Here is a 60,948-nt window from a genome sequence, read left to right on the forward strand (position 1 = left end):
CCCTAAGCATCATTGGATGAGTCTCTAAAACCAACATTAATGACTAATATATTAATTAAATAATTGTGATAAAATCAAGTTTTTTAATCTCTTGCTTGTTTAGAGAACCCAAAATCCAGTTTGAAAAATATTCTCTACCCCCTTCTCTTAATTTAAGAAATTTTAATAAGAATTTAAGAAATATTAATATTTACTGAGTTCATGGCATAATCATGTATTAAAAGAAATTTTAGAAGATACAGTATGACTTCTACACAATATAAAACGAACATGTGGAAAAGCCTTATGTAACTCATTTAGTGATGAAAAAGCCACTACAATATTACAACTGATTCAAAGGAGAATTCAAAGGACCATGCAGATATAGCCATTTAAAATGTCAAAATAAATTTGTCTAACAAATGTAAAACTTCTACATGTCCATAGGACAATAATAAACTGAATCTCAAAGTGATATAATTTGCATTTCTATGAACAAGTATCATTTGCATTACTAAAACTACAAATTACAGCAAAGTAAAATAATTCAAAGACAATAGAAGATAAGAGACAGGGTAAAATCAGATAACCTGGGCATTTCCTGCTTTTCAGATAACCTGGGCATTTCCTGCTTTTCCATTTAAAACACCTATTATATTTAGCACATTACTAAGTCTTTTGCAAGTTTTCCTTTCAAGTATTATAAATAGGGGTAACTTCCAGAGCCTCAAATATGTAAAATCTGGAGGCAGGAGACTGAAGAAAGTAAACATAATAACTAAATGGATTATTAGGCACTGTGGATTATGTACCAAAAGACAAAACTAAACATTTCTGAATACATACAAAGTACACAAGATACCTGTTTTGCTAGGATACCTCCTACATTATATACATGCTAAGTATAGACAGGAACATAAGTGCTATGAGAAATTAGAGGACAGAATGAGTTATATTTCCACAAGGTGTCATGGAGTTTACTTCAAGAAAGATAAATTATGGAGTAGGTCCTGGCTTGCTCTTCAAACCTGTGATCACCCTTGAACACAAATCTCACTTGCTTGTCTCTCTGTTTCTTTGCTTGTCTATTTCCACTCTGGAGAAATCTATGTTCTCTTTTGAACACTTTTTCATTGCTCTCCACTCACATCTTTCTAAATGAGTTTTAGTAAAAACTTTCTTGCTTCATCCCTACCCCACCCCCCTCCTGTGCCCCCAAATGGAGTAGGTCCTAAAGGAGAAAGTTTTGTTCTAATTGGGGTAGTCATTTCATAAAGCACTCAGATATCAAATAATTGCACTGTACACTATAGGCATAAGCAATTTTATTCGATCATTATGCCTTAAGAAAACAAAAGGAAAGAGAAAGAATGAAGGCTTTTAATAAGTTATGTGGTTGAAAAAGGACTTAGCAGTTCTCTTCTTCCTTCCTTCCTTCCTTCCTTCCTTCCTTCCTTCCTTCCTTCCTTCCTTCCTTCCTTCCTCTTTCATTCCTTTCATTCTTGATTCTTTCATTCCTTTCATTCTTGGTTCTTTTCTTTCTTTTTTAGTTTCTTATCAAAATATTATTGGATGAGGTTGTCCATTGAACATTAGTAAAACTTTAGCACTTTAGCACTGTCCTCCCATGGTTCATCGATTTGCTCCAGCCGGCCCAGTAACATCCCCATTGTGAAACTTCTTGCTACTGTGTTTGGCATCTCCAATACGTCACATCATGGATAGCTTGCCAGGCCTTGCCCTGTGGACGAGATACTCTCGGTAGCTTGCTGGGCTCTCCGAGAGGGGCAAAGAATCGAACTCTGGTCGGCCGGGTTGGCCGCATGCAAGGCAAATGCCCTACCAGCTGTGCTATCAACATCCTGGGTTATTTCAGTCTAGGTAAATTAACATGGAGTTACTCATTTTGGGCATTATCTGATTGGGAGGTGAGGGGGTCGGCGTCACACCCTGAGTTACTCAGGCTTACTCCTGGTCCTTTCAGGGATCACTCCCAGCAGTGATAGAGGTGAGATGGGGGCGGGGGGGGGGGGGGGCTGACCACTGACCATGTGTGGTTTTTTGATTTTTAGAAAATTCTAGTCTGCTTAGAGGTAAAAGTGGAAAGGCAGTAAGATTTTATTATAGAGTCAAACTTGAGTATGACAAATTAAAAGGCTAAAAATTTCAGGCAAGAATTGTGCCTTAACTAGAGCAACAGAAACAACAAAGAGACGAAAAGAAGGCAACAGTTAATTGGAAAGAAGCAGGAGAGTGAACAAGAGCCAACACAACTCTAATATCTGTCAGAGAAGCAAAGAGCAACAAGGACATAAGCATACAAAAACAGACTTCATGGATGTTCTGTTTCAGTGAAAACAAACTTAACTTGAGGAAGGAAAACATCCATTGAATTCAAGAAGACAAAGGATTATTGATAGAGAGTAGTTGGTGGAGTCATGAACACTTCCATGATAGGAAGGGAAAGACATTTAGTGTAGAACAGTGGTATTAGCTCTACCGTAAAGGAAGAAAAGTACAAATCTACTTAAAATATTCAGAAAGACTTCTGAAAACTGCAATGAAATAAGGAGTCAAGTTTCTCTACTATTGGCAAACATTATTAAATCGATTCCTTGGACTAACACTGGTTATCACCTGCTGATCAGAAATTCTAATTTACTGTCGATGACATCATAGAAATGTTTAGGGTGTGCTGGTGTATCATATACTGTTAGCAGAGTTTATCTGGGTTTTACAATATCTGATTTAATTCTTCCAGCAGGTGATCAACCTTGTATCAAAAGAGTGACAGCCAAAATTAAGCTACCCTTTGCAGGGAACAGTGCCAAGTGTTTGTACATTTATTGAACTTTATTGCTTATCACCATTATACCCAATGACAGTGATGTATGTGATTTCATTTAAGTGACAAAAATCTTTAAAGATACGGGGCCCATGGATGAAAACATAATAAAAAGGGTATTTGGATGAAAAGAATAGGGATGGCGAGACAAGATCTGTATAATGCTTTCATATCTGACATTCTGTAATTTTAAGAGGGGCCTAAAAACAAGTTCAGGAGAGGATAAAGTGGGAAAGTTATAAAGAATACTTGGAACCCCCCCTCACCCCCCCCCCCACTAGTTCACTCAAAACAAGGCAAATGGAAGGAAAAGCAATGTAAATAACCATTCCCATTTGGCTGGCAGCCCAGCAGAAGCAATAAATACACAAGGGCGTAAAAAAAAAAAGAGTTAGAAAGAGGGTAAGTGGCGGGAGAGGGAGCAGATGGGGGGGCGGGGAGATAACAAACAAGGCAGAGTGCTCACTTTACTGATAACCATTAACCAACTTCAGGAACAGAAATGATCATCATGAACCCACGTCTTTCTTTTGAGAGCATCTACCTAAGGACTCTTTTCCAATACAAATGAGCTCGATTCTGTTCTCTGCAACAGCTACATCAAGCTACACTCGTTCGGTCCGTACCTACTGCCTAAACTTTGGTGTACCTTTTTGCGCCCACTGGAAATGGACAAATGGCATTAAAAAGGTTGGGGGGGGCAAACAAAAACTAAATAAAAGAGAGATGGATGGGAAATGGGCCACGGCAGGGATTTAACACCAGTTTCACCAGGGTCTGCGGCTCCCCAGCGCCACGCAGCCAACAGCTGGCTGATCAGGGCGGCCGGGACACGCTTCGGTGCATTAACCTTTGCATCCCGCCGGGCAGGTTCAGGGAGTCATAAAACTCCGTCGAAGGGGCGTGCTCCGGGGGGAGCAGCAAGTTGTGTATTTTTCTTCCGGAACCGGAGATAATTTAGTGTCCCAAGCGGGGCAGGTAGTGTTCGGGAAGCCAGAGCTCGCTTTCAGGCCAGGTTGAACCCTCGGTCACTTCTCCCCGCACATTCCTATGTCTGCGACGCCGCGACCGCCGCCCGCCGCCGCCGCCGGTGACCCGGTGACCCCGACGGGCCGTCTGGGGCCCGTGACCCCGGAGCCCCGGGCATCCGGACCCCCCTCGCGGGCGCAGCCGCTATTAAGGCTGGAGGCTAGAGGGGAGGAGGAGGAGGAAGGGGAGGAGACAGGCGTCCAGGGCGCCTGGGGAACCGGGACGGCGGAGCCGCGGCGGCGGGGCTCCGGGGAGGCCGCCGAGGCGGCCGAGGGGCAGGTGCAGGCCCGGGACGCCCCGGCCGCGGGCGCGAGTGGCGGCCGCGGGGACTGGCGGCAGCTCGTGGCCTGGCTGCGCGGGCGGCGGCCGCAGTGCTGCCCCTGTGCGGCGCCCCTTCCCCGCTCCGCCGCGCACTGTTGTCATGGAGGAACCAAGATGGCGGCTCTGGCCTACAACCTGGGCAAGCGGGAGATCAACCACTACTTCAGCGTGAGGAGCGCCAAGGTGCTGGCGCTGGTGGCCGTGCTGCTGCTCGCGGCGTGCCACCTCGCCTCCCGCCGCTACCGAGGTGAGCGGGCCCTCCCCCTGCCCCGGCCGGCCGGGGGGAGGCGGCGACGCGGCGGCGGCGGCGGCGGCGGGAGGCCGCCCCCCTCGCCCAACCCACGCCCACGCCCGCGCGGCCGCCCGCCCGCCCGCCCGCCAGCGCGACCGACCGCCCGCCCGTCCGCCCGCCCGCCCGCGGGGGCGGCGCTGCCCCCACGTGCCCCCGCGGCCCCCGGTGCGGGCCGCCCCTGGCCGTGGGCCCGGCGTCTGGGGCTTCCCGGGAGCCGCCCGGGGCTGCGCCAGGCCCGGGACCCGCGTGCAGGACGTCGGCCCTGGGGGCCTCACGCGGCGCGCTCGCCGAGTGGGCAGCCCCGCACGGAGGAGGGGGCTGATGTCAAGCCGGGTGTCCCCGGCTGGCCTCTGCCCCGACACCGACAGGGCCTCACTGGTTGTTGGACAGCGGCAGGGGCCGCCCCATTTTCCTCTGCTGCAGGGGCGACAGCTGGCAAAAGCTGCTCTTGGCCCAGTGCAGGAGATGCCACCCAATACCCAGTCTTTGTGACGGAGGGGCGCAGTGAGGGTTCAGGGCATGCACTTCTTTAAAAAAAATAATAAGAATTTCTTAACCGAGCACAGGCACTGGGTCCGATATCTGAGTCGAGGAGGGCAATAAAATCCAGTTGGAAGCAGTTTGAAAGGGGCCTCAGTTGTGGGGCTTGCAAGTGGTGTCAAGGAGGAAAGGGAATTTGACCTTACTCCAGAAGGAAACCTCCTTTCAGACATCAAGGAATATTGATTTGGTCCTTGTTGATTGGGTTTTCTTTCTTTTCTCTTTTTATTTTCCTCTGTAAAAATGCCTCAAGAGGCTGATGGATGGAGGGAGATTAATACTGATAGGTTCTTTTATTTGGGGCTCTTTGTATTATCCAAGTCGTTATCTTGGGACAGTTCCTGGGACTGTGAGATTTCAAGATGCAGCGTGGGGTAGGCAGGTGCGTGTTCAAACGCTGTCCCAGCAAACTTCACACTCACTTTGGTAACATAGCCTGAAAGAGGGGGACTGGAATCTCAACTTTTTCATCCCAGGAAATCTTTTCAAAGGTGGCACCTTTTGGTCAGTTTTGCTGCTTTGTTTTCTCTGGCCTAGAAGCTTAAACATCCTCTTGTGTCATTCTAGATTGATAGTTCTTTATACACATACATTAAAGTAGTTTAAAGAGGTGCTTTATACCCATTTAGGCTCTGCAGGTCAGTATGTGCTCTGACAGAGCATGGGTTCTTCTGCAGTGCCTCTAACTGAAGTTCAGCATAGTCTTGATATACAAAATAATGCTGATCAAGTTGATGCAGTGATTTCTAGTAACTTTGAGGGGAGGCTTTAAACTGTTACTAGTTACTTTATGCGACTTTGTATGAAGCGACAGAAATCTAACTCAGTGTTGTTGTCTATGTGATGGTTATGGAGATTACTTCGTAACACTTGGCTATAGTTCTAATTAAAGATCTAATCTTTCCCTCCCCCCCCCCCTTTTTAAATTGTGCTTTATCTTTAGAAAAACCTTGGTACCAAGCTTTATGTTTAGATTCCATATTTCAGCTTTTCAAGGACTTTGATCATTAGGGAAAAGGAGTCAGTGTAGCAATATGTGGCTGTCTCTAAAGCCTCTTCCTGAAGCTAGTCAGCAGATTCTGTGGGTGCTTTAGTGCCTTGAGTGTGAAACAGTACACCTGGTGTGTGTACTTGCCCAGGCTGAATAGCATTAACTGGAGCCAGAGTTGAGTGGGAACAGTAATGATTAACAGAAACTTTTTAGCCATCCTGTGCTTTCTCTGTTTAAAACCACCCTTCACACAAAGCCACATGCTTGAATCATGATAGCATTTAAATCTTGAAAGTAAAGAAAAATCTTATTTTAGAAGTAAAGGTGTTAGCTGAATATTAAATCTCCAATATGTGGATATGAGTGTGCCTCAAGCAAAGTTGATAGAATACAGTTAACACACATTCAGTATCTCTTGTGTTACAAACTACAGAAACCAAAAGAAGGAATTTCATACTAGAAATTAAAATTTGGTAAATACCGCATGCTAATCTTGAGTGCTTATATTCTAGGTGCTATTATACTTAAACTTTTCCTGTTATTAACTCATTTTATCTTCACATTTCTGTTGGGTGAATATTGTTATATTTAATTTCCTTCCGACTCCATTTGTTACATATCTGTTATCAGGTTCATTTTTTTTTAAACTTTGATTGCACGCCGAAGTTTAACAACATATTTTTTTTTACTGTTACATAAAATAATGATGTGTCTTATAATCACTAGATTTAGTGAATTATGGTATTATTTACATTTTAAAGATGAGGCATAGGAGGTTAAGTTACCTAAGGATACACAATTAGTGGCTAAGCTAGGACTTAGCACAGTTGTTCGACCTATTGCTTTCTCAGAGTTTAGACAGTGGTTAGTGCTATGAAAAAGAGTGGAAAAGCGTTTTCCAAAGAAACTGGATTAATCCAATTTGGAATAGCATTTATACTGAGGTACTCTGAGCTTGGCTAAAAAAAAATAGAAATGGGGATTTTCAGCACAGATTAAAATATAAATAGCTGAATTTTAGGCCAGTAAAATATTCTTCAGAACGTATAATAAAGTTTATGATCTGGTATTTTATGGTTGGTAGTAGAAAACAGACAACTTTGGTAGGATGTGTCAATGCAAAGAAGAGTGCCAGAGGAATTTTATTCAAAGAAAAAGGGAACTGTTATTCAGTGCATGAGGTATTTTCTTTAGTTCTTACATTTAGTTTTTTTACTCAAAAACATACCATTCTGTGATTTTTTACTTTGTTTTTAAAGTATCATTCTATTACAGAAAAAGTATGCATAAAAACCTGAAATTTTAGTTTGAACTACCAGAATGTGTATGCTTAAGATAGTGAGATGAAGACAGTTATTCATCTAGAATTTTCCAAAGTGTGTAGTAATACCAGGGTCATGAGAACACACGTGGTAATAGCCTTGGGTGGGGCACTTTCTATTTGATTAGAAAAGGTAGATTTCTGTGGGAACCACTGAGCGATTTTTTCCCCCTGAAAAGGAAGCAGTAGGTCAAATAAGTTTGGAAGCAATGTCCAAGCAATGTCCTCCAGTTGTTCATCGATTTGCTTGAGCGGGCCCAGTAAGGTCTCCATTGTGAGGCTTCTTGTTACTGTGTTTGGCATATTTAATACTCTTGGTAGCTTGCCAGGCTCTCCAAGAGGGAAGTTTGGAAATTTCTGTTAATTGATCTTTGGATTGGAAATAGTTGTATTAGAGAATTCTGTTCCTTCAATTTGCCTTTCTTAAAGAGTTGTGATCCTATTTTGACTTAAATGGATACTTAGCAACTTCAATCTCAAGATATTTGCAGTTAGGTTAAGTATTAAAATTGCATGAGGCAATTGAATAGTGATGCTTTTTGGGCCAGAGAGATACCTGCCTTGCAGGTACTGAACGTTGATTCGATCCTTAGCGTCACACATGGTCTCTGAGTCCTGTTAGAAGTGACCCCTGAGCGCAGAGTCAGGAGTAAGCCCTGAGCACTGCTGAGTATGGCTCCCAAACAATTACAAGCAAAAAAGAGGAAATAACAACTTTCTGGTTTTCTCTTGTGGTTGGGGTTTTTCTGAATAATTGTAGAAAGAAATTTATGTGCCAGCAGAATTTTTATGTATAAAAAGATATTTTTTATTATGTATACTAAAATGTCACATTAAATTATTTTAATATCTAGACTTGAACTTGATTTGATTTTAAAATATTTTATTTTCAGGAAAATAATTTACTTGATAATGTGGAATTTGGTGACATTTTAGATCAAGTTTAATTGTTAATGAGATTGCAATAGTATTTTTATTTTTTAACTGACATAATTAAAAAATCCCTTGCCTATTCAGTTGTTTAATTAGCAGTTCTTTAATTTTATAGTAATTCTTCATGTTATATTCTCTCTGATAAACAGCAAATATCATTTAGGTCTTCTGCCTGAACCTTAGCTGATAGGGTATTAATTTCAGATACAAGGATTATTTTTAAAAATAAAGTTTGCATCACAAACACATTAGGAAGAATCACCATCAAGCAGCATTTTTTGGCAAATTAAGAATTTGTTCTCTGGAAATACTAGCAATCTCTAAAATACTGTACTTGTATTGCCTTTGGTTAGTGACTACAAATCTGGTTTTATGGGATTTTTCTAATAAGAGTTTATCAGATTAGATCAGTTGTTTTCCACTAGCTGATCTACTCAAAAGCAATGTTGGAATAGTTGTGTTGAGGAGGAAAAGAGAAACTGCATTTTAAAATACATTTTCTGCTAAAGGAAAGACTGATTATTTCATGCTATTGATATAGTACTTCCATCTGATTATCAACAAAATTTGTGTTGATAACCCTAACTAATCCCACACACTTAAGACTTATTAGGGTGTGTTTCTCTTTAGGCTCTGTTTAATTAAATCAAATAACAACCAAAAGAAGAAAACAAAGGAAGAAAAACTCCCCAGTATGAATACCTAGTTATTTGCAACTTCTCATTTGAAAAACTAGATGTGTTACTAACTTTTTACTTGGTTTAATAGATGTGCTTAAAGGTAATGATGCTTATAAATATGTAAGTTTCATTCTAGTTTTAAATATTTGCAGATACTTAATAGGATTTTACTATATCACCATTATAAGAATGCAGTAGTAAAGCTGGTTTCAGGGGGAAAAAAAAGCTTATTATGTTTTCTGGAGTTTTTCTTCATTTCTCCTTGATTATATAGCTTAATTTTGTTTTTCAGAATTAGAATTGGTTTTTAATAGGAGAGTATTAAATACTGATTATTTATAGTTTCCATAGAGAAATGTTATTAAAACTTTCTTGAAATATAAAAAAACCCTGCTCAGGCTACATAGGAACTTGAAGAAATTTAATCATTGATATACTGCTTTTCTTATCCAATTTTCCAACAACACAGTAATGCAATGTTTTCACTTTTCCTTCCTCTTCTATTTTAAAATTTATTACACTGAAACAACAGCTTTAAGTATGTATACCTGTTTTGCATTTTGTGTCACCATCTCTCTGTAATTTAAAGAGATAAATGGATTGAGAGAAGAGATTTATTCAATGCCTGTGTATTTTCCCCATCCCCACTCCAGATACTTCAATACCATTCTTTTTGTATTGTAGTTTTCCCCTTTACTCTGTTCCTTAATCTTGTTGGCCTTAACTAGTGCTGAAACAGGAGTTTACTGTTGATTGTTAATAAATAACCAGAGATTAGGCTAAGTAATGGCATACTTTATCATAATTCTGTGGTTAATTCAACATAGCGGTACCCTTTATCCATTTACCACATCTTAGTTTTTTTAAAATTGCATTTAGCCCTCTTTTGAAGCCCTTTGGACTTGTCAAGTAAGCTAATGTACTGTAAAATGGCACTAGAGTTGTTATCCATGTTTACACAGGACTGAGTTTTCCAAACGTGATCTTCTGTTTAAAATTGTGACAGTCCCTATAAATTGCTTACCATCTCATAGGATAGAGATCAAGAGAAGTAGGGCAGATGAATGTTTAATAACTGTGCAGTACACATTTATAATCATTAGTGGTCATGTCTTTTTTCACCCACTTTGTCGCTAACAGTTTTTGTAATATTCTAAAAGTATTAAGCATTTCTTTATTCTTGCGGGGGCAGGGAGTGGGTGGAACACCTGGTGGTGCCCAGGGCTTACTCCTCTGGGTTTTGTGCTCAGGGATCACTCCTGTTGGGCTCTGGCAACCATATGGTGTACTGGGGATTGAACGTGGGTAGTTCTTGTGCAAGCAAATGCCTTACCTGCTGTAGTATCGCTCTGGCCCATAATAAGTTTTTGAAGAGTGTATTGAATCACTCGGTTTTCTCTGCACTTTTACAGAATAAGGGTAGCATCCTTTCTCATGGGGAAGCTGTGAAAATCGGAGTAGGAAAGAATTTCAGTATTTACTAGTTTTCTTTCCAGGTATCTACTAGGTATTATAAGATAGCTAGTTATGACTCATTTCCCAAGTCGTTGCCTTTAAACTTTTCTTTCCCAACTAAAAACAGAAGTGATAAATAGAAATAAAGGTTTATTTGATGCTGAGAAAATAACCCCCAGAAAGAAAATCTGATGGAGCAAGAACTATCAAGGCAGTGAATGTATGGTACTTATAAATTAGGTGTCCCCTCTAAGAGGAAATATGTCACTGGTGACCCTGATCTTCCTATATATCAATGTATTGATGATTTCACTGCTTTACACACTTGAATAGTATGTATCTGGAGATTAAGTTATCCATAGAAAACTTTGCAGTCTCCCATATCAGAGCCTTAATGGAAAGTCAAATAGCCAACATACAAATATAACTATTGTTTATAGCATCATTGTGTTTATTATAGGCAATGATTCCTGTGAATACCTTCTCTCAAGTGGCAGATTTCTGGGAGAGAGAGTTTGGCAACCTCATAGTTGTATGATGCATAAATATAAAATCAGGTAAGGTGCTTTTGTTGTTGTTGTTTTATTTTTTAGACTAGGTTTTAATATATAGTGAAAAACAATTTTACTTATCTACATAATGGAAGAGAATTGCTGACAAAGAAGGATGTGATATGTCCAAGAGAAGATTCTTGCCCAAAAGCATAAGGGGAAGAGGCTTTACCCAACGACTTCTCAGAAGAGACATAACCAGACCCAAGACAGTAACCCTTGAGTGAAGAACTCTTCTATTTGGACTTTGATAGTGACATAATTATTCTGAAATATTGGATAAAGTACATGATATTGCTAAAGTCTATCTTAAAACATTTCATAAATGGGAGTTATTTAATATTGAGAGTTAGCTAATCATGTATATACTTACAGATTAAATTAATCTAGCCATCTGTTTCTGAAGCAACTTAATTTTATGCATAACAATTCTGTAGTACTTCCCCCGCCCTCACAAGCTAAATTTTTTTAAATTCCATTATGCTGATTTCACTTGTTTTAATTCATGTTTTTTTTTTTTTGTTAATTTCAGTGAAGCAAAGAGCTGCCTTGTAGATAAACGTATTGCATTTATTGGTGATTCCAGAATCCGTCAATTGTTTTACTCTTTTGTGAAAATAATTAATCCCCAATTCAAAGAAGAAGGAAATAAGGTAACATTCTTTAGTCCACTCATTAAGTATTGTTTTAAAAGTGACTTAACTGAATGGTTATAAATAATGCTTCTTCACAGTAACAAAATAGAGCTATATAGGTTTTATTTTTTATTTATTTATTTATTTATTTTTAATTTTTCTGGTTTAGGGAAAGAGGCAGGGAAAAATGAGGATAAATTGTCCTAATGAGAAACAAGCAGAAGTCATGGGTGAGGTACTGGCATGCCTTTTATAAAACTAAACATTTAGTTTTCAGAAATAATTCCTACCATGAAAAATTGATAAGAAAAACTTATAAAGAGTTCAAAAAATACTTAGAAAACAGAAAATATTTCTGATTTTCCTTTTAATACTCTACAGTCTTTTGGGGGAGTAAATTCCCCAGTGCTGCTGTCTTGGGATCACCACTTTTGATTCTTAGCCAGCGAGGCTGGTGGTTCAGTATAATGCTAGAGGATGCTGTGCTGGTAGGGCCCTCTGGTGCCTTGCTGGGGGTGGATCAGTTACTTCCAACACTGCTGGGGATCCCCAGAGTCAGTCTGTGGGCTCAGGGACCATTTGGTGCCAGGTATTGAACCCAAGTGGGGCAAATGCTTTTGTGCCTTAATCACTGTACTATCTCTAGGCCCCTACAGTCTCACTTTTTCCTTTTTCTTTCTTTCTTTCTTTTTTTTTTTTTTTTTTTTTTTTTTTGGTGTATGTGCTTAGGACTTACTCCTAGCTCTGTGCTCAGAGATCATTTCTAGTGGTGCTCAAGGAACCATATGTTTTGCCAGGGATTGAATCCTGGTCAGATGCGGGCATGGCAAGCACCTTAACCGTACCTGCTGTGCTTTGAATCCTAGCCTCTACTATCTCTTTTAAAGAAAAATAACGTAATCTTTTAAAACCATGTGTAGTTTTATATCTTTTCCCCATCACTTATTATTTACTATATTGTATAATCAATGTATCATAATGGGACATGTAATTGAATAAATATAATGAAGCTATCTTCACTTTTTATAGTTTCGTATTTTTTTAAATCTTGTTTTTAAAAAGTATGGTTTCAGAGCCAGAGAGATAGTATAGAGGGTAGGGTTTTTGCCTTGCACACAGACTACTGGGGTTTGATCCCCAGCGGTTCATATGATCTCTTGAGCACTGCCAGAGTAAGCCCTGTGCTCAGAGCCAGGAGGAGTAGGCCCTGAGTAGTTCTGTGTGTGCCCCCACCCACCCCCAGAGAAACAAAATATAAGGCCAGTTTCCATTATATCTTTGAACACTTAGCTTTATTATTTTCTTAGAATGTCCTATATTTTTTAGAACGTTAATATATTGTCACTAGCAATATATATCAAAGACTGAAACTTTGCTGGGCTGGAGTGATAGCACAGCGGGTAGGGCATTTGCCTTGCAAGTGGCCAACATGACCGACCCGAGTTCGATTCCTCCGCCCCTCTCGGAGAGCCCGGCAAGCTACCAAGAGTATCTTACCCGCAGGGCAAAGCCTGGCAAGCTACCCATGACGTATTCGATATGTCAAACACAGTAACAAGTCTCACAATGGAGACGTTGCTGGGGCCACTCGAGCAAATCAATGAATAACTGGAGGACAGTGACAGTGACAGTAATACTTTGCTGCCATGATGTCACCGGTCAGTCATGGCTATGCAATTCTAATAGTGTGATAAATGTCTACACTTTTTATGGAAAATGCCCCCACCTTCCCATTGTTGTTGTGGTTGTTATGGAAACTAGAGGTCACACATTTGAGTACATTCAATTGTGAGTACTTGGCACACATTTGAGTATACTCTGGTTGTAGAGCTCCTTGAGAGTCACTCACTGTGTGCTTATATATACACTTTAAGTAGGTCACACTCCTAGCTACAGTGATTGCACATGTTTAGTTTTGATGACCATACAAAATTTTGGCTATATACTGGGGATTTCACTTTTTCTGGTGATCTATTCACAAGCACTGGAAAATTTCAGAGTTTAAATATGTATCTTTGAGAGGCTGGAGGGATAGCCCAGCAGGTAGGGCACTTGTTTTGCATATAGCCAACCAGGATTCAATCCCTGGCATCCCATATGGTCCCCTGAGCACTGAGTTCAGAGCCAGGAGTAATTGCTATGTTCAGAGCTAGATGTAAACCCTGAGCGTCTCTGGGTGTGACCATCCCTCCCACCCCATTATATTTTTGAAAAATAATCAGAATGAGCGTCTTTCTTTACATTTGTTAATCAACTTGTTAAAACTATTGAGGTAAACTTTTTTGAGGATATCTCATTGTAGCCTTCTGTGATCCATGGTTCTAATACCTGTCTTGACCAGTGTATGATTAGGAGTGGGAATGGCAATGAGAGAAAATTAGAAAATTAGAGTACAAGAAAATTCAGAGTACAGAGTATATCTCAGTAATTGATGAGAAAAATTTAACTGTACACATAGGTTTGCCCTAAGATAATCAGATGAAAAGTTAGGAGATTCATGGCTAAGAAGCTTCCCATTTAGTGGTACAGTATAAATTGTTCCAATCTATTTCTTACTAGAGGTTTCTAGAGCATTCACTAGGAAAGACTTTGTCCATTAGGAAAGATTGCTGCTTTTTAAAGTTAATTATTTTCCATTGTTTTTGATATCTTCAGATGTATTTTTCATTTGTATTTATTGAGAATTTCTTCAGAGAAGAGTTAGAACTACTTGATTACATAAGTCATCATACTAGCAGTAAACATTTTAAAAGTTCATAAAGTTTAAAAATAAGTAAAAATATTTATGATTTCTGAGGAATGGTTTTAGTATTAAAAGTTTAGAATGGTGTAACTTACTAAAAATTGGAACAGTGAATTTGGCAACAGTTGAAAATATTTAGAATGGTTTTGTCTAAAACCAAAGTAGGTATAATAGGGTTCATTGTTTATCCTGTCTCAAAAAGTACACACAATGGTCCTGCTCTTAACTTCCAAGTTCTCCTTGCCAAATGGTGAATAAAAACACCTATTTTGCTCTGATCCAGTCTGGATTCTTCTCTTGCTGATTTCATATTAGTTTTCATGACCTGTTGCTTTGGGTTGCATCCTATTATTGTCATGAACTGAATATTTGTGTCTCCCCAAGTTCTATGTTGCAACCCTCTCAGAACTCCCAGTGTGGTGGTGTTTAGAGGTAACCCTTTTATATTAAATAGAGTTAGATGATATAAGGAATGAAGTGAGGGCCATCATTCTACATGTCTCAATATATGTGTAAGAGTTTTTTAAATCGATTTAAAGGTTCATAGTCTAAGCAAATGTTTACCATCACATGATAACACAATTTTTCTGAAGGATTTGTAACAATTTATGCATTTAACAGCATTTTATGGGACAGTCTCTACTATATTTTGTAATTCTTCTATTTTTTGCCATTGTGAAATTTACGTTTTGTTGTTAAAGTAATATTTTGCTCTCTACCTAATTTGCATCTCCCTGAATACTGACGAGGCTAAACATCTTTCAGATTTACACTGGGACTTTATTCTTTGTTATATGAGAAACCTTTATTAATTGAGTTAATGATATTCTCTCTGTATTTTTAAAGGTTTCAAAGTTTTGACTTTACTGTAAAATCTAAATCTGTATAAAAGTGATTTTAGGGTGGGAGGGATACTGGGATCCGTGGTGGTGGGAAATGGTGGTGGGAAATGGGCAGTGGTGGAGGGATGGGTATTTGATCATTGTATAATTGAAACCCAAGCACAAAAATTTGTAAGTCTGCAACTGTAACTCATGATGTCTCACTAATAAAAAAAATAAATTAAAAAAAAGTGATTTTAATTGGTGGTGTGAGACAGGGATCTGGTTTCACTTTATCTCAAAGCATGATGATTCTATTTTTTTTTTTTAGAGTTCCTCAGAAAGTATGATTTTTTTTAAAAATTTTTATTAGTGAGACACCATGAGGTACAGTTGTAGACTTACAAATTTTGTGCTTGGGTTTTAATTATACAATGATCAAATACACATCCTCCACTAGTGCCCATTTCCCATCCCCACGGATCCCAGTATCCCTCCCACCCTCCATCCCCTCCATCCCACCCTGCCTCTGTGACAGGGCATTCCTCTCTGTTCTCTCTCTCCTTTTGGGTGTTGTGGTTTGCAAAAGAGGCATTGAGTGGCAATCATGTGTGGTCTATAGTCTACCATTAACAGAATAGACTTCCCCTGTGTTTTTGCCTTTTGGGCCACACCAGGCGATTCTCAAACTTTACTTCTGACGTTTCACTCAGGAATTACTCCTGTCTGTGCTTGGGGCACCATATGGGATGTCAGCGATTGAACCCGGGTCAGCTACATGCAAGACAAGCACCCTACCCGCTATACTTTCTCGCTGGCCCCAGACTTCCCTTTCTTTCAGTGATTCATCTGTTCCTTATTAAGCTTTTCGATATACTAGTGCCTATTTTCACTTTTATGTTTTCTTGTTTATCTCTACAAATACCACACTGTCTAGCGATCTTAATAGATTAGACATTTATTACTGCATTTCCTCCAAAGGTGAAAAAGATTTTGCTATATGTAGTTATTCAGAGATTTTACTATTTTATAATTGTACTATTTGGAACATCCAGTTGCCTCAGTCTCTGCATCAGGTTATGCAAGAAACTAGTGAACTACCCTAGGAACTTCAACCTGAAGTTTAATCACACTGTAGTGACCAGAATTAGTCATGTGACACTATCAAAGTGAAAGGTACACAGGAAATTAAGAGAACAATAAATCTCTGTCATATAATTATCCTTGGACTAATTTTGAATTGTGGCAAGTTTGGCAAAATAAATTCATATAGCACGTTTAGTTACCTGTAATTGCTATTTTTTCTTTGAATTCTAACATGTTGAAAATGACATATAAACTAGTCATTTAACTAGTGTCATTAAAAGCAGGTATTTTACCCTTTGGGCTGAATGTAGCTAATGGAGATGTGATACTTAAATTAATCAATAGAAGCAGCTAAAAACAGAATTGAGTGAAATTAATTCACACATTCATATTTCTCTGTGGTCTATTTTTTATGACAGCATGAAAATATTCCTTTTGAAGACAAGATTGCATCAGTCAAAGTGGTATGTTCATAAGCTAAATGTTATATGATGTTTAAAAACCATATTTAGTGGCTCATTCATTTGCACATCAGCTAATGCCTTATAGGTAATAAATATGTTTCAGTGTAGTCTTGTGAGTAGACAAAAATAGTAAAGTATTTACTAAATGTGTGCAGTATTTTGTGTAGTAAAATAGAAATTTTGTAACATTATAAAATTTTCTCCAGGAATAATCTTGTATATTAATTTGAAACCAGTATATATTAACATCTCTAAAGGAATGTATGTGCATTCTGAATTTCCAGTGACATTGAATTCTTCTAGAAACAGAGTCTACAGTGGAGAACAAGACTAAAATGTCCTAGACCTAATGAAACTTGTGAGGCATTGTAGTTCCCTGCATATAATTAAACTGGAATAGAAATGACAAAAAGGAAAACAAGATACGTTTGTAATGTATAGAGAAAGACCAGGGAGTTTTTCTCCTGGGGAAGTAATATTTTGACTTAAGCCTCAGGGATAAGTAGGAGCTAGTCAGGCTTGGTGGAAGAGTTTCCTGGTATTATAGGTATTATAGGAGGAACATTTGTGCAAAGTTCTGGAGAAAAAGAAGTACATAAAAAGGCATTTTAGGAGTTGAGAGGCAGAAACAGTAGCCAGAGAAAGCAAGGAGAAAGGGGTAGGGGTGTGTGTGGGTGTGGTAGAATGCTTAGGCAGAAGTAAAATCCTACACCCTCTTGGTAATTTTCAGAATTTTAGAACGTTGAGGTCAGTTGAAAATTCTTGAATATTTAAGCAGGAATGAAATGAGCTTTAAGTTTTTAAATTTATTCTGGCTAAAATGTGGAGAGTAGTTTAATAGAAAGCAAAAGTGAATGTAGGGACTACTATTTTGAGTCCCATAGTGATATTGGAAATGAAGATGGTATGGATAGTGGTTTTCATTTTGCTTTTTCCCTGGTTTTTTTTTTTTTTAATTTTTTTGGTGGAAGGGTCTGGGGAGCTCCCAATCTATGCTCAAGCAATTCTTATCCATCCAGGCCAGCAGTTCAATTTTAGGTCTCAAGGATGCAGTGCTAATCCAACTCTGTGGTACTGCTCAGGCACTGTGGTACTTTGGATTATCTGACCCACTCCAGGTTTTTTCTGGGGGCCTTTATAGCTACACGCATGTGTGCACTGAGTCCTCCAAGGGCTGCATCCAGGTGTGCCTCATGTAAGTCACACTAGCTTTTCATCTTGACAGGTGTTTTCTTTAACTTAGTATGATATATGTCAATGTGTTTTGAATGATAAGTATTACTAATGCCTTTAACTTTTTCTTTTTCATATACTTCTGTTTTAGGATTTTCTTTGGCATCCAGAAGTAAATGGTTCTATGAAACAGTGTATCAAAGTGTGGACAGAGGTCTGTATTTGAAATATAGTCCTTTCTGGTGTTGAGATACACAAGCAACACAAATTCAAAGGCTCCTGAGAATATTTTTCTCCCCTTTACTCCTTTTCCCATACTTCCATATTTTTATTGTAATTAAAATGCAGGTAATCTTTCTAGTGTGATAAAACTATTTTCTTGAGTGTTGCTCAGCTTTGTCCTTCAATCCTTGCTCAAATTCTTCAAGAAACTTTTCCCTTTATTAAAAAATATGTCACCTAAAAGATGAGTCCTAGTCTCGCTCAGGATGTGAGATGTGAGCTAGAAGTAGACTATAGACCAAACATGATGGCCACTCAGTACTTATATTGCAAACTACAAGACCCTGAAGGAAAGAGTGAGCAAAAGGGAATGCCCTGCCATAGAGGCAGGGTGGTAGTAGAGAATGGGCACTGGTGGAGGGATGGGTACTTGATCATTGCATAACTGAAACCCAAGCATGAAAGTTTGTAAGTCTACAACTGTACCTCATGGTGTTTCACTAATTAAAAAATATATATATGGGAAAAACAAATTAGCTGTGTAAACCAAGTGTCAAAAAAAAAATGAGTCCAAGTACCTTTTCACTCAGAATGTTCAAGTAAATGAGGTAGAAAGTCAAGCATGCTTCTGATCTCAGAATACTTTCATTTTAGAATCTTTATAGACTTGTACCCTGTAGACTTCCATAGATGCTTTCTAAGTAGGTGTCATAATGAACTAGAATTTTATTCTAAATTTAGTGTTCAGAGTATATTGTATATTGCTAGATTTCAGTAGTATTTACGTTTTATTTTTAAAGAACACTAATTAACTATATATGCTTTAGTGATCTTAAGTAATCATATAACCGTCAAGGGTTTTAGATACTGGATAGCTATCTTGTTTGGAATACCCAGTCTTCATTCTTGCCTCGCCATGGCTACTCCTTATGGTAGATTTCACTCGGTGATGCTGGCCTGGTTTGATGCTTGAACTTGGAGATGCAATGTTTTTCAGGTGCACTGTGAGGCTTCACCATGGTCACTGGTGGTGTTGGGGGGTAACAAGGCCTTCCTAGCAGTATTTGGAACCACGAGGGCTATACCCAGGGGTACTTTGGGATCATGCAGTGATGGGATCACTATCACTATCACCCCATTGTTCATCGATTTGCTCGAGCGGGTACCAGTAACGTCTTCATTCATCCCTGTCACATGCTAGTGTAGCCTGATGGCATATTGAGGGCTCTTTCAGGATTAGGAGAATGAGGACCATCATTGTTATTGTTTTTGGCATATCGAGTACGCCACTGGTAGCTTGCCAGGCTCTGCCGTGTGGGCGTGATACTCTCAGTAGCTAGCCGGGCTCTCCGAGGGGCATGGAGGCTTTTGGGGCCTACTCTAATCACCTTAATAAGTGTTCCCAGTCAGGCATATGTGGGCAGGAGACTCTTGGTGGCCTGCTGGGTTCTCTGAGAGTGAGAACTAGACAGTAAAAGCATTCGCGGCTGTGTGCTTCTGGGAGCTTGGTTTTGTAGTCTCTGGCTGGATCTTGGCCATTGATGGGGTTACACAGTAATTGGTGGTTGTAACTGTCTAGCTACTGGAAGATGGGCGATCTGGGTGGAGGAGGCCAGTCCTGAACCAAGCAGTCTTGAGATCTCAGCCCCGGGTCCCTCACACCTAGGTTCCTCTGCCGGTTCCTTCATGTGTGAGGCCTGTCCTAATTGTGTGGAGAGTGGTCTCAGCATGACTGTGGCTGGGTCTCGGAGGTCTTCAGCTGCCGGGGCTCTGCTCATGGCGGAGAGGGAAACTCAACTCTCTGATAAAGTGATGGGATAAAGGTTGGATTTCATGCAAATAAAGAATGTGCTGGACTTGGGTCTTTATTGTTGGCCCATCTTACACCATGAAGCCAATAAGGAACTTTAGAAAATTAAAATGAGCTCAGTAGAAAAGATAAGTTGAATTTAAGGAAAAAGTTAGATGATGATGTTAATTCCTTGTATTGCTGATATAACACTATTACAAATATTTTCCTTTCTTTAGGATTCTCTTGCAAGGCCTCATGTGATTGTAGCAGGAGCTGCCACAGTAAGTTAATTATATTCTTTAATAATCATTTTTGTTTCATACTTGACATGCTTGGAAAACATTAACTGGTGCTAAATTGCATTGTTTGTTTTTTTCAAAATTATTTTGGTTTTGGGGCCACACCTCAGTGCTCAGGGACTAGTCCTGGCTTTATGTTTGGGGTCTCTCCTGAACATTCTAGGAGACAATGCTGGGAATTGAAACCAGGTATCCTACATTCCAAGCATGTGCCCCAGACTTTTTCACTATCTCCCTTTTCCTTATATAGAATTCTTTTTGTGTTTTGTTTTTGATTCACACCCAGCAGTGCTCAGGTCTGACTCCTGGCTCTGTGCTCAGGGATCCTGTCTGGCAGGCTCAGGGTACTAGGGATCAAATGCTAGTTGGCCTCATACAATGCAAGTGCCCTACCTACTGTACTATTGCTCCAGCCTGTAGAATTCTTTATTGTACTTATATTTTAATTCGTATTTTTAAAGTAATGAAACTAATCAAGTTTCATCAATCTGAATAAACTTAGGAAATCTGAATTACAATCCCAATACTGTTTCATATGTATAATTGCATGTTTTCTTATTGAATGCTATACATTGAAGACCTAACTTCATATCAGCTTTTCCTGACCACATTCATATAACTTTTGGATTTGTACAACTTTTATTCTATTTCAGCAAAAATCAGTTATCATAGAATGAAGCCTGTTTCATAAATTAAATACTTCTAGTTGTTTGGTGATAAATGCTAAATTAATTGTTAATTTTTATTTCCTCTTAGTGGTCTATCAAGATTCACAATGGTAGCAATGAAGCGCTTTCCCAATATAAAATGAACATTACCTCTATAGCACCACTTTTAGAAAAATTGGCTAAGACTAGTGATGTTTATTGGGTCCTACAAGGTAAGGAATGAGCAATAAAAAATCTGTCATTTTGTGTATCTTTTGAAGCAATGGTTATTACTATCTCTTGTTTCAAGAAGTAAAATCTTTGCTTTAGGAGATGAAATCTTGAATTATTTGCAAAATTAGAATAAATTTGAGTTACTTGCTTTCCTGTTTTGAATTTAAAGAGCTTATTAAAAAATCTAAAAAATAAGAAGAAATTAAAATATCCTCCAAAGAGCCTCAACTGGCTGCTTGTGCAGAATATAAAAAGGGTAGGTTTTGAAGGAAATGAGGTTTGGCTTCAGAGAAATGTATTATTAATTTTTTTTTCTTTTTGGCTCACACCCGATGATGCACAGGGGTTACTCCTGGCTTTGTATTCAGGAATTACTCCTGGCAGTGCTCGGGGGATCATATGGGATGCTGGGAATCAGACCCGGGTCGGCCATGCGCAAGGCAGACGCCCTACCTGCGTACTATCGTTCCAGCCCCATATTATTAATTTTTACATAGCAAAAAAATTATGAATGCAAATGAGATGAATGAGATTTGTACCTTTGATTTTTTAATTTCTTATGAGATATATTTATTGTGATCAGGAAATATAGAAAATATTTTATGCTAGACTCATTGAGAATAAATATGTTTACAGTCAGCATATTTAAATTCATACCACCTAGTTTGTACTTGTAATAAAATTCTTTTAAGATAAATTTAACATTAGATCAGTTCACTTCAGGAGTCTATTGAGTGTCCATTATTGAGTGCTTACCACAATATGAAATGCCTTGGGTATTTCAGTAATTCAAGTTATTTGTCCGAAACTGTTATTTTTCCAAGTTGAATGTCAGTCTGAGAAAAGTAACAAAGGTACTGATAATTTGTTCCACAATTCTTAGTTTATTTACAGACTTATTGTTTACTTAATAAGATGGGAAAATATTCAATTTCAATTATTTAGCATTATAATAGATCTCACCCCTAATTATATGAACAAAATTTGCAAATTAAGCAATGATAAGAGATAAAAAGGATTGGTATTCTTAGATAGTCTCACATAGTGTGACTTAGGGGTCCATATAGGGTGCTAGGGATCAAACCAGGTAGGTCACTGTGTGTAAAGTACCTTAGCTGCTATACTGTCTAGTACCCAAACTTAAAATTTTTATTTAAAAATTCATTATTAGGTACCTGAGATCATCTTTTTTTTTTTTTTTGGTAGGGGTGAGGGGGAATGAGGGCCCACACCTAGTTGTGCTCAGGGGTTACTCTGGGCTCTCTACTTAGGAATGACACCTGGTGGTGCCATTTGGGATGCTGGAGATTGAATCCAGGTTGGCCACGTGCAAGGATAGCACCCTACTCATTGTGTATTGCTCTGGACTAAAATCTTCTGAATTTTAATAAGGGAATATGAAATACTATCAGTTAACTTGCAATATCACAGTTTTGACCAGTTTTTAATGTTTTTATTTATGTGTTTTATGAACAGATCCAGTTTATGAAGATCTTTTAAGTGAAAATAGGAAAATGATTACCAATGAAAAAATAGATGCCTACAATGAAGCTGCAGTCAGTATTTTAAATAGTAGTACCAGAAACTCTAAATCAAATGTGAAAATGTTCAGTGTTTCCAAATTAATTGCTCAAGAAACTATCATGGAATCTTTGGATGGTTTACATCTTCCTGAATCAAGCAGAGAAACTGTAAGTTTTCTTTTTTATGTCAGTCAATAGACTATTAATATCTAATTTCTTATAGTTTTATCATGTGACATCATAATAAGTAATTTAATTGTCTTAATTACTTACTGTTCTATTTAGATATCAAGGAGAAATTTTTCTTAAAGTTATAGTAAATATAGAAAAATAATATCTGAATTTTAAAGTCTAGAAGGGGAAAAATATATTGATTTACTGAATGCTGGAGCGATAGCACAGCGGTAAGGCGTTTGCCTTACACGCAGCCAACATGGCCGACCCCGAGTTCGATTCCTCCGCCCCTCTCGGAAAGCCCGGCAAGCTACCGAGAGTATCTCGCCCACACGGCAGAGCCTGGCAAGCTCCCCGTGACATATTCGATATGCCAAACACAGTAACAACAAAATCTCCAATAGAGACGTTACTGGGCCCGCTCGAGCAAATCGATGAACAACGGGAGGGCCTTTACCTTTACCTTTACCTTTACTGAATGGTAGCTATTCTTAACATATCTTATAAGAAGCTTATAAGTTCTCAGCATGTTCATGTTTGAAAACTACTGCTTTATTATGTTCCTATTGCCTTAAATCTTAAATTGACAAGATAAAGTTTCTTTGAAGACAACATTATTTTAATAGTAAAATTGTTCTTTCTTTATATTTCTTATACCCAAGCATTCATTATTCAGATATTTGTTCAATAGATACTGGATAAATTCAGATTGATAATTGAAAAGATCTTTAAAGTATTAAATTGTACTGAATAACTATATTTTCATACATCAATTTTCATGTGGAATTTCCAACAAATAATAATTTTATTAGTTACTGTTAAAATGGTGTGAGTGTGATCTCTTTTAGGCACATATAACCATTTTCCCTTTGAATATCTGGAAGAATAGTTCCATTCCTATTCTGCAAAACAGTTTCATATTTGCATATTTACATATTTCTTAAAATGAAGAATTATGGGGTTTTATTTAGGGCACCCGTGGACCCCATGGGCAGATTAAGAATATTGGGTTAGAGTTTATAGTGTAATGTCTGTAAGCTCTCCGGACACAGATCCTCCCTGAGTTTTTGGGTAAAAGATGCAAATTTCCAGTTAGTTAAGTATGTTAAATGCTTAGGCTGAAATAATAAAATATTTTGGCACTTCAGTGATACCTAAACCTTGAAGCTTTTATAAAAGCAGATTTTATTCAACCTTCAGTTAGCAGAATCTTGACTTCTTGCCTGGATATTTTTTTTTTTTATTTCTTTTTTTTTTCCCTTTATTTTATTTTATTTTTTTTTTAAGTTGTAGATTTACAATTTTTTGTGCTTTGGTTTCAATTATACAATGATCAGATACCCATCCCTCCACCAGTGCCCATTTTCCACCACCATGGATAATATCCCTCCCACCCCCATCCCCCCATCCCCCCTGTCTCTGTGGCAGGGCAATCCCCTGTGTTCTCTCTCTCCTTTTGGGTGTTGTGGTCTGCAAAAGAGGCATTGAGTGGCATACATGTTCAGTCCATAGTCTACTTTCGACATGCATCTCCCCTCCTGGGAGGATCCTCCAAACATCCTTTATTTGGTGCTCCCTTCTCTATCTGAACAGCCCTTTCCTCTAGGATACCCGGCTGGCCTCTAAGTTATGGAGTAATCCTCCTGGTGCTGATCTCAGCTATTCTTGGGTATTAATCTCATACTTTGTTACTTTATATCCCCCAGATGAATGCAATCTTTCTATGTCTATCCCTCTCTTTCTGACTCATTTCGCTTAGCATGATACTTTCCATATTGTACCACTTGTATGTAAATTTCATGACTTCATCTTTTCTAACAGCTACATAGTACTCCATTGTGTAGATGTACCAAAGTTTCTTTAACCAGTCATCTGTTCTTGGGCATTCAGGTTTCTTCCAGTTTCTGGCTATTGTAAAGAGTGCTGCAATGAACAAACAAGTGCAGATGTCACTTCGACTATACATTTTTGCCTCTCTGGGATATATTCCCAGGAGTGGTATTGCTGGGTCAAATGGGAGCTCAATTTCTAATTTTTTGAGAATCGTCCATACTGTTTTCCAGAAGGGCTGAACCAGTGGACATTCCCACCAACAGTGAAGGAGTGTCCCTTTCTCGCCACATCCACGCCAGCATCGGTTGCTTTTGTTCTTTTGAACGTGGGCCAGTCTCTGAGGTGTGAGATGGTATCTCATTGTGGTTTTGATCTGCATCTCCCTGATGATTAATGATGTAGAGCATTTTCTCATGTGCTTTTTTGCCATTCAGATTTCTTCTTTGAGAAAGTTTCTGTTCATTTCATTGCCCCATTTTTGGATGGGGTTGGATGTTTTCTTCTTGTGGAGTTTAACCAGTATTTTGTATATCCTGGATATCAACCCCTTGTCAGATGTGTATTCGGTGAATATCCTTTCCCATTCTGTAGACTGTCTTTGTATTTTGGTCACTGTTTCTTTGGAGGTGCAGAAGCTTCTTAGTTTAAGATAGTCCCATTTATCTATCTCTGTTTTCACTTGCCTGGATATTTTTATTGTGATGAAATCATGTTGACAATTCTGTATATTACATTAGAAACCTTAAGTTTGTATCATCCTAAAATGGTTCACGTAAAACCAAATGAAAGAAATAGTTAGCAAAGATTTATTTTTAGCAAGTTATTTTGCACTCTTTTTCATACCTAAAACTGGAACTGAATCTTAAGTGTTGTGATATCATTAGTGTTGAATTTTCTAGTTAAAATTCTTTAACCTTTGGGGCCAGAGAGATAGTACACTGGGTAGGATATTTGTCTTGCATGTGGCTGACCGTAGTTTGATCCCCAGTAGCCATGTAGTGCCAGGAGTAAGCCATGAGCACAGCCACAGGTGGCCCAGAAAGAAACAAGCAAAATAATTCTTTAACCTTTGGCATTTGTCAATACTTTTATTGGGGAACGGGGGGATGCTTATAGGTGGGGCATACTTTGCTGTCCTTAGTGCTTACTTCTGGCTTTTTGCTCAAGAAACACATCTGGGGTTCCAGATACCATATGTGGTGTAAAGGATTGAAGCTGAGTTGGCTACATGCAAGGCAAGCACCTTATCCACTAGTCCCAGTCAGAACTTTTTTTTATTTACTTTTTAAAATTTTATTGCATAACTGTGAAATAGTTACAAGCTTTCATGTTCAGGTTAAAATCACACAATGATCAAACACCCATCCTTCCACCAGTGCACATTCCCCACCACCAATATCACCGGTATACCTCGCCTTTCCCACCCTCCCCCTGTATCCATGGCAGACATCATTCCACATAATCTCTCTCTACTTTGGGGCATTATGGTTTGCAATACAGACCCTGAGAGGTTATCATGTTTGGTCCTTTATCTACTTTCTGCACACATCTCCCATCCCGACCGTTCCTCCAGCCATCTTTTTCTTAGTGATCCCTTCTCTATTCCAGCTACCTTCTCCCTTTTGCTCATGAGGCAGGCTTCCAGCTATGAAGCAATCTATCCGTCCCGTGTATCTACTATCCTTAGGTGTCAGCCTCATGTTATGTTGTTTTATACTCCACAAAGGAATGCAGTCCTTCTATGTCTGTCCCTCTCTTTCTGACTCTTTTCACTTAGCATGATAATCTCCATGTCTATCCATTTATAAGCAAAGTTCATGACTTCATCTCTCCTGACAGCTGCATAGTATTCCATTGTGTAGATGTACCAAAGTTTCTTTAACTAATCGTCTGTTCTAAGGCATGTGGGTTGTTTCCAGATTTTGGCTGTTGTGAACAGTGCTGCAGTGAACATATAAGTACAGATGTCATTTCTACTATGCTTTTTTGCAGCCTTGGGATATATTCCCAGAAGTGGTTTTGCGGGGTCATAAGGAAGCTCAATTTCTAGTTTTTGAAGCACTGTCCATATTGTTTTCCAGAAAGGCTGGGCTAGTGGGCATTCCCACCAACAGTGAAAGAGTGTTCCTTTTTCTCCACATCCATGCCAGCACTGGTTGCTTTTGTTCTTTTGAATGTGTGCCAGTCTCTGTGGGGTGAGATGATAGATCATTATTGTTTTGATTTGCATCTCCCTGATGGCTAGTGATGTGGAGCATTTTTTCATCTGCCTTTTGACCATTTGTACTTCTTTTTTAAGAGAACTTCTGTTCATTTCTTGTCCCCATTTTTTGATGGGGTTGGAAGTTTTTTTTCTTGTACAATTATACTAGTGTCATGTATATCCTGGATATTAACCGCTTATCAGATGGGTATTGGGTAAATATTCTTTCCCATTCTGTGGGCTCTTTCTGTATTTTGGTTACTGTTTCTTTTGAAGTGCAAAAGCTTCTTAAGTTTGATGTAGTCCCATTTGTTTATGTTTGCTTATACTTGCATGATCAGTGCTGTTTCATCTTTAAACATGTTTTTAGCTTCAATGTCGTGGAGAGTTCTGCCTACATTTTCCTCTGTGTACCTTATGGATTCATGTCTGATATTGAGGTCTTTATTCCACTTTGATCTGAGTTTTGTGCCTGGCATTAGACAGAGGTCAGCGCTCATTTTTTTGCAGGTAGTATTCAGTTTTCCCAGCACCACTTGTTGAAGAGGCCTTTCTTGTTCCACTTCACATTTCTTGCTCCTTTGTCAAAGGTTAAGTAAGTGGTCACATATTTGGGGGTCTGTGACAGAATATTCAACTCTGTTCCATTGGTCTGCAGGTCTATTTCTAGCCCAGTACCATGCTGTCTTAATTACGACTGTTTTGTAGTGCAGTTTGAAGTTGGGGAGGGTGATGCCACCCAACTTTTTCCCAAGGATTACTTTAGCCATTCCTGGGGTTTTATTGTTCCATATGAATTTTGGGAGTGCTTTGTCTATTCCTTTGAAAAATGTCATGGGTATCCTGATAGGGACCGCAATGAATTTGTATAGTGCTTTGGGCAGTATTGCCATTTTGATAGTGTTAATCCTCCCTATCCATGAGCAGGGGATGTGTCTGCATTTCCTAGTGTACTCTTTTATTTCTTGAAGAAGTGTTTTGTATTTTTCCTAGTATAGATCCTTCACCTCTTTTATTATGCTGATTCTGAGATACTTGATTTTCTGAGGTAGTATTGTGAACAGGATTGTTTTTTTAATATCTATTTCTTCTGTTTCGTTTTTTGTATATAAGAAAGCCATGGACTTTTTGGTGTTGATTTTGTAGCCTGCCACTTTACTAAACAGACCTATTGTTTCTAGGAACTTTTCTGTAGGCTCTTTAAGGTTTTCTAAGTATAGTGTTGTAGTCAGAACTTTTTAAAATTAAAGATCACAACCCATTAAGAGCTATAAAACTAGTGCTTTTTTTTAAAATTGTAGAATAGAATTATGTCAGAATGTATTCCAGTTGTTTCCTGTGTATGTTCTGGGTCACAATATGCAATGAAATTTTTATTTGGATTATAGCTTAAGAACTTTTAAAAACTCTGAACAAGCTATTATAGATTGAAGTAGTGTTTGTAATTGTATGAGTGTTTCAAAAATGGTAGAAAGAGTACAGAAGCATTTTGGTTAAGGTTCTGAAAAGTCAGTAGTATTCACAGGAGAAAAATCTGATGCGGAACACTTTACAGACAAGATAATAACCAAATAACTTGATTTGTTCACAGAGTGCAATGATTCTCATGAACGTCTACTGCAATAAGATTTTGAAGCCTGTAGATGGTTCCTGTTGTCAACCTCGACCTCCTCTTACTCTCATACAGAAGCTAGCTGCTTGTTTTTTCATTGTGTCTATTATTGGGTATTTAATTTTTTATATAATACATCGTAATGCTCATCGGAAGAATAAACCTTGCACTGATTTAGAAAGTGGAGAGGAAAAGAAAAATATCTTAAATGCGCCCATGTCTCCACTAGAAATACTGTTACAGTCTTTCTGCAAACTTGGCCTGATTATGGCTTATTTCTACATGTGTGACCGTGCAAATCTATTTATGAAGGAAAACAAATTTTACACACATTCAACTTTCTTTATTCCAATTATCTACATCTTGGTTTTGGGAGTTTTTTACAATGAGAATACTAAAGAGGTAAGAGCCATTTTTGTTTTAGCTTATGCCATGCCTTTTATTCCATTGCAGTCTCTACATTAAAGAATATCTATAATGCCAGAATATACAAACATTTATATAGAAAGGGACAAAGGAATATTATAATTATACCCCACTTATTGGAATTTGAATTCTTATTAATTGTTTAAAATAGTTTGAAAGAAAGTAATTTAACTTCTTGAAAGTTTTAAGAAGGCAATTGAAAAGTTGGTAAATAATGATGTATGGAAAAGATGTAATGACTTGGTATTGTTTTTCCTGTCTCAGGGTGGAGAAAGCTTATTTTATGAGCTTCAAATGTGATCTTTTATTAAGTGAAAAATATATTATTGCCTACACAACTGTATTTATATGTTACATAGACATATAACTATATGTTAGAACTTATATAATGTGGGTATTGCCCATAATTTAAATTTCCTATTTTTAGCGTTGCTGTAATTACAATATTTGTGTAACTCAGTGGTGTGCTTTATTTTAATTCTATTCAAGAAATAAATTTTTGTATGAGGATATTAACAAGTTCTTTATCTCCAGTGAGAGAGAATATGCTAGGAAAAATAAACCTAATAAGTTGTTTTTCCACCATAATAAAATTTAAGAAAATATCTTTTCTAACTGAAATTCTAAGATTTTTTCTTTCAAAAACTATAAATTGACAATTTTTAGGTTTGTTAGTACTATATTACATATAGTAATGTAGAATCTTAAAGGTGTATTATGTGTTTAAAAGATTGTTTATAATAGTTTTTATAATTTGTGCTGTATCTTAAAGAGTCTTATTTTATCCTTGATCAGTTAAATAAAATGACAGTCGTTTACTCTTTCACTGCTTTTCCTCCCAAGGTTCTTTTGACAGAAGCATTAATTTTTTATCATATTAGAAAAATGTGAATATACTAGACTGTCCAAATAATAGCTTTATGATAAATTTTAAAATAGATTTTGGTTCTTTTATACAGACTAAAGTATTAAATAGAGAACAGACAGATGAGTGGAAAGGCTGGATGCAACTTGTAATTTTGATTTATCATATCTCTGGAGCAAGTACTGTAAGTATTTTGAATTTAAGTTCAGAAAATATATGAAACAGTGACACTTAATTTCTGTGAGGGCAACAACTCTTGCGTTCTTTACCATTTAGAAAACCTATTTCTTGTGTATTCTTTGTGTTTCTATCCTTTCTCAAAAAATTATCTTTGAGAATTTTAAAAACAAAATAATTTTTTAAAACACATAAGACAATAATTTTTATATACTACCCTCAATTTTAATGTATTAAAAAAGGCTAAAAAGATATGTATTTCATGTCAACTTGTTGGTCAACTATTTTAAAATTATCAAGACATTTTATAGATGATTTAACTGCAAAAAAAATAACTAGAAGACTAGTTATCATAGAAAGAAATAAAATTGAATCAGTACATTTTATATTCTAACCTTTGATATATTTTAGGAAATTTGACCAACTCTTTTTATTTACACCTTAACGTTTAAACGAACTTATATTCTTCTTCTTACCCCAGTTTTCAGAGAACTGATACTTATGAGCTACCATTTTGGACTGTGAAAGTTATGTAGCATTTAATAAATATTTTCTACATGGAAAGGAAGGCACTTCCTTCTGTGCTAAAATAAAATCATTTTTTTCTTTTTCCTAAGGTGTCTTAAAAGATAGTATTCCCATGGTGGGAACATTTTGAATTTGATGGGGATAGCAGAATATAGTCAGACTTGAAACATTTCAGCTACATTATAGTTAAACAAAGATTTCTAGATTGAATTTAGGTAGTATCTAATAACTACATTTGCATACCTTTTTATACTGAAAATGCTAACTGATTTCTATAGAACACATCCTAAAATATTAAATTTTTATTTTGGGAACTACTTGACTGCTATATTTGCTAACATATAGCTTATTTCTGTAAACAGCATTTGAATCAATGACCAGTTGAGATGAGAAAGGAGTATTGCTCAGAAAGGATTATTTTGAAATTTCCATAATAGTAGTTAAGAAGGTAAATAATAATGGGTTTTTTCAGATATTCCTTATAATTTTAAAATAATCCTTTTCCTGATTATTTTTATTAAAATTGTGACTTATGAATGGCTTGTTTGAAGGGCAGAAGGTAGAGGAATAAAATACAATTTTTCACTGAAATATAGCTATGATAATGTGTATGTATAGCAGTAATAAAATTCCTGTAACAATACAGCTGAAGGAACATAGAGTGCTGGAACATAGAGTTTGGAAGAGCCAAGATAGTAAAAGAGATCTGAGGCAAGGAGAAATGGACATAAGTCTTAGTTCTAAGTCCAGTTCATAATTTGTGGGATGAATTTGGCAGATTCTCTTAAAAAGTAAGTGGAGATGAATATTGAATCTTGACTTAACCTCTGAAATGAATAAAAGTTGAATTAATTGGGGAAAAGGGGGGCTATTTTATTTAGAGGCCTAATTAATTGCTGACACATAAAGGGCAGAGTTAATGGCAGATTAAGTTTTCAATTCAGTGATCCCAACAGAGAATTGAATTATAGAAGGATGTATACAGTTGTGCATTCTTTTATAATCATTTGTCAAGTAGTGTTTTAATACATATTAGACTATACCTTATAGCATCCTAAATTAAACTATTTTTTTTTTTAAAAAAAACCCTGTTCTAGAAGGACATGCTTTTCATTAATAGTTGATTTGTTATGGATAATGAAGATACTTCAGTTCTTTTATATCGGGTGTTTGTGATTAAAAATTACCTGTATCTATATCAGCAAGCATTGTTACCACGGGCAGACGCCCATGGTGTGAATATTATTTGGGGCCAGTTAACTCCCAAGTTACAAAAGCATTGTATTACCTGCCTTCCTGTGTCCAAACAAAAAGGACATTGCTCTGAATTAACTATGCAAAAGGACTTACGGAGAAGTATCACTGTCATCCTGTTGTTCATCGATTTCCTCGATGGAGCAGGCCCCAGCAACGTCTCCTTCATCCTAGCCCTGAGATTTTAAAAAGTGCCAAATTCGAGGCTCTATTAGGGTCAGGAGAATGAGACCCATCATTGTTACTGGTTTGTGGCATATTGAATACGCCACGGGGAGTTTGCCAGACTCTGCCATGTGGGCAGGATACTTTTGGTAGCTTGCCAGTTTCTCCAGAGTAAGAACTAGATAAAAGCTTCCAGGAGCAGGGTTTTATAGTCTCTGGTTCATGGCTGTTGATGAGATTACACGGCGCCAGGGGTAGTTGGTGGGTGTAACACCTATATACTGGAAGATGGGGGATCTGGGTGGAGGAGGCACCAGTCCCAATCCGAGCAAGCTTGGAGATCTATGCTCCGGGTTCCACATACCTGGGTTCCTCTGCCGGTTCCTTCATGTGTGACACTTGTCAGAACGTGTGGAGAGTGGTCTTGAGCATGGCTGTGGCTGAAACCAGAGGTCTTCAGCTGCCGGGGCTCTGCTCGGGGTGGGGAGGGAAACTCAACCCACTCTCCTCCAAGGGACCCCGTTGAGGACAGCCAGGCACGGAGGCAGGAGTTCTCTTCTGGGAGCAGGAGAAGAAAAAAGCAATATTTGTAAGTTAACAAAGTGATAAACAAGGAGATAAAGGTGATTAACCAGTTGGGGAAGCAGAGAACAAAGAAAGAGGTTACAAATAAACACGGAGGAATGGGAGCACTATGATGAGAATAACCCAATAAACCTAAGTTCCCTGTGGCAAGGGAGAAAGGACAAACCAGTTTTATCCTACATCCAAGGTGCTTTGTAAAATTTTTAGTCTGGTGTTATGAGTTCTGTATCATACTATTTATTGTGATTTTGTTTCTGGGTGATAGCTGGCAGTGCTCAGGGTCTTCACCTAGCTCTTTGCCAGGCGTGACTCCAGGTTCTGCTCATAGGACTCGATTTGGTGCTGGGAATTGAACCTGGCAGGATTGACCACATGCAAGCTGTGTGTCTTATCTTGTACTAGCTCTCTGGTCCTGTGATATACTTTTAAATGATGGAACACAGTATATAGATATCTTTTATATTATTCTTGCCACTTCTCAGTTAATTTAAAATATCTTTACAACTTTGGGAAACATATAATGTGAAATTTATGATACCGAGAGTATCTCACCCACACGGCAAAGCCTGGCAAGCTACCCATGACATATTCAATGTGCCAAACACAGTAACAAGAAGTCTCAAAATGGAGACGTTACTGGGCCTGCTCGAGCAAATCGATGAACAATGGGAGGACAGTGACAGTGACAGTAATGATACTCTTATGTTGGTTTGAACCTGGAAAATTGTGATAATTGAGATTGAGATGTTCCAATTGAAATGTTCCAGCTGTGAAGCATATACCAGATTAAGCACGATATTAGAAATGCATTTTAAGTTCAAATACTTAGCATAAAATATATTTTATTACATGTTGAAATGATATTTTGGATATATTGAGCTAAATAAAAATGTATTTCTTAATTCACTTCTGGTTTTAACTTTTTAGATGTTCCAGTGGCCATATTTAATATTTTTGCTTGTTTGGTTGTATTGTTTTGGGGTCACACCCAGCAACACTCAGGGCTTACTCCTGGGTGTTTTTGCTCAGGGATCACTCCTGGTAGTACTTGGGAGAACAGATCTGGTGCTGAGGACTGAACCTGTGTCAGCTTGTAAGACAAACACCTTAACTCTGAACTGTGTCTCCAGCTCCATTAGCAGCCATATTTTAAAATTACCATGCAAGGACATAGTTTAAAATTACCATGCAAGGTCAAGGGCATAGCTCTAGTGGTAAAGCACGTACATCTCTCTATGTGTGGGAACCCGTGATCAATTTTCATCACTAACTTACCATCCCCACCCCACAAGAGCTACATGTTTCCTGAGTCCAAAGGCACATCAAGCAGCATGCATTCCCAGGCAGCAAACCATGAGGTTCACAACAGTCTGCTAAGAGTGACCCCTATAAAAACATCGCTCTGAGGCCAGGCATGTTGCTTCCAGTCATAGTGCATGCCTTTTATCTGTGAGACCAAGGATTTGATCCTGGTACCACCATCAATCAATTTTCTATGTGAATTATATTTTATTTCTACTTCGCTGACCTTACCTTAAAGACTTATATGATGAGTTAGATTTTAATTTTTTTTCCTTTTAAGGGGGAGGAGAGCTAGGGGGTCCCATCTGGCAGTGTTCCAAGCTTACTTCTGGTTGGCTGCACCTAGGGATCACTCCTGATTGGACTGCAGAGACCACATGGGATGCCAGGGATTGAACCCTGGTCAGCCACATACAAGGCAGATGCCATACTTGCTGTACTATCTGTATGACCCCTAAATTTCAACTTTTTATTAGGATAAATTTTAGAATAGTTAATCTGAGAGTGGGATATATTACTTTAGAGAATTTGTTTTCTTTTCTTAGAAGGTGCTGAGACAAATACTTAAGGGAATGTTTTAGAATACATTTACAAATTAGGAATATAGGTTTAGATGGGATAAATCCTGAGTTTCTTTCAGTATTTTTCGACCTTCATTGTGATTCTACTATTTTAACTCATTTATCAAAAATTTCATATGTTGAAATACGTTTTAAAAAAATATTGTCTGGGAGCAATAAGTAAAAACTCTGACATATATCCGTTTCCAACATTATTTTAATTATTTAATTTTGTCAACAGTTTTTGCCTGTGTACATGCACGTTCGGGTACTGGTTGCTGCATATTTATTTCAGACTGGGTATGGGCATTTCTCATACTTTTGGATCAAAGGAGACTTTGGAATCCACAGAGTATGTCAGGTAGGAATGCAATTTTTTCATTTCCTTTTTTTTTGTTTTTTGTTTTTTGGTTTTTGGGCCCTACCCTGTGGTTTGCTCCTGGGCTATGCACTTAGGGATCCCTTCTGGTGGGGCTCAGTGACCATATGCAGTGCCAGGAATTGAACCTGAGTCAGCTGCATGCAAGGCAAGTGCCCTTTCTGCTATACTCTTTCTGGCCTCTTATTTTCTTTTTCTTTCAGCATACTTCTGTGCTTAACTATTGAGTAAATATAATTATAAGACCATGAATAATTTGAATTTATGAAGTAGCACTTGATAGTTGTTTTATTTCTATACTCTGTTTAATAATTTGAGATAAATAATTCATTACTCCTGGAAGAGAAAATGTAATTTAGATGAATATGTAATAAAAAACATTGATACACAAGGGAGTACACTGAGAATTCACTTTAGTTTTGTAGAAATAGAAAGTTGTACAGGCTTATATATATGGTGTATTTTCTCTTTATTAAAGGTTAATATTTACGTTTGTACTGTAATATTAAATTTGTACTGTAAGCCAGGCAATTTCTGGACATTATTTTACAGGCCACTTGATGCAACCCTGAAGATCACAATCTTCATGTTTACAAAGAAACGGGCTGAGAGTAGAGTAGCTCTAAAATCAATCATCTCAAATTCTTTGTTTTTTGAATGACATCATACCGATGTATGAAAACTGTTACAGTATTCTCAAAGATACTTTCTAATTTGAGAAATGCTATTTTGTGTCTATGACAACTCTCAGTTTAATCCCAAATGGGGTGAATCAACATCAAACAGATGAAATGTATAACTTTTGTGGAGGTAATCTAATCTCTGCTTATAAACTGTAGCTCAAACCAAGGAAAGAGGTCTCTGATTCTTTCTTACATATCACAAGAAGACATTTGTAGTCAGAGGATAGCTCAGGCTGGTTTTGATGAGATTTTATTAACATAGTAATGCGTTTAGCGGTAGCACTGTCCCCCCGTTGTTCATCGATTTGCTCAAGCGGGCCCAGTAACGTCTCCATTGTGAGACTTTGTTGTTACTGTGTTTGGCATATCGAATATCGAAATATGCCAGGGGTAGCTTGCCAGGCTTTGCCGTGCGGGCGAGATACTCTCAGTAGCTTGCCGGGCTCTCCGAGAGGGGCAGAGGAATTGAACCTGGCTCGGTTGGGAAGGCAAACGCCCTACCGCTGTGCAATTAGTAATGCGTACATATTTTATATTTAATTATTCACAGGGATTATGGAACAAATGTAATTTCAGGAGTTAGTAAAATATAATTGTGCAGGTTTTGGTTTTTTATGTCTTAAGCTTTTATACATTGTTAGAGAGAAGCTGTCACTCTTCATGGCATACCCGCATTGAAAACCGTTTTCTTCTCCTTTTTCATAGGTCTTGTTTCGTCTCAATTTCCTGGTAGTAGTATTATGTATAGTGATGGATCGGCCCTATCAGTTCTATTACTTTGTGCCATTGGTCACAGTATGGTTCATGGTCATATATGTTACTTTGGCACTTTGGCCCCAAATAATACAAAAAAAAGCAAATGGTAAATATACTCTCATACTAATGTTAATGCATATGTTTTTTCTATATGCTAAATTTCTTTTTTCCTGCTAAAGTTATTATTGTGATATATAGCATAACTTTATGTCAAGATTTGACATTTTTTTCTTAAACATTTCTGGAAAGTTGCAGCTAAGTAGTTCAATTTAACAGTGCAAAATAATAATTTACATTTTCTCATGTGCATTTTGCCCTTTAAAAAATTTAATTTGAAAACTGGCTTACATACTAACTAATGAAGTCTTCCTGAACTATCTTGTACAGAGCCCAAATGAAAAGAGTACATGAGTGAAGGGGAAAGACAAGGCTCTGGCTCCTGAGTCCTGCTTTATTATTGGCAACTTTGCCTTATTTTTTATATTGAGATTTTGAGTAAATATGTATTTGCCAAAAAGACTTTTTACATCAAAGAACTTAAAAAGTTTTAATATAATTTCCTTTGTACACAGTGCTTCAAACTATTGTCAACTTGTTTTTATATATAAGGAAAACTAAGTACCAAAAGGTTGTCATTTTCAAATTTCATAATTACCTATGTTGAAAGTTACTGATAACTACATTTATTAGTGCATCCTCCTTAAGATCATATTGAAATACAAATGAGAAATATTTTTAATGTATTTAACTTTATTGAGCCAAATATTATAGATTAAAAAGTATTTTCTATTGACTTCTATTATAATACCAAATAATTTTTCAAGGAGGAGTTGAGCTTTAGCCTTTAATAAAGTCTGTTAGTGTCACTGTATGGTCTCTTTAATTTCTTTATATATACCCATAATATTAATCAAATGAACTATTTATATGTGTAAACTTTAAACACAATTTAAAATATGTTAGCTACATGATAAGTTACAATTATGGCTAAATCCGATTTCACAGGGGAAATATAGTTTTCTCCTTAGTATTTAATGTTTAAGCAGTTTTCCATGACATATATATGAATGTTTGTTTAATTTAGAGACCATACTGTTACAAATTCCTTTATAACATACAGCAGTGAATTAAGTATAACTGAATTCAAGAAGTATTTTGAATTTATTTACAATGATTAAACAGTGTCAGATATATGTTTTAGCCTCATTCCTAGCAAAAATCTTCCACCTTTATATTCTTTTGTTTTCCTTGTCATTTATATTACTTAGTTACATATTATATATCAAGAAAGTGGTGAAATTATTATTAGAACTATGCTGGATAGAAATACATTAGAGTATTTGATATGTTTACTACTGTAAATTTACATTTCTTAGTAAATTAAATATTTTCTCTCATAGGAAATTGTTTCTGGCATTTTGGCTTACTGTTGAAACTAGCCTTCTTGCTGTTATGTATATGTTTTTTGGCATATTCTCAGGTTTGTACAGTCTTTTTGGTTTATATTTTGTTCTATTTTATTTTAAAGTTCAAGTCTATTAAAGTATGTGAGAAGAGTCAGAGCTTTTTTTTTTTTAGCTTCATTTTTTAATGACTGTAATAAAAGTGTCACTCTGCAGTTGACTATTCAGTGTAGTTCTTTTGAGACCTATCTACTTTTGTTACCACTGTTTTTGTTGTAAGAGCAACTTAAAGCTCTTCCTCTGGCAATTGTTCAAAATCCATTTTACTTGACTTTGATCAATCAAACGTTTATTTGAATGCCTCTTAGAAGACACTCTTCTAAGTGGAGATCAAAATTCTCTTGACAGAATTTGCAACTTGGTTTGTGCATTATTCATTGCATCAAAGTGTTACTTGATTTTTCCATTACTGCATAGAGTAAAATTTGGCAGTTAGTAAAACCAACTTAGGAGCAAATTGGTTTGTATGTATCATGTAGTGTGTTTAATTTAATAAACTTTTTCACCATTATTCTTTCTCTAACCCCTTATCCCTTGTTAGGATGTTTAAAATTTTCTCAGTTATTTTAGCAAGGTTGTAAAATGCTACCTGCTGATCAAATCTGTCAGGCAGACATTATTTGGGCAGCATGCTACTTATAACAAGTATTTTAATTTTAATGCCTATAGTTGTCACTGTATTCTGCAGTTTACTTTTGTTTCTAAACCACAGTCTTCTAGCTGATTGTCACATGCCATATTAGTATTTTCTGTGTGTATATGTGTATCTGTGTCCATGTGTATAATCCTATAAAGCCATTTTTAGGCATTTATACTTACTTCATACTTAGAAATATATAAAGAATTTATATTTCTGCTTGACTTCCAAGTGTTTTTTTTTCAAAGAACATAAAATAACAAATAATTGGCAAATGTATGAAGAAATAGCCAGGTAATTGCAATATCTATTGGAAAGTTATTAAATTCTCAATACTTTGATCATTTGAGGGAGAGAAAGGAAGGCAGACCAGAAGTTCATAGAGAATCTTAAGTCTTTTTTCCCAGTTTTGTTCTAGTGTTGATCACTGAACAAGGAAAAAAAGTATAATCAATATAGTAAAACGTCTTTCACAGACGGGTCATCGATAAATATTTGTTTATTGATCCTATAGAAAATTAATTTTGTAGCTAGAGAAATAGTACTGCAGGTAGGGTACTTGCCTTGTACACAACTGACCAGGGTTTGATCTCCAGCACCCACTGTATTCCTCCTAAGTCTACCAGGAGCTTTCCCTGAGCAGAGACCCAGGAGTCAGCCCTGAGCACAGTCATGTGGGACCCCATATAAAAACAAAATTAATTTTTCCTTAAATAATTTTTAAACATACTTATCTGACACCTCCTATGTCATATTTCTATATTATCTATCGTGTATGAAATGTAAGAAATTTATCTCCACTAGGTATATAGAATTTATATATATATGTAGTTTATATTTTATGTATGAGGACTTTATTTCAAGTTTTGTCAAATAGTTGCATTGATTTTGATAGAACCTATATTTAATAAGCTATGAGAATTTTAAATTCTGGGATTAATTAGAGAATGTCACATTTAATTAAAACAGACTTCTTCTGACTTAAGAATTCTATATTAGGGGCTGGAGCTATAGCACAGCAGTAGGGTGCTTGCCTTGCATGTGGCCAACCTGGGTTCAATCCCCAGCATCCCATATGGTCCCCCGAGCACCACCAGGAGTAATTCCTGAGTGCAGAGCCAGGAGTAACCACTGAGCATCGCTGGTTAGCAAAAATCCAAAAAAAAAAAAAAAAACCAAAAAAACAAAAAAACCCCAAAAAACCAAACCTATATCACCTAAAATGTAATATTATTTTAGTTTCATTTTTTCTTTGGGTCCAATGATAGGTTTACTTTTTGCTTTTTTGTTTTTGGACCACACTTGCGAAGCTCTGAGCTTACTCCTGGCTCTGTGCTTAGGGATCACTCCTGGTGGGTTCAGGGGCTCATATAGGTTGCCAGGATTGAATCCAAGTCAACCATGTGCAAAGCAAGTGCCTGATATGCTGTACTCTCTCTTTCTCTCTGTCTCTCTATCTCTCTCTCTCTCTCTCTGGACTTTCAATAGATCTTTTCTTAATAGAATTTGTTGGAATACATTAGTTTGGGTATTGAAGTTTGGTTCTTTCCTTTGAAAGACTTCATTAAGGTACAAGAATGTAACCAAGATTTCTGCCATTTTATGGCCAGATTTTCCAGACTGTCAGATTAATAAAAAGATACTTTGCACTAACTTGACTAAACTTATAAACTTTATTGCAAAGTATGATAATATCATTTGAATGTGATGATTAAAAAATAAGTGACTCATTAGTGTCTCTTTTTTTATCTTAGATGTCTATAAATTGCTAAGGACAGTTGGGGGAACGAAAGTTATCTTTTAAGTTATTGGCATTACACTGACTTGTTTTTCATTGTATGTTTTGATCAGTAAATATTAACTTTTGTTTACTAGATTAAAAATCTTACATGGTATAATTTTCTATTAAGGTTTTATTTAAATGTTTGGTCTTAATAGCATTTCATATACAGTAAAGTTAAAAGTTTTATGTCATCTTTATTAGCCGTTTGTAATTTATTTCCAAGTGAATTTTAAATAAAATTTCAAATAAAATTAGATACCATAGCTTATAGCATTGCAGATGCAATATTGACTTATACTGTCTTAATTTATTTTCTGGATTTCTTTTCTCAGGGTGCATTTGAGAAAATATTTTCTCTTTGGCCATTGTCCAAGTGTTTTGAAATGAAAGGAAATGTCTATGAATGGTGGTTCCGATGGAGGTTAGACCGTTATGTATGTATTTATCTTGTGCTCTTTTGATATTTCAAGTATACTTTAAAGATTATTTGGTAAATTTAACTATTTTTATCTAGTTGGTCAAAACAGTGTGTTGATAGTTTTTGATATCAAAATAGAGAGAGAGAAAAGGTGTGCATTTAAATGTTTTTCATAGGGAAGTACTGTGAAATTTCTATAAAGTCACCTTTTTTAAGTCCTAATTTATACATTATTAGTGGTTCCTCATATATGCTTCATTCATTCAGTACAGTATTTCTTCAACCCCAATATTTATTCTTGATATTACTGTTGTGAGAAATATGTTAAGAGAAGGAAGGTACAACATTAAGTTTCTCAACTTTCCAACCTAGTTTTAAGCCTAATATTATTTATAATGGGCACTGTGTTATGCAATACAAATTTTATGACAGAAGTTTGTTAAGAGCAAAGTCATAGATGGTTTTATGAATTAGTCTTATAAAGGTGGTTAATATTCATTTAGCTGAGGAAATGTATGACATCTACGAGCATTTAGAAGATAATATAATAAATATTCATTGCTCTTTATTTTCTTCCCCATCTTTTACTCATTTTTTTTACTTCCACAAATTTTGTTTTTAGTGTCAGTTTCTGCTTTCCAGTACCTGTGCACATCAAAACCACATACAAATAAGTTTTACTAAAATCTTAAGAAATAATTTTATGTGTGTCTTTGTTTGTTGGGGAATGATGAAGGTCTGGGAAGGGGAGAATTCCTGGAATAAACCTAGGGCCTTACAGCATGCAAAAGGATGTACTCAACCACTCAGCTACATCCATGGCCATCTTCAAATAATTTTAATCCTCAACTTCCAACCCGTTAGAATATCTGCTAGAATATTTAATACTTTATTTTCGGTCTTTGTTAAAAAAGGCTAATACCTGGGTTCAATTTCAAGCATCACGGAAAAGAAAGAAGTCAGGGGAGAGGAGGATGAGGATGCAAGAGAGAGTAAGTGGGAGAGAGGAGAAAGTGAACTTACATTGCCTGATTTTACTTTTTTGGTGCAGGTACTTTTATATAAGAGCATATATCAAAAGTATGCTCTTGGTGATGGTTGTTTACATTATTTGAAAGTATCAAAGGGCTGGAGCGATAGCACAGCGGTAGGGCGTTTACCTTGCACGCAGCCAACATGGCCGACCCGAGTTCGATTCCTCTGCCCCTCTCGGAGAGCCCGGCAAGCTACCGAGAGTATCTCGCCTGCACGGCAGAGCCTGGCAAGCTCCCCGTGACATATTCGATATGCCAAACACAGTAACAACAAAGTCTCCAATGGTGACGTTACTGGGCCCGCTTGAGCAAATCAACGAACAACGGGAGGGCCTTTACCTTTTACCTTTATCAATGCAAAATGTTTTATTTTGGTTGAGTATATTTAAATTTTACCATGTGTCCCTTGTAGTTTATCATTATTTTTTAAATGGCTTGCTTGCTTTATTTCCTATAGTTGAAACTGCTAAAAATCATCTTATCTCATTTTGTTTCTAGAGATGTTGCTTATCTGTTGTTGATTACTTTAACCAACAATTAGATTTGTTTCATTGTTTGAAGTTTATTTTTGAAGTTTAAGTCCTTCATAGAACATGGGATTCTTTAAACTTTTGACCTTCTTAATTTTATGCATGGGCTGGAGCGATAGCACAGCGGGTAGGGCGTTCGCCTTACAAGCGGCCAACATGGCCGACCCGAGTTCGATTCCTCCGCCCCTCTCGGAGAGCCCGGCAAGCTACCGAGAGTATTCGATATGCCAGACACAGTAACAACAAAGTCTCCAATGGAGACGTTACTGGGCCCGCTCGAGCAAATCGACGATCAACGGAAGGGCCTTTACCTTTACCTTTACCTTTACCTTAATTTTATGCATGCTTTACTAGTTTACCAAATAATTTTGCTTTTTACTAAAAATAAGCAGAGCCTGGCAAGCTACCTGTGACGTATTTGATATGCCAAAAACAGTAATAATAACGAGCCTGATTCCCTTGACCCTGAAATAGCCCCCAAGACACCATAGGGCAACGCTAGCACACAACAGGGCCAAATGGAGATGGTACTGGCGCCTGATCAAGCAAATTGATAAACAACATGATGACAAGTTATACAAGTGATACTAAAAATCAGCTGTTTAAGATAATTTTTTTTTCTTATTTTTCAGGTAGTCTTTTACGGAATGTTGTTTGCTTTTATTTACCTGTCTTTACAAAAGCGTCAAGTGCTTTCTGAAGGAAAGGGAGAACCTCTTTTTTCAAACAAAATTTCAAATTTTTTGTTGTTTATTTCAGTAGTTTCTTTCTTGGTAAGTTTTGAAATTCAGTCTTCTAATGTTCCAGGATCTTATGTATCTTAGAAAATTTATGTTAAGTTAGGAATATAATCTTTATTTTTCTATTTAAAATAAATTTTGGAGAGAACAAGTTAAATATGAAGGAAAACTGGGCCCTCAGCAAACAGGAATTTTAAAGTTTGTAACGAGAGAAAAATATAATGTATACTTGGGAAGTACCATTACTTGAGTATTATTTCTTAAAAAACAGACCTATGTTTTTCCCCCCCTTCTTCCATTTATTTATTTATTTGTTTGTTTGTTTGTTTATTTTTGCTTTTTGGTCACTCCCAGCCTATGCTCAGGGTTTACTCCTGGCTCTGCACTCAGGAGTCACTCCTGGTGGTGCTTGGGGGACCATATGGGATGCTGGGAATCGAACCTGGGTCAGCCGCATGCAAGGCAAATACACTACCCGCTGTGCTATCACTCCAGCCCCCCTTCTTCCTTTTAAATTTAAAACTTTAATATTCTGAAAATGCTGCTTTAAGGCATAACTGTTTATAGAAATTAATTTATGTTTTTATCTGGATTTGTTTCAGACTTACTCCATCTGGGCTAGTAGTTGTAAAAACAAAGCAGAGTGCAACGAACTTCACCCCTCTGTTTCTGTGGTACAGGTAATTAACTTCATTTAGAGAAATGGTTTCTTCTTAATTATTGATAAAAGAATACACTCCTTTGAAGCAGAAAGATCAAGATCAAATGTCAGGAAAAGGCAGTCTATAAAACTTTCTAAACTTTATTATGGGGATAGTTAAAATCTCTTTTAAAAATTGTTGTATTAAACTTATGGAAATTCCAACATGTGTCACTGGATTAGCACTTAGAAAGTGTTAATTTTTCCATTTATTTTTTCTTTATGTAATCAGATGTAATAAGTATTTAATCAGAGTAAATACCTACTATGTATTTTAGTACTATGGTCCATTAAGAAATTTGGCATTAAACAAAATTTCATTCCAGTCTTCATGGAATGAAGTAAAGTCCAGTAAACATATAGTTCAGGAAACTTTCATTTAATTAGTACTTTTTTTATTCAGTCTACAAAAACTGGATAACTACTATGTACTGGGTAATATGCTGGTTAATAAAATATTAATCAAATGAGGCATAAATATTACCATCTTAGAGACTTCATTTTTCTACTATGTGTAGTGACTATATAATCACTACATATTTATAAATAGGAGCACATGATGTCACATCTTGATGCATCAATACAGAACAATATAAGGGGCGCTGAGAAAAAATGAGTGACTATTCATAAAATAACGTAAGCATTCCTGAATATTTTTACCTTTAACTCTGTTTTTGCCATTTTCTTTAGATTTTAGCCTTCATCCTAATAAGGAATATTCCTGGATATGCCCGCTCAGTTTACAGCTCATTTTTTGCTTGGTTTGGAAAAATTTCATTAGAGGTTAGTACACTGATATTTTGCCCTATCTTACATAATGAAATGTATGTAGTATGTTTGTATGTGTGTAAATCTAACACACATTTAGATTAAAGCTGTGTTATTTATAGAATTACATGTGGAAAGCTTTAGAACTTCCAACAAGAATTTGAAGTTAAGTATATAAAATGATTTCAAGTGTCTTCTTTAAATAACTAGGTATAGATAACTTTTAAAATATTTTTATGTTATCTTACGCTTTTAAGTATAACCAAGATGTTAGATCAGGATACAAAAAAAGATACAGATATGATTTATAAATAGATCTAAATAAAATCAAACAGGGTGTTTTAACTTGTCATTCATCTTTATAATTAAATGTACTAATGGAATTCATTGATGCTTATTGATGCTTTATAATAAAATTCACTCTTAGTAGAATTTTTGGGAAAAATTTGGGAAAAATTTAAAACTCATTATATATTGCACATACACCTATTAATCTACAAAATATGTTTGATGTAGGTTTTGAAATATATTCTAAGTATATGAACACGATTTTTGAAATAGAATGACTTAAAACAGTAGAATTTATATTATAATCATGAGAAAATTTTTAGAGCATATTGTCTTGAGTTCTTAGGTCACATAATACAGTGTTAGACTCTTATCCTGCATGCACCTCATCTGGGTTCAATTCTGGGTCCCTCAGGTTTCTCCAGGAGTGATCCCTGAGTGCGAGGCTGAGCACTGCTGGGTTGACTCAAAAAGAAAGACAAATTTCATTGTCCTTGTATTTATTGAGGTAGCTTATGCATTCTCTTACTCTTTGATATTTTTAAATTATATGATTGAAGAATCTTATTAGCATAGTCAGAAGATTTAGTGTTGTCATTTAATGTATATGCTTGCAGAATAGTGAAATATACTTTTACAACATGGTAATGCACTTCAGTACATTTATGCCTGGCCAGGAAGAGCATACATGAGAGTAACCTAAAAACCATGCTCTTTCCACTTCTGTATGCACATATATTAATACAGCCATATAGTTCATGCATACATATAAATAGACACAGGTCATACTTGGGCTCTGATACTAGAGTCTAGATGCTATTGTTTTGGTTTTGAGGACTATACCCAGTAGTGCTCAGGGCTTATTCCTATCTCTGGACTCAGGGATCACTTATGGAGGACTCAGTTGACCATCTAGGATGCCAGAGATAAAGCCTACATCAGTCACATGCAAGGCACATGCCCTACCCACTGTGCTATCTTTCCAGACCCTAGATTCTACTCTTCCATCTGCATGCAAAGGATTATTTTTGAATCTAAAAGGTTTCTGTACGTTCTGAGGAACTTGGGGCAGGATTTCAGAACTTAGGAGTTTTGTAAACAGCAGTAGATATATCAGGACTAATGGTGAAATAGAATAAAATGGTTTGGGAAAAATCTTCTAATGTAGTTATGCTAGCAAATGTTTAAGTCAGTAAAAACTGATGTATTTTTTGACAATCTAACTTTAAGTATTTTTTTTTCTCCTAGTTATTTATTTGCCAGTATCACATATGGCTGGCAGCAGACACGAGGGGTATTCTGGTACTCATCCCCGGAAATCCAATGCTCAACATCATTGTCAGCACTTTCATATTTGTTTGTGTGGCACATGAAATTTCTCAGATCACAAATGATCTTGCTCAGATCATTATTCCTAAAGATAACTCATCTCTGTTGAAAAGATTAGCATGTATAGCTCTATTTTTTTGTGGACTCCTCATCTTGTCATCTATTCAAGACAAATCAAGACATTAGGTTCCTAATGTCCATTAAAAACAAATTCTTCAGGCTTCGTGTGTGCTTAGAGGAGAAAGCATCCATCTGAAGACATAAATGCATATGTAAATAAAAATTTATGTGGCAAGAGGACAGCTCAGTGACATCTGTTTAATATGTGTGGTTGTATATATTAGAAATGTAATATCCAATGTTACATACTAAAAACTTTTGATGAAGCAGAATACATTGCATAGGGACTGCATGTGAAGTCTTTTCTACCAGACCTGTATTTCTATTTACAAATGCTTTTGAGTTAACATAAGATGGCAGGAAAATAATTACCTTCCCAGTAAAATGTTCCAATAATTTAGTGGCACCACTGAGTATTTTGATATTTACTAAATTTGTGGTCATAAGATTGTCTACAATTGTGTTCATCATGGAATTTCTCACTTCAATGAAAATGTTCTAATTCAATTATGATTACAGTATTGTTTTCTTATCATATGTGCAATGATGTGGAATGATAAACAGTATGCCATATGCCTTTAATTTATATGTGTTCATGTTCTAATGTTATATTTTTACTGACTTGATTTTCTTCCAATTATGGTTTTAATGTATACAAGCCTGCCTTGTACACTTTTTCTCATGGAATTATTCTAGGCTTCATGACAGGGTTTTGTCACTGTTTCTTTTTTCAAAAAGGCCAAATTTTCTTTCTAAACATTCACTTGTTTCCTTTTCTTAAGCTTTACTAGTAAAATATCAGTTACCCCTCTAGATCCACTTAATATGCTTTCCCCTAATTAATTTTTATATTATTTCCAATGTTTGGAAAGCTGTTTATAACCATTTTGGTATTTCTTATTACTCCCTTCTATTTTTTTAAAAAAAATATTTATCAGTCTAAACTTGTGCAGTGTAACAAAGACTCAAGTTGTTATAATTGGGATGTTGACCATAGTAGAATTTTAGGTAAACTAGTGATTTGGGGCAATGTATATATTTGGTTTTATTTTCTTTTGTTGCAAGCAGTTAGAGGTATGTTTATTTATCTGTTGTACAGATTTGTTTATGACTTTTAATGTTTGAAATATTGCACTTGTTTGCTCTGTGTGTGGGGTCAAATATATTTTCTGTTCATGGTACATGAGATTATGGAGTAATTTAAACAGTAAATAAACATTTTGTGAATGATTATTTTTGTATTGGCAAAGTATCAATTAAACTTTATGTGTTCATTTTTTTAAGGAAAGCTTGATCCATTTAATGATTGATTTAGATTTCTAATTATCTCAGCCCAAATTTGCTTTTTCAGTCCTTGGTATGTAGAAGTACATCTTCTGTAATAGCTAAGAAATGATAAAGTTATCATAGCTTCTGGGGCTAACTGCTTTTTTCACTCAAGAAATTTGATCATTTAAGTTTTACTATTAAAAAATTTTAATATTATTTCTTTATCACTAGATTTATCTGCTGGTGATATCTCATTAATTGATAGTTATTAGAAATGTGTGTTTATTCCTTTCTTCTTTTCTGCCCTTACTTAATCTTTCGACATTTCCCTGATAGACAATTGTAGTGATTCATTGCTCTGCCTCCTAGACTGCAGCTTTATAAGTAGAAAAGAGTATAGTTATAAATCAAAAACTTCCAAGTACTGTGATCACATTATTCTTGCTGGTGTGGCTTGGCAATGAGTAAAGTGCATTTTAATTTAACTTGTAAGTTTTATCACCTGAAAAGATTCTTCCCAATGAAACAATTGAAAAAGAAAGATGACCAGCATTTCTGTTTTTTGGAAGCACTTACGTCTTTCAGTAGTGATATACAGTGAATAGTCAGCTTTCTCTTCTATGTGAAATCAATACTGAAAGTTAATTGATATGCCCTGTTATTACATGTTTAATATATAGCACCATTTTGTATTACTTAAAAAATGTAATTAAAATATAGTAATACATATGAAAAGAAAACACATTCCATTTGTGTTTTCTTTTAGTTTTTAATAATTTCTCCAAAATATAAATTTGCTCTGCCTTTATAGACCAACAGGCTACCTGAGAGGCTTGAAGTATGAGAAATTTGGTATACTTTACAGGTTGTAGGTGATAGAAAATTCACAAAGGTAATTGGACAGTCTTCGTGATTTTCACCTGGTTAGTCTTAGTGTAGTAGATGCATCTGTGCTGTCCATCATTTAGGCAGAATGGTCATGTCTTGCAGGCATGTTTTCAGTGTCTCAGGTTTTTCTAAGACGTGGTCTTTGCAGGCAGTCCACAGACTGGGTCCAGCCACCACTGTGCTAACGATTGCCAGTCAGCTGTATTAACTCCTTGGAGGACACGTCCAGCTACACATTGGGATTCACTTGGTGGTAGGGGGAACATGTGGAAGGTGTGCTGCTTCTGGTTTTGTTTTTTTGGGGTTTTTTTGAAACTGATTTTTTTGAATCTGTATGGAGAAGATTATTATGGTGAAAGTTGCCACAATGGTAGTTTATGTATGGTGTAGATTTTAATTTTTGTTGTTGTCGACCCAGGTATCAACAACAACATCTAGCTAGTCGAGTATAACCCATTACATTACTCAGTCATATCATTCTTCAGAAAAAGATACTTGACTATATTTAGGAACACCATGTGATCAGGCCAAGCACTGAACTGTCTGGCTTGCATAGTGAGGCTAAGTAGCACCAAAAGTGGCTGACCCCCACTTACCCCAGCACTATGTGGGAGGCCTCTCAAGTGAAAAAAAAGAAAGCTATTATGAAATAAATTATTCTTAAAATCACCGCCAACATAAACAATATATGTATAATGAGAAACCAATATAAATAAAATAAAAATGAAAATTAAGCCTGAAATTTCAACAGAATTTATTTTTATTTATTTATTTTTTTGTGATGCTGGAATCAAACCCAGGGTTTCATACATCTGAGACAAGTACTCTACTGCTAAGCTATATCCCAGCCCTAATAAGACAATCTTAAATTAAAAAATTTTAAGATGATCACTTAATCCCCCGTTATTGATTTACTCGAGAGGGTGCCAGTAATGTCTCCATTCATCCCTGTTGTGTGCTAGCGTAGCCCAATGGCATCTGTTTGTTCTAGGAACATGCAGCGCCTCAAACCGATCATTCCGGGTCTTGATGAAGAAATCTGACCATCTTGTAGGTGGGCGTCCACGTGATCTTTTGACGTCCCGTGGAATCCAGTCAGTAATGGCTCTAGTCCAGCGGTTGTCTGTAAACCTCATTACGTGTCCAGCCCATCTGATTTTTGATGCCTTGGCAAATGAGACAGCGTCCCTGATTCTTGAGCGTTGACGGAGATCAGAACTCCAGATTCTATCTCTCATTTGAGTGAATCGTGATATTCCAAGCATAGCTTTTCCGATTCCTCTTTGAGAGACCCAAATAGCGTTCTCATCCTGTTTTCATAGGGCCCAAGTCTCTGAGGCATATGTTAATGCAGGAAGAACAGTGGAATTGAAGAGATGTGCTCGTAGCTGGAGGTTCTTTTTCCTCTTAGTTATTTCTTCACCACTCTTGAAGGCATTCCAAGCCGCTCTCTTCCTCCTGCGCAACTCAGACACCAGGTCATTCATCATGTTGATTTCTTGACCTAGGTATATATAACTGTTGCATTCGGAGATGGTGGTTCCGTTGAGAGCGAATGGAGTGTCCGGAATGAGGATGTTTCTCATAAACATTGTCTTCGTAAGATTCAGCTGTAGTCTGACTTTTCCACACTCACGGTCGAAGTTGTTCAACATTTGTGCCGCTTGGCTGATGTTTGGTGTTATTAGAACTATGTCATCAGCAAAGCAGAGGTGGTGTAGTTGCCGACCATCTATCTTCACTCCCATTCTTTCCCATTCCAGTCGTCGCATGATGTTCTCGAGGGTGGCACTGAAGAGTTTTGGTGAAATGGTATCACCCTGCTGAACCCCTCTCTTGACATGGATGATTACTTCTTTGTAGAGTGGTGAGATCCTGGTAGTGAATCCGTAATAGAGCTCACAAAGGATCCTGATGTATTGAGTTTATACGCCCTGATTGGCTAGGACTTCTTTGACCGCTTCTGTCTCAACAGAATCGAAGGCCTTCTTTAAATCAGTGAACGTTACACAGAACGGCATCTTAAACTCCTGAGAAACCTCAATGAGTTTAGTAATCATGTAGATATGGTCGATGGAACTGAATCCTTTTTGGAATCCGGACATTGGCAACTATCGCCCAATCTGCCTATTATCTGTCATCTACAAACTGTTCACTCGAGTAATCCTGAATAGGATTAGCAGAACACTAAATGAAGGACAATCATGTGAACAAGCTGGATTCCAGTAACATGATAATGCTGTGAAAATCAGATGTATATTGTGTGAAAATTAAACACTTAAGGGGCAAGTATCAGAATTAAATTTATTGAATATAGCAGAAATTGCATGCCCAAAACCTGAGATGATTTCACTTATTCGTCCTATGTAGGGAAACAAAACAAAGGTATAGACAATATCAATTGATAACAAGCTCTTGGCACTGGAGTAAAGAGCACCAGGGTATGGAGGTGAACATATGGACAATTCCTTACGTGCCCGATGGGTCATGGGCACTTTGGTCGTGGTGTGGTGAGGTAACTACACCAGATTGCAGTGTCAGTACCTAACTTAAACTATAATAAAATACTAAAAAAATCACATCAAAATACTTATTCCAGATTAAAGGTAAAATAAATTAAAGAGAAAGTCATAAATATTTTATTTTTACTATGAAATTAAAAATAACCAGTTTTGTACATTTATATTCTTCTAAAGGTTTATACCAAGACTCATTAAGAACTGTTTAATTCTTAACGGGTTTCTTAAAAGATTCTTAATCCCCATCATTCCAGTTTTTATCTAGCTCGAGTAATTTCTGACCATAGCTTTTTAATAACTAAACCAAAAAGGGTTAGTGTGTGTGGAGGAGGAGAGGGGAGGAGCTTCTTTGACAAGTAATAATGGTTAAAATCCTGCAAATAAAAGAATAGTCTCCTGTGTAACTATACTAGATAGTTTTGGAAACTATTCAGTGTTTTGAATGGTAAAAATGTGTTGGTAGTTTAAGATAATTGTATAACTGCTGTCTCTAGTACAGAAAAGGTAAATTTGGGGTTGGAGAAATAGTATAGCTGGTATGGTGTTTGCCTTGCATGCGGCCAACCTGGTTCCATCCCTAGAATCCACATATGGCCCTCTGAGCACTGCTAAGAGTGATTCCTGAGTGCAGAGCCCTCAGGAGCATGATGAAATGCGGCCTCCAAACAAAACAAAGCAAAAAAGGAAATAGTAAATTTGAGCTAAGAACCTGCCATCCTTGATTCCTTTTGTCTCATCCCCATCTCAAAATACTATGAAACCGGTAGGGGAAAACATGATGAGCAAAAAAAATGTTAGAGAACTCTAGCACTTTTTTTTTTAATTTTTATTTTTGCTTCTTGGGTCACACCCAGTCATTCACAGGGGTTACTCCTGGCTCTGCACTCAAAAATTACTCCTGGCGGTGCTCAGGGGACCATATGGATGTTGGGGATCGAACCCGGGTAGGCTACGTGCAAGGCAAACACCCTACCTGCTATAGCCCTACCTGCTATAACTATAGCTCCAGCCCTCTAGCATTTTGAAACACATACACAAACAAGGATTCTGGAGTTGGAGCATTTTTTTCAGAATCTAAAAAATTAAACATTGAAACTATTTAAAAGCAATATGTAGTAAAGAATATCCAAGAAAAATGAAACTAATGAAAGGGTGCGTACAGTTGAATAATTAGAAACATTATTAATTTAACATTATTAAGCTATAGTTATATCCACATGAAATCAATGCAGGAATATATAGGTTAGTGGACAGAATAGAAACTATAAATACAGTACTTAAAAGTATCAGAAATAAATGCATGTTAGAATAAACTAATAATAACTTGATATCATATTACCATGGAAAGGTAGAAATATTTTGGCCTTCAGCTAATTATGGGGTGGGGGCAGTAATTTCCCCTTTTCCTCTTTTACTCTATTCCAAAAGATACTTTAAACAATCCCTGGGCTTAAAGATATACATAATAAAATGACACATTTATCATCTCAGCATGAAAAAGATCCATTATAGACAAAGTAAGTGTAAAACCAGAGCTAGAGAGATATTACAGGGAGTAAAGCACTTGCCTTACATTCAGCCAACCTCTGTTCAATCCCCTGAGCATTGCCAAATAAGTCTTGAACACAGCCAAGTATGACTTAGCTCCCAACTCACCTAAAATGTAAAACCAGTAAAAGCTTGCCACAAGCGTGTGTGGGGTGAAGTATTGTTAGTATAGAGAAGGAATCGGTATGACAATAATAGTTGGAAATAATTACTTTAAAGGGACAGAAACTGAATTTTGAAAGTGGGTAAAGGGTATAGCTGATTACCTCTCAGTATCTGTATGACAAATCATAATGCCCAAAAGAAGGGGGGGAAAGAAAGAGAGAGAGAGAAAGAGAGAGAGAGAGAGAGAGAGAGAGAGAGAGAGAGAGAGAGAGAGAGAGAGAGAGATAAGAGAGGAAAAAGTGCCTACCATAGAGGGTAGGGGTGAGGGACCTGGAGGGAAAATGGGGACATTGGTGGTGGGAAATGTACATTATTGAAGGGACAGGTGTTAGAACATTATATGACTAAAACCCAATCATGAACAATATTGTAACTGTATCTCACAGATTCAAGAAATAAATATAAATTTTTTAATAAAAAAACAAAATTGTTACCTTATTTTATACCAAAAGACAAAAAAAAAACAGAACATTAATGTTCAGCACAAATTTAATATCCTGAGTATGTATAGCACGTAAAGATTTTGAAAACGCAAAATACTTTCCAAATTTTATTTGGTTCTTTTTTGATAGAGGGTGTAGGGGCCTCTCAAGCTGTGCCCAGGAAGCATAGTGTCAATTCCAGCATACTCAGCCCTGGTGTGAAAACCAGATGGTTTGGTGCTTGGGCCAGCGGTTCTTGGGAGCCACCAGATTTTAGCTGGTTCTTGATTAATTCTCTACAGAAGGTCATTTCATTCAGATCCCTTTGATATGCATTACACAAATAATTTAAGTTAGAAGAATATCAGTAAGTTAAAGTATAAAAAGTCAAACTTTCTATCGGATGGTCTAGGGGCAGAGGCTTGGTTTATGGCACTCTATCAGTTTTTCTTTCCTTATACATTTTCCAGACTAATAGTAATTTTTGTTACATTGAGTAGGAATTTTGTCCACCTTTCTTTAAATGCAAATTCAGCTTTTTCCCTAAAGAAACTCTTAGCCATTCTAGAGTATTCTCAGAAATTGCTTATTATTAGTCTCTGACTCCACCCTCTTCCCACTCCAAAGTATCATTGGCTTATATTAGCTTAATATCCTATTAAAGACAGTTGTTTTCCTAGAACACTGGAATTCTAGTGTAAGATATTCATTTTAACACTTTGATTTTGGCTGCAGCAAACAGTATTTGCAAAGGAACTTTTGAGTGTTTTCTTTTTATCACATCCTTAGATCCTTTAAGATGTACCTCAGAGGGGCCAGAGTGATAGCTTAAAGGACTAGTGAATGAATATGTATTGCATATAAGAGGCAATTTGAGAGCATACAGCCGAAGAGAAGGGCCACATGGAGGGCGGGACCCACAGCTCCCGGAGAAAAAGAAAAAAATAGGTTCCAAAAAGAGCCTAGATCATCAGGAAGTCCCAGATGGGGTAGGTACCGCATCCCGCCTCCCCCAGATGGAACCCCGGTGACCTCTACAGAAGCCTCTACAAGCACAGCTCGAGTATGTGGGAACTAGGACTTTTCCTCAAAACCGCGCGGCCACATAAGCTATCTCTCTATATACAAAGTGATCAATGGGAAGTAAACCACCCAACGTTTCTCCCTGAAAATCAGAGTTAAGTTTGGAGCACAGCCACAGCCCCAGAAACACAAGGACTTAATGCAGAACCCAGCAGCTTGGAGCAGAAAAGTGAACAGACTATGCGTTAATCCAGGCCATCATGTCTGCCCGGAGGGGAAAGGGTGTTGCCCCATTCGCCCTCTCCTCTCTGGAAAGAAAGATGGTGGCCTCATGGGAGCCTTGTGGACAGCAGGTATGAGCCGGGGGTGTGGGGGCGACTAAAACCTCATGGGAAGGGGGGCGTTCCGGTCCGTCCTTCACGCCCTATCGAGGTCACCAGTTGCCCCCCATGAGCGGCTCTCCAGCACAGCCACAGTCCCAGAAGCACAAGGACTTAATGCAGAACCCGGCAGCTTGGAGCAGAAAAGTGAATGGACTATGCGTTAATCCAGGCCATCATGTCTGTCTGGAGGGGAAAGGGTGTTGCCCCATTCGCCCTCTCCCCTTGGAAAGAAAGATGGCGGCCGCATGGGAGCCTTGTGGACAGCAAGTATGAGCTGGGGGTGTGGGGGCACAGAAACCAATTTCTTAACTATCTGACTTCTTAACTATCTGACTTTCAGTAGAAATACTTCCAGGGTCAATAAGTAAAATAGCAGAAATCCAAAACCAACATTTAATTCTTGAACCCAGCTGTAGAAAGCAAATCACTTCACAATGCTTTTTCAGCATGTCTGATGGGGGGGGGGGGGTAAACTCTAAATAATAGTGGTGAATCTTTTATTGAAACAATGAATCTAATCAAAGCAGATAGAGTGTTAACTAGAATTCATCTGCCTCACAGGGACGGGGAGGGGTGGGGGGTGGGGTTTTATTGGGGTTCTTCATGGTAAAAAAAAAGTATTGGTAAAGGGAAATGCGTTTGATATTTGCATGACTAAGACCTAAACCTGAAAGCTTTGTAACCTTTCCCACAGTGATTCAATAAATAAATAAATTAAAAAAAAATAAAGAGGCAATTTGATGTCCTGCACCCCAAGGTTTCTGAGAACAAGTAACTGCTGAGCGTCACTGGGCTTGGCCAATATACCAAAAAATACATTGAAATATACCCCAGAATTAAGTTAAGTGAACACTCAGCAAAAACTTTGTACATCGAGATAATCTCGTCACTGGCCACCACCCTCCAGATTACATGGCTGCTTCTCCCAGAAGGGAGCATAACATGAGGCCCCCATAACCATGCCACCAAGCTCCGCACCAGGCTGTTTCCACTTGGGGTGCCCCCGAGAGGGACAGGTGAGAGCCCTGCCCGCCCCAAGGGCCCCAGCCCTGGCAGCCAACCTCCACAATCCAACCACTGCCACGTTCAAGGCTGCTTCCCACACACACAGGCCGAGCCTCACATATGAGTGAATATATTCCTGGACACATCATAAGACACTCCCTACCCATTCTTCATAATTACCACACCATATTTCATGGGGTTCAGACAGTAGGCAACAAACCATAGAAGGAAATATATATATATATTCATATATACATATTTTCAGATATATATATACCAAAGCTCACATCACCCAAACTTTAACAACATGTTAGTGATATCCTATAGAATGTCTTAATGGCTTCTGCCAAAATAGAACAATTTTCATACTGTTTCCTATGTGAACACTTTTTTGTAAGCATGTTCAGCAGTTCTTCATAACAGACAATACAAAAAAAATTATCAATACCCTAATTGTATTTTATCAAAGATATGAAAAAATAATTAGTAATTCTAATATATTACCAATATAATTCTAGAAGTAAATATTCATGTAAAATAAAATTAAAAAAAAAAACCCGTATGTCTAATCCTGAGATTCCTCTTTGGACCAAAGTCATTGCTCATTCTTGCAGGCCACTCTATGAAGCAGTTATATGAAATTCATTATTGTGCCAATTGTAAGAATATTGATTATGTTACACAATAATCAGTTTATGTGCATTGTCATGAGTCATTTCATCCTGGCCTTAGTGAATATTTGTGCTTCTTCTTAACAGTTCATTTGCTACTTGCTTGCAGACACCATGTATTACTTTTTTCACATTCTTGAAGGAAACCTAGTATTAAATTTTTGCTCCATCTCAGAGAAAGTGGCACTTTGGTCATTGTAATTTATATTTAGCTGATTTCCTGACCTGCTTTCCTTCTCATCTATTTCAAATGATTCAACTTGCCTTATATCTTGCCTTGCTCTTGAATGTGACTTGTATCATTTTTGAGGAACAAAATGGTGTGATGGACATGTGTTTCTCAGCCCACACCAGCAGGGATGGGCATTGACAAAATAGTTCATAAAATGTTTCAATAGTAAATGTCAACAGTTCTCTGAAACTCTTCAGAAAATTAAAGCTGAGAATTCCCTCCCCACATTACTTTTTCTCAGCTAATGCTGATTCTCCCTCTTTTTCAGCTAAAATTACCAACAATTCTAGTGACATCTTTGCTTGTTCCTTTTAGAAAATTGTTTCTCTTTTTCAAAAATGGTTCAGATTCCCCTTACTCCGAGGATGCTCCAGCATCAAGATGTTGTTACACCTTAGCTCTTGGGACAGGGCAGTGGCCTCTTTTGTGGATACTTTACCATTATACATCACCATGTGATTACTCTGGTAACATCCAGCCCTGGACAGGAGTTTCACTTTAGACCTTAAATTAGGTATATCACCTCTCTAAAACAGTCTGGAGCTGGAGAAATAGTACAAGCTTAAGGTGCTAGCATTGCACACTGCTGACCCTGTGTTGGTTCTCAGCATCACATATGGTTCTCAGAATACTGCCAGGAGTCATCCTGAGCACAGACCCAGGAAAGTGCCTGAACACTGCTGGTTGTGAGAATGGAATGGAATAGAATAGAATAAAATAGAATAGCCCCAACTGTCTCTTGTATTCTGGAAGCTGCCAAAGGAAACTTTCTATTTCTTGGGACTTTAGTTTTTCCTGCCCTGCAGAAAAACAATGAGACACATTAACAACCTGATATAAAGGTACTTGAAGGAGAGTAAGGTCTGCTCTCATATTCAACTATGACTCTACACACAGCAATCTAGTAAGAAACTGGTCTCTTTCAGGCAGGCACTCTGACCCATGTATTCATGATCCATGATGCATGGTAAACTCACCCTGGGAAGAGAAAGAGCAACAAGTAACAACATGGAACTTGAAGGTGTTAAAGAGATTTTCTTCAAGCAAACATCAGAATACTTTGCCTCTTTTGTAACTATGTAGTATTCTATTTTATTTATTATATACTGCAATTTCTTAAACCTTTCATGACATGGATGGATATCATGCTGAATGAAATCAGTTAGAGGGAATGGGATAGATACAGAATGTCTTTCATACATGGGATTTAAAGGTATAAGGGAACAACAAAATGCCACAGGCAACAAAGCTAGAAAGTTGGTCCACAGAGCTGAGTGTATGGAGGGGGTGGGGGTAGGGTGAGGGCAGACATTGAAATGTTGGATCTTTTTTTTTTTTTTATTAGTGAAGCACCATGAGGTACAGTTGTAGATTTACAAATCTCTGCGCTTGAGTTTCGGTCATACAATGATCAAATACCCATCCCTCCACCAGTGCCCATTTCCCCCCACCCCCCCCTCCCACCCTGCCTCTGTGGCAGGGCATTCCTCTTTGTTCTCTCTCTCCTTTTGGGTGTTGTGGTCTGCAAAAGAGGCATTGAGTGGCAATCATGTTCGGTCCATAGTCTACTTTCAACATGCATTTCCTCTCCTGGGAGGATCCTCCAAACACCTTTCATTTGGTGTTCCCTTCTCTATCTGAACTGCCCTTTCCCCTAGAATATCCGGCTGGCCTCTAAGTTATGGAGTAATCCTCCTGGTGTTGATCTCAGCTATTCTTAGGTATTGATCTCATATTTTGTTGCTTTATATCCCCCAGATGAATGCAATTTTTCTATGTCTATCCCTCTCTTTCTGACTCGAAATGTTGGATCTTTATTGAGAGAAGCAGGCATTCTGATAATGGGTGTAGTGTTGAAAGGTTGATGCAGGAAATTATCATTAACAGTAGTATTAATCATGGTTACTCAAAACATATTAATTTTTTTTAAATTTTACACAATAAAATTCCAGAGTATGCTGCCCGCACAGCAAAGCCTGGCAAGCTACCCGTGATGTATTCAATATGCCGAACACAGTAACAATTGTCACAATGGAGACGTTACTGGGCCCACTCGAGCAAATTGATGAACAATGGGAGGTTAGTGACAGTGACAGAGACAGTGCTATGAGCAAAACTTTGGGCTTTCATTGCTGTTCTGATTAAAAGTAACTCCAGATTATTTTCCTATGGAGTATCATGACCAGATATTAAGTATTCACATGGTTTATCAAATTGTGACAATGTAATGGTTTAGGTTTTTAAATTGCAGAGATAATATTTCCCTTCACCTTAGATTCCCTGACAGTTAATATTTAGACTTGCACTTTCAATAAACTCAATAGAATAGATATAATCAGATATTTCACTGGGTTTTACACACACAAACATGAATTCTGTTTCAAAAATAATCTTATTTTCATCCTATTTTATATTACATTAGCATTGTAGCACTGTCCTCCCGTTGTTCATCAATTTGCTCGAGCAGGCACCAGTAACGTCTCCATTGTGAGACTTCTTGTTACTGTTTTTGGCATATCGAATATGCCACGGAGAGCTTGCCAGGTTTTGCTGTGTGGGTGGGATATTCCTAGTAGCTTGCTGGGCTCTCCGAGAGGAATGGAGGAATTGAACCCAGGTTGGTCGTGTGCAAGGCAAATGCCCTATCCGCTGTGCTATCGCTCCAGCCATATATTTATTATTTTTATTGTTGTTGACTAGATTTTCTTTTCTAACTTGTCAGCAAAGGTCATTTAAATTTTTCTAATGATTTTAATTTATATCCTGCATATACCACACCAGTCATTGTAACCTTGACTTTAAATCTTGTTCAGAATTCAATTTTTTTCTGAGTTGGGGACATACAAAAGGAATGGGGTATTATTGGTTCAAAATTAAAATTACCCATCACTTCCATGACAAAATATGTGTCTGCCTCATTTTTGGCATGGTGCAAGTCTTGAAAATACCAATGGAGTTATAAGGGGAGAGCAGAAAGAAGACACCAGAGGATTAGTAAGCCTCTTTCAGCATGCTGGTCATCTTAAAAATACCAGGGAGAATATGAGTAGATAACAGAAATAGGGATATATACTTGATCAGTCCTGTCCTAAGCTTCCTACTTTAAGAACAGATTCTCACTATTTTTTATGTATTTATTCAATAGGGAATGTAATTAAGCAGTTTAAAACTAAACAAAAATTAAATATATTAAGAGAGAAAAGTTTCATATTCTCTCCACAGTCCTTCTCCCTAAATCTCATATCTACTCTTCCTTTTTCTTTTCTTTCTTTCTTTTTTTTTTTTGTATTTAGGGCCACACCTGGCACTTGGCAATGTTCAGGGGTTATCCCTGTGTATGCACTCAGGAAGCACTGTTGGAAGTGTTCTGGAGACCATGTGGGATTCCAGGGATTGAACCTAGGTCCACCCTGTGCAAGACAAGTGCCTTACCTGCTGTACTATCTCTTTAATCTCTCTACTCCTTTCTAAATAGCCTCCTTTATGAGCTTTTTATGTCTTTTTTTAAGTTCCTTTCTATAGTACAGGGAATAGAAATAAACACTCCTATTTCTTCTCTTTAAAATAAAATATGGCTTAGACAGTTCAGAGGATAAAACGCTTGTCTTGTACATGGCTGACCAGGGATCAATCCCTGGCAGTGTATATGCTACCTTGAAGTTTGCCAGGAGTGAGACCTGAGCAGTGCTGGGTATTGCTTCCAACACCCCTCCCCCATAGATCCAGATTTCTATACTGTTGCTTCTTTGTTTTGAGATCATACTTTGTTTGGGGCGCTACTCCTGGCTTGGTGCTTTAGAGTAGTTCAACCTATGCTCAGGGGACCATAATTGCTGAGATTGAACCCAGGTCTCCTGCATGCAAAGCCTGTAGTCAACTTGTTGGGATATCTGTATGGCTCAGACTTCTGATTTTTTTTTTTTCATTTGGCAACATATTTGGAAACCTTGCCCTGCCAATATATAGTTAACTTAGTTAACACTGCATAATGTTATAGGATATGAATATAATATCCTCAATTCACCATTCTTTCATTGATTCTTATTAAAAATTCCTTTAATAATTAGTTTTAATGAATTATTATTCATTAAAGAAAACATCCTTATTTGTCACTTTCTAACAGTATATGTGTGAGATGGATTTTCGGGCTTGGTGAGGTTTCAAAGTCATAGAATATAAACATTTTTTATTTAACATCGAGATTTCCCTTCCAGCAAAGAACACAAAAACTGGTATTCAATAAGAAACATGCCACTTTAGGGGCTGGGGGATCAGACAGGGATGCGGCAATGTCACGGTCAAGGGAAACATAGACATTGGGACGGATTGGTGCTGAAAGGAGGCAAAGTGTTATGTATCAGCAACAGTACTGGAAAGTGTCTTGTAGAAACAGACTAGTGGGAGAAAGCAAATGGGGGTGTGGGCATTTGTAGGATAACACTGTTCTGTCCTTCCTGCATAACCTCAGGAATAGTTGATAGTTTATTGGACTGAGGAAAAGAGAAAAACACCTTAAGAGGTATCTTGCCCTTGAGCAGTCTGGAAGGGCTTTCTTAAGTTGATTTGGCTACCTGACTGGGTGGAGTGTCAGCCCAGACTAGAAGGGAGCTGGAGAAGGAGAGAGCAGGGCTGAAAGATGGACTACTGAGAGAGACTAGCAAGGGGAACATGTGCTTGAGAGAACCTAGGCCCTCCATAACATAAGTTCTTCTATGGGATAAACTTCCTTGTAATAAACTGCCACTAAGATCAACCGGCCTAGCCCTCGTCTCTTCCTTCATCTGCCCTTGGCCAACAGCAGTCCCGATGCAGGCCACACATAGCGGCTCTAGGGCACCGAACGCAGGCGGTGAGATAGAGCCGTCTGGAGAGCGCGTGAACACACGACCTTCAGCGTGCATAGTTTTTTACAGGCATTGGTGGAGGAAAGTGGAC

General features: G+C 37.3%; 1 protein-coding gene across 2 annotated transcripts; it reads left to right on the forward strand.

Moving 5' to 3' along the window:
* Positions 1–4,065: 4,065 nt before the first annotated feature.
* CASD1 (CAS1 domain containing 1) lies at positions 4,066–47,121 on the forward strand. Of its 2 annotated transcripts, XM_056118318.1 has the most exons (18): positions 4,066–4,421; positions 10,847–10,943; positions 11,470–11,590; positions 16,642–16,686; positions 18,011–18,073; positions 20,110–20,154; positions 20,929–21,052; positions 22,530–22,744; positions 28,378–28,800; positions 29,784–29,873; positions 34,502–34,621; positions 36,028–36,184; positions 37,479–37,558; positions 40,294–40,395; positions 42,576–42,716; positions 43,286–43,363; positions 44,074–44,166; positions 45,688–47,121. In XM_056118318.1, the coding sequence occupies exons 1-18, from the start codon at positions 4,289–4,291 to the stop codon at positions 45,952–45,954; spliced, it is 2,394 nt and encodes a 797-aa protein (XP_055974293.1). In that variant the 5' UTR covers positions 4,066–4,288; the 3' UTR covers positions 45,955–47,121. The 2 variants fall into 2 exon arrangements, with proteins under 2 accessions (XP_055974293.1, XP_055974294.1); XM_056118319.1 differs by lacking the exon at positions 4,066–4,421 and having other exon boundaries at positions 10,847–10,956; positions 11,482–11,590.
* Positions 47,122–60,948: the final 13,827 nt, after the last annotated feature.

This window comes from Sorex fumeus, unplaced genomic scaffold, assembly GCF_029834395.1.
Source record: "Sorex fumeus unplaced genomic scaffold, SorFum_2.1 ptg000037l, whole genome shotgun sequence".
In the NCBI taxonomy this organism is placed as follows: domain Eukaryota; kingdom Metazoa; phylum Chordata; class Mammalia; order Eulipotyphla; family Soricidae; genus Sorex; species Sorex fumeus.

Coding starts and splice junctions, on each gene's coding strand:
- CASD1 (XM_056118318.1), top strand. CDS start 4,289: ATGGCGGCTCTGGCCTACAACCTGGGCAAGCGGGAGATCAACCACTAC. Junction 4,422..10,846: donor CGCCTCCCGCCGCTACCGAG/GTGAGCGGGCCC, acceptor TGTTTATTATAG/GCAATGATTCCTGTGAATAC. Junction 11,591..16,641: donor TCAAAGAAGAAGGAAATAAG/GTAACATTCTTT, acceptor TTTTTATGACAG/CATGAAAATATTCCTTTTGA.